Below are 72,089 nucleotides of genomic sequence, written 5' to 3'. Positions count from 1 at the left end.
GATTTCAGAGTATGGGAACAAGCTTAGAACCTATACTCTTTTTAAAAGCAGATTTTGCTTAGAAAGTTATCTTTTGCAGGAAAAGTTTAGATATAGAAATTATTTAACGAAATTCCGTATCAGTGCTCACGATTTATGGATTGAGAGCTCGAGGGGAAGATACAAAAATCTGACAGTGTCAGAACGAATCTTTAAATTGTGTGGTACGCAGTTTGGGGATGAAATTCATTTTCTTCTCCAGTGCCACAAATTTCAAATATTCGTTTCAACTTTCTAAATGAAATAAAACAACGGTTTAAAAATTTTAGTGGTTTAGATATTAAATCACAATTTATTTGGCTAATGTCCTCTGAAGATATTTTTATACTACAGAAACTCGGAGAATTGTTGGAAAATTTATCCTCATATAGGAATGTTTCCTTAAATGATATATAGATATAGTAATGCCCAGTGACCCCCCCTTTTTTAAACCTAGTTATATTTTTAAACACTGTGCTTGTAGTCTTCTACTTGTCTTAATAAATATTTTTTTATAACATTAAGTCTTAATCATATCGAATCACTTGTAATCATTTGTATGTAATTAATGTTGATTGTTCTGCTCCTTGTTGGCGCTTTGATTAGCAAATAAATATTTGAATTAAACTATTGCTGTACAAAAAGTACATGTAAAAGTATATTCATGTTACTGTACAGAAAGTACATATAAAATTAAAGTCAATTAAAGTCATATGTTATAAGATTTTGTTTGGTGGTCATATACTCACTATATTCACAGATCCAGGGGTAATTGTTCTGGTGGAAAATAAAGTTAAAACATGCATAGTCATGCCAATGTCCACCATCTGAATACTTCATTACAATACAGTCCTCAATGATTGCCTGCAAATCTGGTTGTCCGTGTGCCCAGTTTGTGTACGTGACTTGTTCTCCTGAAATGAAAAAACATATATATCACTGATAAGGTCTTTGCATCGGAACTAAACACATTTATTCTAAAAACAGTTGTTGGCATGACACGGGTTATGTTCTTCTCATATATGTTATAATGGTATGATACTAAACCCCTAACGGGAAGGATTGTGCCTCATGTTCATATGATGAAATCATAATCTTTCAGTCAGTTTAGTTGAAGTCTGGAGCTGGCATGTCAGTTAACTGCTAGTAGTCTGTTGTTATTTATGTATTATTGTCATTTTGTTTATTTTCTTTGGTTACATCTTCTGACATCAGACTCGGATTTCTCTTGAACTGAATTTTAATGTGCGTATTGTTATGCGTTTACTTTACTACATTGGTTAGAGGTATAGGGGGAGGGTTGAGATCTCACAAACATGTTTAACCCCGCCGCATTTTTGCGCCTGTCCCAAGTCAGGAGCCTCTGGCCTTTGTTAGTCTTGTATTATTTTAATTTTAGTTTCTTGTGTACAATTTGGAAATTAGTATGGCGTTCATTATCACTGGACTAGTATATATTTGTTTAGGGGCCAGCTGAAGGACGCCTCCGGGTGCGGGAATTTCTCGCTACATTGAAGACCTGTTGGTGACCCTCTGCTGTTGTTTTTTATTTGGGCGGGTTGTTGTCTCTTTGACACATTCCCCATTTCCATTCTCAATTTTATTTATAGGACAATAAAATTGAGAAAGGAAATGGGGAATGTGTCAAAGCGACTACAACCCGACCATAGAGTAGACAATAGCCGAAGGCCACCAATGGGTTTTCAATGTAGCGGAGGCGTCCTTCAGCTGGTCCCTTAAGAATATGTATACTTGTACAGTGATAATGGACGCCATACTAAACTCCGAATCATACACAAAAAACTAAAAGTAAAAATAATACTAACAAAGGCCAGAGGCTCCTAACTTGGGACAGGCGCAAAATTGCGGCGGGGTTAAACATGTTTGTGAGATCTCAACCCTTCCCTATACATCTAGCCAATGTAGAAAAAAGTAAACGCATTACAAGACGCACATTAAAATTCAGTTCAAGAGAAGTCCGAGTCATTAAAAAAAACATATAACGCAACACCCATAAGAAACAATACGAAAAGAGTTTTTGAATTTGTATTCTTTGTGTCATAACTACAGCTCAAAAAGTAATTTGAACACCGCCGCATGTTGGTGTGATTGTTTTAAGGCATTGACCCGACAGCTAATATTTCTTTCTTTATTGAATTTACTCATGATGGCAGATTATTTAAAGATATTCTAATAGCAAAAGTAAAGTGTATGATGCAACAATGTTTCAAGCAATATTATATTGCGTTACTAGCATATCATGTATATTGAAATACAGTTTCACCAAAATATTGAAGGTAATTCATTTGCAATTCGTTCTTATATGCTTCGTCATCTTTGTGTCACGTGTATACTTAAACTATAAAATTAACAAGCAAGACCAATAACTAATGAACATGGCTGGCAGTTATAACAAACTTATTATAGGAATTATACATTTAAAGAGTGACCAAACATACCTGTTGGCCATTCATAAGTTCCTTCTACTTTTTGGTCGGAAAGTCCTATCCATACAATATCTCCATGGAAATTCAATGACCTTAGTGAACTCATTAGAAATAAGTTGTCAGCACTGCTTCTTACTACGACAAGATGTCCGCCTTTAGATGTGCAATCACCATGTGCATGCTGCCAGTCAAAATTGTGATTAATGACGAATTCATAGCAATAACCATTATGTGCTATTAATGCACTGTTGCGAATTAAGTTTGAAGGACAGCTTTTTACGTCGTCCTGGGCCACTACAAAATTAAGGGTTATCCAACATTCGTATTCACATTCATATAATTAATATTACATTGTAAGCGCCTGTATAAGGACTATGGTATGACTTTTGAAGCGTTTTTTTTTTAGGCGTTATGAATTTTTATACATTATGAGTTTCATTTTCGAGCAATAACTTAAGCACCGTCAACATATGTTTTTCACTATGAGTATTTTTCTACGTTCAAGATTTGATGTGTTGTCAGTGGAACTTCATGTCGGGGAGGACACCCAAAAACAAGCCTGAAATCATTATACATTTTAATAAATCGTTTAAGATAAAATCTTGAAATTGACAACTGAATATTCAATAATTGATAGATTGGTTGTCATTTACATGTTACTTTGCGTCCGTACACACATGCGCCATGTCAGTCGCAATGAAATCAGAAATATGTCAATAAACTCAGATCTATATAACTGGTATTGTAAGATCTGGAGCGAATTAATGTGAAAAACGTATAATCATAAAAACAAAGACAACTTTCGTCATTGCTGATAATCACATTCAACAACACTTTTAATAGATATAACAGATTTTCAATTTGCATATAGTTCACTGGCACATTTTGGAGTTATTGTCCATAATTTTGCTTTTAAAGTTTTAAATATTTGTTGTTACTTTGTTGGCAGACAATTTGCATTTGTTATTATTAAATACCAACATATACCATGTTATTATGATTATTTCGAACCTGGTAGTCAACATTTTATATTGATTAAAGCTTTATACGTTATCTTACATTGTGAAAGCAGAATCGTTTATACAATAAGATAAAGCATGACTACGACTTTCTATTAACAAACAGGAGTGCAACTTAACACTTTGTCACAAAATGAACATACACAATTCCTTCTTTATTAAAAATGATTAAATACGTCACTAAGTGATATTGTACATGTAAGAATGTGTAACAATGTCACAAGAACATACAAATATGCATGTCACTTGTTTTTTTCTGACTTTGAATAAGTCCCCACAAATATATTTTCTACATAAACATAGAAAAAACACTTTGTTTCGAATAAAAGTAATAATGAATATGAAATGTTTGAATTTGAATAAAGTGTCTTTACTCACAAATTGCAGGAACAAGAAGCATAAAGAAAATCATCATAATTCTAATCTGTTACTAAATGAACCTTTCGAAACTTGTCATAAAGTAAAAGATCAAAAGATAAGAATAAGGTTAAATTATTACGTATTGATATGATGCAATGTCAATGTCAAATTGCTAACGTATATTTTTTTGTGATTTTTATTAATAGCCCGTGAATAAATAAAACTGTCTACATACGACAAAACCTTTAACAAGTCAGGAATATGACCGTTGTTGGGCTTTTGATTTTGCCTTTTGATTATGGACCTTTTTGAATGCTCCTCGGAGTTCAGTATTTTTGTGATTTCACTTTTTTTCAAACAAATATTGGTACATAAATTGGAAACGCATTTAGTGCGAATTACACTCACAGAAAAGTGCTAAGCACTGTTTCCTCCTGATTATGTATGCACTCAAGCGGTTCGGATCAGTTTTGATAAACAACACGATTTTGCGATTGTGTAGAATGATCTACCGCCATATCAATTTGAAACATTGCACTCGACATTTTCTGTCCAATCGAAAAAGAAAAAAAATCATTCTGCAACTAAACTCCGCTTCATTAATCATTTATCCAGTATCGTCAATTAAATTCTAAGAGGGTACATATCGTAATCAACGGAAGGAATATGCATGATCAAATCTTATGAGAAAATGGAGATGTTGGGTATACATTATAAGAAGACACACGTATATAAGACTAAAAAGTTAAAACAAAATCTGACAGAACAAGTCTGCAATAAGCACCCAATTATACAGTAAAACAAAATACTTCAGTGATATAAGAAATCCGTCGAACTGTAGATAGAATGCAGCAACTGACATAAATTGTCAATAAGATAAAGCACATATAGGAAAATCTAGGGACACCAGTTAATTAAATGTTATGATCAGATCAGAAAAATCATCTATGAAAATGTACTTTTGTCATGTGTACAGATTTAATTACGTTCGATAACTAGAGTTTTAATATAATAGACTAATGACCTACAACATCTCAGGACAATTTAGGGATCAATTACAAAATTAGAAAATAAAATGTTGATTTTAAAGTTCTATTTAATAAAAATAAATTCAAAAAGCTGTCAATATTGTGTACAGATCACCATGGAACAACACTTTTCTACCTCAGAAATAGATTACATTAGCTGTAAACTTTTAGGAATTTCGGCCGGCGATAATCTTCAATTTCGTACATAACCTTGCCTTTTCTTTTGTATTCGAACGTCACTGGTGAGTCTTTTTCAGACGAAACACGTGTCTGTCGTTTATTCAAAATTTAATCCTGGTATCTATGATGAGTATTTTTAATACACTGCATATTGAATACCTTATCTTGAATAGTTTTAATTGGTTTGAAATTAATCATAGTTTTATTACATTGAATTTGAATTATTCTTTATTGAGATTGTAAAAACATATATTTGTATTCTAAGAAAATTCAAATTATACTTTAGTATTCGATGGTTTTATATTCAAGTTTAAGTAAAATGAAAGTAAGCCACTTCAAGCCAAACAGTTACATGTTCTTACGATGTATGATCTTAGGTGGTTACCTGTCTTATGAACAATATTATAATATGTAAGAATAAGGAGATGTAGTATGAGTTGAAATGAAGTGGATGTAAATATATAATTCAATTGATTATGTTTATAATGAATGATAAATAGCTAATTTCATATAAAAATCGTACATACACCACACCGCTTTTAAATGACACAGTGACCTTGAGGATGGTACCTACATACATATAGACAACTTATTACCTGTGAAATGATATTCCACTTTTGTAATTGGCCAACATTGATTTTGAATGATTATGAAAATAAAGTCAGATTTCCAAATATTGAAGATTAGCATAAATTGTTCCCGATTTTATGACACAATCGCCTTACAGTTGATACGATATGCCGTATACTGTTCTAGTAATATAAATTTCATTATAATGTGTACTCTCAAACAGGGTTATACCAGAGTTATATATAAAAAAAAAACACTACTGATGGAATTTAATTCCGTTATGTATTACTAGCTCATTGGTAAGAAACTCAAGTTTATATAGTCTCGCAAACCATGGAAGTATTATATTCATTTGATAATATAATACTTTCATATTCAGACAAAATTTATCTTTATCTTTATCCTACACATGGGAAAGGTCCAAAGCCTATCATAGTTCGTTTCCTGCATTTTGGGGATAAGCAACTTATCATGTCCAACGCACACAACTTAAAAGGGAAAAAAATACGCATTCTTGATGATCTGCCAATTTCAATGAAGGAGGAGAGATATTTACTTTCGCACAATGCATACAAAATAAGAAAAAGGGACAAATTACAAACAAGAATTCGAGCAAAGGGGGCCCACATGACATTAGAGACTCGTAAAAATAGTTCAGAAGAATGGTCTACATGGGGATAACTGTTGTACTGCAGTTTTATATACTTTCTATTATAAGATAAAAACTGGTTGCTATATAAAATGTCATATATATATAATACTATTGAGTATATAAATTAACTAAGAATATAAAAAGATATAAATTTAATAATGAATTCTAGAACAAATTGTATATTACATTGAAACTTTGAATTGTTTAGATTTCTATTTACAGGCTTTAGATTGATAGTTCATGTAGTAAGTATAGAAAAGAAAAGAAAAATTGTTGCTTTTTCATTTGGCTTACATTTTATTTTAAGTTTTGCTTCTTTATTTTTGCTTTATTTTGTTTGACTAGCTTGATTTGATATATTTTATTATTTATTTTTTTTCAATGGCTTTTCTTGTTATGTTGAATAAATGCATGCATGCTTTAGCTTACATATAGGTATTATATGTTATAATGTGATTTGATTAAATTTGTTATCTTTTTTTTTTTTGCTTTTTTCGTTCCGCATTTTGTATTCAGGTGTTGATATATTTAGAGAAAATGCATGCTTTAGTCTATTCGTTGTGTGTGAATTTATAAGATCACCTTAAGAAGTGTATATATAAACAATTGGAGGATGTGCGGGGTGCTTTTTTTATACCTTTAAGACTCTACATTTCGTAAAAATAAACATTAAGATTGAAATAAAACATGTACATTTTGTACCTTCAATACTCAAAAGGGATAGAAATTTATACTTTAAGGTGAGCTTTAAAAAATGAATATTAAGTTTTTGATCTCAATTATAGTAAATTAACAAATTGTGTATGCTTATTTAAATCCAAAGATGCAAAGTGACACCTCACATGTTGTAGTGTTGTGATATAAACATATAAGACAAACTTGACCAGATCAGATAAGGAAGCACAAAAACAATGGACATTTTGTGGTTTTGAGGTGCTTCTTGTGTGATCTCTTCTCTTTTGTCTAAACAATTATTTAATGTTTAAACCTAAATTATTAATTATAAGTTTGTAAGAAATGGTGTTTAAATATTGAGATGTAGTACATATTATTATGCAGATCAGTACAAAACTTTGTCTGGCCTAATTTTAATCTAAAAACAAATTGAGTTATCTCCCCTAGAACACATGTAAATCTACTTTAAGATCAGAAATATCTTAGTTTCATATTATATGTTTTAAATGTGTTTCTTTTTCTTTTTTGTTTGTTTATTTTATGTATATTATATTTATTACAAAACATGGATTTCTGGTATTTGACATATATATGAATATTTTTTTCAGGAAGTGAAATATTATGAAATCAGTCCTGATGTCTCGCATAAACTATTTTTTCCTTTGTTTTTGAAAATATCATACTTCACAGTTGAAGAACAAATATCATGATGGAAGGAAAAAACATTAAAATGATGTCCTATAATTGTCAAGGACTTCACATGAAGGAAAAACGGGGCGATATTTTTGATTATCTTAATTCAAAAGATTTAAATATTTATTGTCTCCAGGATACACATTTTATAGAACAAGATGAAGTTTTGATAAAAAACCAATGGAAAGGCCATTGTGTTTTCAATTCATTTGCTTCAAACAAAAGAGGAGTTGCTATACTGTTTAAAAATAATTTTGACTATAAAATAGACAAAGTTAAAAAAGATGGAGATGGCAATCTGTTGGGATTGGATCTTAATATTGAAGACAAGAGATTTACTCTGATAAATGTTTATGGGCCAAATATTGATACTCCCTGCTTCTATGACAAATTAACAGAAATTATAGATTTCTTTGGAAATCAGCTCTGTATTATCTGTGGGGACTTCAATCTTGTTCAAAATTTCAACATTGATACCCACAACTATATAAATATAAACAATCCAAGATCTAGAGAGAAAATTTTAGAAATTAAAGAATATAAGAATCTTGTCGATCCATTCAGAGAAATATACCCTGATGTTAAAAGGTTTACATGGAGAAGGAAAAACCCTTTTAAACAATCTAGATTAGATTTCTTTTTGATTTCTGAAAGCCTTATAGATGACATTTGTGAAGTAAACATTGGTAATAGCTACAGGTCAGATCATTCACCAGTAAATAAATGAATTTATAAAAGGTAGAGGCCTCTGGAAGTTTAATAATTCTCTCCTTCAAGATCCTGAATATGTAAAACTAATAAAACAACAAATTACTAACATAGTTGAGCAATATAAAATGCCAGTCCATAGAGGGGATGCTTTACATAGTATTGATAATTTCGATATTGATTTTTCAATTAATGATCAATTATTGTTGGAGACCCTTCTCCTTGAGATTAGAGGTAAGACTATTTCTTATTCAACATTTATAAAAAGAGAAAGGACTAAACAGGAAATCCAATTGACTGAGGAGATACAAAATTTAGAAAATGAGGTAAGTACAGAGGACACTCTTGATGAAATAGAAGCCAAAAAATGTCAACTTAGAATTTTGAGACAGAACAAGGTTAAAGGTCAATATGTTAGATCAAGAACCCAATGGATTGAAGAAGGAGAGAGGCCAACAAATTTTTTTTGTAATTTAGAAACACAAAACTTTGTCAATAAAACTATGTAACTGATGAAAATACTGTAGTAGAAAATCAAAAAGAAATCTTAAAACAATCAAAAATATTTTATGAGAAACTTTACAAAAGACAAGGATGCCTTAAAAAAGTAAACCTATCAAAAGAATTACCATCTTTGACATCTAAATTAAATGATATCGAAAAAGATTCATTAGAAGGTAACATTTCTTTTGCTGAATTAACACAAGCTTTGAAAAGGATGAAAAATAATAAAAGTCCAGGGTCAGATGGTTTTACTGCAGAATTTTTCAAAGTATTTTGGATAGACATTGGAAAGTTTGTTTTGCGGTCAATAAATTATTCATATCAGATAGGGGAAATGTCTGTCACACAGAGGCAGGGAGTTATCACATGTATTCCTAAAGAAGGCAAGTCAAAACAGTTCTTAAAAAATTGGCGTCCAATTACACTTTTGAATTCAACATACAAACTAGCTTCTAGTTGTATCGCTGAGAGGATAAAGTCAGTTCTAAACAGAATTATTGATTCTGATCAAACAGGCTTTATCCCGGGTAGATTTATTGGGGAGAACTGTAGACTTATATATGATATTTTACAATTTACAGAAGAAAATGATATCCCTGGTATATTATTACTCATTGATTTTGAAAAGGCCTTTGATTCTATATCATGGGCCTTTCTTTTTGAAACACTGAAGTATTTTAATTTTGGAGACTCTATTATGAATTGGATAAAAACATTTTATAATGATATTACATCTACTGTCACCCAGAACTGCTGTCTGTCAGACTTTTTCCGTGTGGAGAGAGGCTGTAGACAGGGTGATGCTTTATCTCCTTACCTTTTCTTGCTATGTGCTGAAATATTAGGCATTTTAGTAAGAGATAGTGATGAGATAAAGGGTATTACGATAGACGATTCAGAGTATATCTTGTCTCAATATGCAGATGACACATCACTTATTTTAGATGGGTCGCCTTCCTCGCTGGGTGCATCTCTCCGTATATTACAATTCTATGCTGAGATATCAGGACTGAAAATTAACTTAGACAAAACAAACGTTATATGGATAGGTAGTAAAAAACATAGCCAAGACAAAACATGTGTAAAGTGGGGACTGAAATGGGGTTTCAGTACCTTCAAATTATTGGGTATCACTTTCTGTGTTGATTTAGATAGAATGTTAAATCTAAATTATGCTCCTCGAATACAAGAAATAGAAAAAATATTACAAAAATGGTCAAAACAGTCACTTACCCCGTTTGGTAAAATAACAATTATAAAGTCATTAATTATATCAAAATTTAATCATCTGTTCCTGTCTATCCCAGGTCCAGATGATAATATGATAAGTCAACTTAATAGTAAAATTTATTCATTCATTTGGGATGATAAGCCTGACAAGATAAAACGGGATCGTCTATGTCAGGAATACTTCCGAGGGGGCCTAAAAATGATTAATTTGAGAAATTTTATACAAGGGTTAAAACTTACTTGGGTTAGAAGATTATTTAGGTCAAAATCTAAATGGATTCAATTATTTACCTCCACCCAAAATATAAATTTTACAGAGTTGGCTTATTTTGGAATTATTAAAAAATCAAAAAACATATTTTGGGATGAAGTTTTTCATGCCTGGAAAACTATGTCAAAACTCAGACATCCATTTTATTTTGAGGAAGTCATTTCTACATCTATATGGCATAAAGAACATATCAAAATTGATAATGTCAGCGTTTACTATAAAAATTGGGCATATCATGGGGTATGGACTGTAAATGACCTGTTAGATGAACATGGAAATATATTAACGTATGAAAAATTTGAAATTATGTATAATTTCAAACCCATGTTTCTACAGTTTTATGGACTTATATTAGCACTAAAAAAGTGGCTACAAGACATTGGAATCTACACTGAAAGAGAAAAAAAACATCAGGCTATTATACCTTTTAACATTAATATTTTCTTCAAGTCCGAAAAAGGCTCAAAGGACATGTATACTATTTTAAATCAAGGAATTTTACCTATAGATTTTGTAGCAGAAAAAAAATGGGAAGGTATTCTTAACAAAATTGTAGAAAATTGGAAAAAAATACACTTGTGTGTTACCAAGGTTTCAAAAAACACTAGGTTATGTTGGTTTCAATATAGAATTATTCATTATATTTTAGGGACAAATGCTTTACTTTTTAAAATGAAGCTTGTTAATTGTAATTTGTGTACATTTTGCAAGGAAGAGCCTGAAACTATAGAACATTTACTTTGGGGTTGTCATATTGTAGCCGACATTTGGCACAATCTAAATTCATGGATTTTCGATAAGGTTCTTATCGAGATTCCACTTAATTTGAAAATTGTCATTTTTGGCCTTTATGAAAATTATAAACTGAATTTTATTAAAAATAAAGTTATCTTACTGACGAAGTACTTTATTTACAGATGTAAGATGCAAGATATAAAACCTAATATAAAAGGCCTTCAAAATTATATAAAAGAAAACTTGATTTTAGAGAAACATATTTCTTCAAAATACTTAAGTGTGGAAGAACACAACTTGTACTGGAACCCCTGGGCTAAGGTCATTAATTAAATATAAACATGTATGTATATGAGCATTTGAAATTATTTGTATACTGTTATACCATACCATATGTATGCTCATATATTTCTTGCACTACTATTACTATATGAATGAAAATGTTATTACTATACTTAATCCATAGATTTCTAAGTGTTAGTTCAGAGAATGCTTATTATGCTTATTTATTTCACTTGCTTGCTTATTGTGCCACAAGATAAATATATGTTGATACTTGTAAATTCATGAAGAAAAAAATAAATTATAATTTTTTTTTTTTTATCTTAAATGAACTTGGTTATTTTATTTAGGTCTCGTTAAGTTATAGAGCTCTTAACGTTTAATCACGACGGGTGCAACACAATAAGCATCATCTATGACCCCTTTCCGAGCACCGGAAGACACCCCCCCCCCCCCCAGTTGTTCTTGTACGATTCCCTGTATTTCAGTATTTAGTTTTAATGTCGTGTTTTGTGTACTCATAGTTGTTTGTTTGGTTTTTTTTTCTTTTTAAGACAAGACATTTTCAGTTTATATTCGGCTAAGAGTTTGGATATCCCTTTGATATCTTTGGTGTTTATTTTAACATCAGGAGTCAACATAAATTCATAAACTGCAACAGATGTAGATTAGAATAGATTAAAGAAGTCTTCAAGATATTTTGCCATGACCTGTAAGGTGTAATACCACCAAATCATGGTACGTCACATCCGGTTGCATACGAAAGTAGGTCTAAAAAAATATTCCCTTGAATTTGACCATTGTAGGTAATTAATCCTACATTTTATTGCAGTAAAACTATTTCTGTGTCATAAACATATGTCTTGGGTATTTCAAAACACCATTATTTTTTATTTGTGATTTCTATAGAAAATTTTGTAATCTTGAGGTTACATGGTGACTAAACCTTGTACACAGATAGAATAATGGGAGAAATTTGATTGGTTAACTTACAATGATGGTTATTTTCTTATATGCAATGAAATGTTATGTGAAACTTTTTCTATAGAACTGGACAGGATAAAACTTTACTCATGCCAAGTATTTCTTTATTTGAAACAAAGATAAATTCTGCACAATTTTTTGAAAAGTGCAAATTTAACAAAGACTAATAGGGGAAAATCAATGGTGGTATTACACCTGTAAAACATTAAAATACACATCAAGTGGCATGGATTATATGCACCAACACAGTGCAATATATGCAGTAGTAATTGTTTATTATCATCACTTCGTTTAGTGTAAAAAAAAAGAAAAAAGAGAAGGAAAACAACAAAAACATTTTTTCAAGACAAATTCAAATCGGAAAGTCACTTATCAAATTGCAAAATCAAGCTCAAACCCATCAAAGAAATATTAGAAAACAACTGTCATTTTCCGGACTTTAAACTTAATTCTTATCTCTTGATAACGTGAATAGAAAGGTTCATATAGTCAAATATCAGTACATAGGATGATTGTCTTTTTGCTTCTGATGCAAGCTATTCTCATTTGTAAGTAAACTTTTCGCTTAATGTCATGTATTCGGCACGTAATAATGCGAAATACTTACAACCAAAGAAAGATTAATAGATATAGAAAATGGCCATTTTGCTTTTGATACTGATTTGATCAGTAAGAATATCAAGCGATTCCGCTTTTGTTTTTTTGTTGTTGTTGTTGTTGTTGTTGTTTACAGTGGCGGATCCAGAAATTTACATAAGTGGGGGCCCACTGACGTACTGACCTAAGAGGGGGCCCGCTCCAGTCACGCTTCAATGATTCCCTATATAAGCAACCAAATTCTTTCCCAAAAAGGGGGGAGGGCCCGGGCCCCCTGCCCCCCCTAAATCCGCCTCTGGTTTATAATGAACAGAACCAGAAAAATCATAGTCAGTATGATCAAATGAAAATGTACAAATTGCCAATAACGTTTTAGTACACTTGATGATTGTACTTTGTCTCATTGTATAAATTGTAAATAGTATAAATCTTTGTATGGCCTGTTGACTTGTTTTTTGTTTTATATCACCACCTGAATTAAAGCCTTTACTTTTTTGTTGCTGTTGTGTTACTTCACATTCGTTTATCTAACCTAGTACATAGATATAAGAAGATGTGGAATAAGTGTCAATGAGACAACTCTCCATCCAAGTCACAATTTGTAAAAGTAAACCATTATAGTTCATAGTACGGTATTCAACATGAAGCATTGGCTCACACCGAACAGCAAGCTATAAAGGACCCCAAAAAATGACATGTGTATAACCAGTCAAACGGCAAAACCAACAGTTTAATTTATATGAAAAACAAACGAGAAACGAGAAACACCTATGAATCACATCAACAAACGAAAACTACTGAACATCAGATTCCTGAATAAGGACATGTGAAAATAAATGTGTCAACGTTTTAATAGGTATCAACATACGCCCTTATCTGAAACAATAGTAAAACAAAGTTGAACAAAATGCCGCTAAATAGAATAATGTGCACAGGTAAATGAAAAGTTTTGTTATAAGGTATACAGTATTAATAGAGAACGGAAATATTTTTGTATAAAAATAGTTTGTTGTTCATAGTACGAGAACAGAAGTGAAAATCTATAGTCGTTCAAAACACTTATCAAAGCTGGTATATATAAAAAAATAGAGATACGAGATATAACCCTAAATAAACATTATTTTGTTTTATATAAATAAGGCCGTCAGTTTTCTCGTTTCAATTGTTTTACATTGTCATATCGGGGCCTTTTACAGCTGACTATGCAGTATGGGCTTTGCTCATTGTTGAAGGCCGTACGGTGACCTATAGGTGTTAATTTCTGTGTCATTTTGGTCTCTTGTGGACAGTTGTCTCATTGGCCATAATACAACATCTTCTTATTTTATATCAAATAACAAAAACGTATTACAAATTGTATCAACAGGTCAACTTGACAAGAACGTATTATTTACGAGTACTTGCAGTTACTTACTGAAAGTTGGTTACAATGTAAAAGAAAAAATAACAAAAAAATCAGACATGCACATATAAAATATTGAGAAGTTAAACATTTTATAAGCACTCTCAAACCTCTTCTTACTTGAGGAGTGGTGTAACGACATAACATTAAAACATTTGCTAAGGGATTCAGTCATCATACGTACCCGTACACAATCAACAACATCTTAAGGAATAAAACCCATATATGGACAAAGTAACCATTAATCAAAGTTCTGAAGTACTGAACATCGGATGACCGCATGTTCTTGTGGATGGTCCGACAAGCACTTGTCTCAGGTAAAAGCATCACATCGCTTTACCTGAAAGTGAGGTCAATGTACAATTTTTTTTTCTGGGATAAGTTCGTAAGTGGATAATAAATTATAATTAATGACAACGTCTCGGGTTGGTATGGGGGTCTTGGGATGATACCCAGGCTGATATGGAAAAGGCCATATATTAATCTCTATATATATTTTATTAATACTTGTATATTACAGTTACATGTATATATAATTTTCATGCATTTGTATATCATTCTATTCTACTATATTAATAATAGTGCAGTTCAAGTGCATGGTGGACACGTCACTCTTCTGTAATAATTTCTTTTTTTCTCATAGAATTAATTTGAGTAGGCAATTGCACTTTCCAGGAAAAAATGGTTTATTATCCATGCAGAGTTATCGTTTCTTAATATTGCAAACGTTCTTGAGATATTCTCCCGCATGCATGTGCATAGATATTTCAAATGATTTGTTTAACTTACATGTATATACGGACATGTATAACAAAACATTTTAATATTATTAATGTATTTTTTTAAAGATATTTGATGTGTATTCATATAAGAAATGAATTTATAATAATCGATAAGGAGTATTAGATGCACTCGATTTGTCTACGTATTCATCATGTTTATAGATCGGTTAAAAACCCAAAACGAATATTACGTAATTGAAATTTAGACGATAGCATTACACTGGAATGCCTTCTCGGTCATCCGCTGTATAAAAAAAGGACACGAAATTATAGAAAACTAATTCTAAAATCAATTCTTTGTCAGTAAAAACCATATGCTTTCAGAGACAAAAATATCAATTAACACATCGCTGTACTCTTTACGTTACAACACGTTGAACATTTGAAATAATCGTAATAAACTTGGAGTCATAGGACTATTTGCGAATTTCAGTTTTCTATGAACTCTAATTTGAAATTGCACTTCGCTACATTTCAACTATGAAATCTGTCACTTTCACGAATTGTTGATTTAATGATTACTATCTGTAAATTTCATGAATTTTGTAGTTTCTCAGGACGATATAAATAACTGCCCTTCAAATTGAATTCGCAACAGTGAATTTGAAAGCACATAATGGTTATTGCTATGAATTCGTCGTTAATCACAATTTTGACTGGCAGCATGCACATAGCGATTGCACATCGGAAACCCGGTTCAAAAGTCACATTATATATTCAGGCGCGTACATTGTAACATTATTTATATGAATATGAATATAAATGTTGAATAACCTCTACATTCTAAATTTTGTAGTGGCTCAGGACGATTTAAGCAACTGTCCCTTAAATCTAATTCGCAACAGTGCATTAATAGCACATAATGGTTATTGCTATGAATTCGTCATTAATCACAATTTTGACTGGCAGCATGCACATGGCGACTGCACATCTAAAGGCGGACATCTTGTCGTAGTAAGAAGCAGTACTGACAACTTATTTATAATGAGGTCACTTCGGTCACTGAATTTCCGTGGAGATACCGTATGGATAGGACTTTCCGACCAAAAAATAGAAGGAAGTTATGAATGGCCAACAGGTATGTTTGTTTGAGAGACATAAGTAAGATAAAGACGGCAATCATATAAAAATTATTTGTTATTAAAGATAGGATATAGTGCTTAAAATATTAGTATTAATAAACTATATTCGTCAATCTTAACACATATAATACTTTGATATTTGAGACTCGATATATTGGTTAAAATATCATTGCACCATAAATGTTAGATTTGTCATTGAAATATGTCTTTGCGTACACATATCTTACTTTATTGTAGTTCAAATAACACTCACATAGTGTTAGTATCATTAGCAAATTAAGATAAAAGGAAAACGGGGATTTGAAAGAAACCCAATTATCGATAATTGTTCTTATCTTCGAATATCCGATATTCCAATGTTTACAGTTTTACATTTGAAATTTTACTACGTGCTTTAGGTTTGTTGTGCCGAATACTAAACAATCAGATCTCTACATTTCTCGTCAATTTAAGTATCACCAATCAAGTCACATCGGATAAACAAACTTTTGATTTTTTTCTTGAATAATATCAAACCGTCTCTTACATAAAGTTATACATTGTTGGCAATGTCCGCATGATGTGATCAACACGTAGACACTGTTTAGTCAAACTCAAGCTTACTCTGTTCTATGAACCCGTCTTTTTGCTCAGTATACAGACGCAACTATTTGTATATGCATCTGTAATTGCAGTTTAGGATAGTTTGAATATAATAACATGGTTTAAATTGTTCTTTGATGTCCAAAAATATGCAGTTTAATTGCATTGTTTAACATTGTCATTTCGGCCTTTTATAGCTGACTATGCGGTATGGGCTTTTCTGATTGTTGGAGGTCGTACAGTGACCTATAAGTGTTAATTTCGGTGTCATTTGTTCTCTTGTCGAGAGTTGTCTCATTGGCAACATACCACATCTCCTTTTTTTATTAAATAATTCATTTCATTCAATCAGTAACACATTTAACAATAATTTTCTTTACCCCTCTCATTTCCTGTTTATTTCATGCTCTTCAACTGTGTATGTGTTTGGCCTTATAACTATTTTGGTCTGAGCGTCACTGATGAGTCTTATGTAGATACAACGCGCGTCTGGCGTAATACATTATAATCCTGGTACCTTTGATAACTAGTTACACCAACACAGTAGTCAGCACTTCGGTGTTGACATGCATATCAATTATATGGTCATTTTTATAAATTTCCTGTTTACAAAACTTTGAATTTTTCAAAAAACTAAGGATTTTCATATCTCAGTCATAGATTACTTTTTATGTATTTGGCACATTTTTTTAGCATTTTGGGTCATCAATGCTCTTCAACTTTGTACTTGTTTGGCTTTATAACTATTTTGATCTGAGCGTCACTGATGAGTCTTATATAGACGAAACGCGCGTCTGGCGAATTAAATTATAATCCTGGTACCTTTGATAACTACATTCGAGGAACTCTAGACTTTGTCATGAAATCTAATGATAGATTTTCTTTTTCTATTCTGTTTTTGTGCTATTCAGGTTATATTTTATATTTTTTCCTCAGAACTATTTATATTTCCTTTCCGTAATGATTTCAATCTACTGCAGTTCGTCTACAATTCCCGCGACTAACTAATTAAACTGCTGGTGTTGTTCCCTACGTGAATCCTTGTGATAAAAAGTTCCAACCGATCCCCACGTTTATCTTTATTTGTCCTATCGCTTACTTGAATAAAGATCTGCTTGTATTTGAATTTCATCCTGACTGATAGAATATTCGATGCCTCCACAAGATATTGAATGAAAATGAGAATGGAAAAGGGGAATGTATCAAAGAGACAACAGCCCGACCACAGAGCAGAACACAGCCGAAGGCCATCAATGGATCTTCAATACTGCAAGTTAATCCCGCACCGGGTGGCGAGCTTCAGGAGCATGTTCTATAGTGGTTGTTGTTTGTCGATGTGTTACATATTTGTTTTTCCTTCATTTTTTTGTACGTAAATTAGGTCGTAAGTTTTCTTGTTTAAATTTACATTTTGTCATTGTGGGGCCTTTATAGATGACTTTGTTCATTATTGAAGGCCGTACAATGACCTATAGTTGTTAATTTCTGAGTAATTTGTTCTTTTGTGAAGAGTTGTCTAATTGGCATGCATACCATATCTTCATTTTTAGACATACTAAACTCCGAAATATATTTTAAAATGAATCAAAATTAAAATAACACTAAAACAAGCCAGAGGCTCCTAACTCGGGACATTTTTTAAAGTGTTAAAGTTGTTTTTTCGTGTTGGAAATTTTGTTATCACGAAGTGACGGTATTGTTTATCCTTTTGCAGCATCGTTCTGCCTTTCATATCGAAACCTAAGAATATGTCAACCAGGCATATTTCCATTATATCATACCTTTACTATTGTACCTCATAACTTGGGAAAATCTGTTTGTCTTGGTTTTTGTGATAACGAGATCGGATTCATCCACCGCAATATATTTTTAGATTTATAATTCAATTTAAGTCGTTTTAATAAAACTATGTAGTAAAAAATTGGAATGCAATATTTTTTATATAAATATAAATTTGGTATTTTTTCAAATTTCACTGGAATACTTCTGGGTAAGGTACTGTTACTTTTTCTTCGACTTATGTTTGTTTTTGTAACTTTTAATTACTTTTGCAGGAGAAGCCGTTACATACACAAACTGGGCGTCAGGACAACCAGATTTGCAAGCAACCATTGAGGACTGTGTCATACTGAAGTACTCAGATGGTGGACATTGGCATGACTACGCATGTTTCAATTTTATTTTCCACCAAAATAATTACCCATGGATCTGTGAATACAGTGAGTATATGAAAGATCAGATTAAAAAAAACATAATTATAACGCTCACTTTTGACAGTTGTTGTGATTAGTGACTTTTCGATTGGATTTTCCTCGGAGTTCAGTATTTTTGTGATTTTACTTTTTACCCATGTTTATTAATAATTTCCATAACCCTTGATTTGGGTTGTATGATCTATAATTTGTTTGGTTTATAATTCTAATTATTGCTAATCCCTGAAATTATATTAAGTGTGGCAGTCTTTAAGTCCCTCACAGACATGATGAAGTTTTGTTTCAAGTAGTTGACTATTCAGGTCAGGTCACATTAAGTCGAAACTTAGTATGTATCGTCATTATGGTTCGAATCTTTTATTAGTTACCTATAAAAAATCATTATAAATCAATTTAAATAATAGAAATAAAATATTTGGTATGAGTGTCAATGAGACAGCTCTCGATTTGTTAAAAGTCACAGTGTATAAAACAAACAATTATAAGTCACAGTACTGCCTTCAACAGCCTTTTTCTTACACTGAACAGCAGGCTACAAAGGACCACCAATTTCTAGTGTTAAACAATTCAAACGGGAAAACCAACGGTGTAATATATATAAAAAAAACCGCTTATGAACCACATCAACAAACGACAGGATCCTGACTTAAAACAGGTCAATGCAACTACAGCGGGTTTAAACGTTACATTCATTACGATTTAGGGATTATTTATGCAAAAAGATGGGGGTGGGAGTTAGTACACATGCAGCATTAGTCTACTACATCTTTATCGTGTTCCATTTCAAACTAAACAAAAATATTGTATTTCCATTCTGTTTGTCATTTCTTTGATGAGTCGTAGGTAAGTTATCCTGGTTCCCGGTACTACGTTCCAGGTATTACCTTACATCCCTACGCTCTCACAAGGTATATTGGTATATGTGAAACATACAGAATATTGCGATCGGGAACCAGTCTATAGGTTGGTGGTCTTTTGTAGACGAAACGCGCGTCCAGCGTACGCAATTTCAATCCGGGTATTTATGATGAGTTTATTTATAATTAAACAATAAATTACTAATATAACGAACATCAATCCTGTTTTCATTGCTGATGATTATTGCTGGATTCGTGTTGCTTAGTCTTTAGTTAGTTTTGTGATCTTTTGTGTGTCTGTTTGTCGTTTTCGTTTTTAGTCATGGCGTTATAAGTTTATTTTCGAGTTTGAATATCCCTCTGGTATCTTTCGCTCCTCTTTCACAGCCAGTATTTGTCAAACGAGTAATATACTACACTTATACCCGTTAATTATAAATACTTTGAATCTAAAAGATAGATTTAATGAATAGCAACCATATAAAGAAAATATCATATACTGTAAACAGGTATAACGAACTAACTAGCAAAACTACGATTGTCCGGATCAGAAGCAATTTCGTATGCGCTCTTTCTTATTTATTTATTTCTAATACTAGAGATATAAAGAACGTAAAGTTATAATCCTTTAATTTATAAACCAGTTTTAAACATTGAAGCTATTAACAGATAATATGTGATATATCCAATTGAAACTTCAGAACAAAACACACCACCAATAACAAGACAAACATCGACCCATAAAACAACAACACAAGCATCGACTCATAAAACAACAACACAAGCATCGACTACGAAAACAACAACACAAGCATCGACTACGAAAACAACAAGACAATCATCGACTACGAAAACAACAACACAATCATCGACTACGAAAACAACAGCACAATCATCGACTACTAAAGCAACAACACAAGCATCGACTACTAAAGCAGCAACACTAACAACGACTTCCAAATCAGCAACAACAGCAACACACCGTGTAACAACTGGGAAATGTGCAAATAGTCCTTTTGTGAATTGCGATGTCTCAAACATATGTAGTACCAGCGCATGGGTCCATTACTGTCCAGTAACATGTGGAAAATGTCGTAAGTTATCATTTAACTTGCAAAAATAACTACGTTGTGACTTGATGTAAGCTTTCTTAAGTTAAAGATTGTAATATTTCAGTTTGAATAAATTTTTGATGTGTATGCCCTTTTAGGCTAAGATGCAAAAAAAAAAATTCAATATGTGAGTGAGAACCTGTTAAAAAAAAGGAGTATATTACATGATAGCGAAAATGTTTTTTTTAATTTTTTTAGATCTGGAGTTGTCATTAATTTTTGTTCTTATGGGTTTGAATGTCCTATTGGTATATTTCGCATCTCTAATACTAGTATACAAGAACATGATTTCAAACTGAAAAATGTACCTTCTTGTAAATTAAATACGACCGAGAATTAACAAGACATGGTCAAGTTTCTATATGCTGTTGCAAAGCCCGGTGCCATTTGAAAGAAACATTTGAGAATTTTATAAAAACAAAAAATCAGTAGTAAATCACAAGAGAAACCTATATATTTAGTTAGTAAGGAAAACAGTAAGATTCCATTTCAGTTTTCATTTTGCAATCAATGTATAGCTCTTAACATAAGTTAACATTAAATTTCTACATAACATACAAAACTCAATTCCAAGTAGACTGTTAATAACCTTCTTAATGAAAGAAATACAATACCCGTATGTAAATACCCTTATGTAACATTATGAGAGACTCTTTGTCAGCAACCCAACCGTGTACCCATTACATGGGTTACACAAACTCCGCAATCAATAAAAAAATTGAAAAACTTTTTTTTTTATGAATTTCCAATTAGTCTTCAATATCGAAAATGGATAAGGAGCAATCCAAAGTCTTTCTTGTTGAATTGAATGCATGGAATATTAATAAACATAGGATGATATTCAAAAATTAGAAAATGTATACTGTTTCTTTTATTTTAATAATTTCGTTGTCAGGAAAGACATTATCAACACGCAAAATAACATCAGGAACAACCGAAGGCTGGTTTGTGATTGGACAGAAACCAACTGCACACTGGTTCCTGATACCTACAAGTAACAACTGACCAAACATTGAGGGAGGATCAGTGTATGATTGTGTTCTCTAGAACTTGATACATGGTGTTTATTTGAGGTTTTGATCATGTTTGACAATGAATTCCCTTTAATTTATATTTTCTCAATTGTATTATGTATACTAGTATGAAATTTAATTACATTTATATGAACATTAAAAATCTTAGAAAAATGCCAATACTAACAAATTATTTGCTTTTTTACTAGAATTTCGCATAAACTACCAAATACAGAATTGGTATACAGATTGAAGTTGAAGTAATTAAGTGCAAACAAGATCTTTTGCATTTAATCCGGTTCTGAATGGATTCATAAATTTTGATGAACCACACGTTTATTATAATATATTTATATCGATATATTTTCTCTTAACTTTTAATATTCGGAACATTGCAAGCGATATTTTCCATCCAATCAAAAGAGATGTTTCCATTGACTATGATTTTTATCGAATATCGATAGTTCCTTTTTAGTTACAATGCAAATTTCGTAAACAAGAAAGTCCCGTGCGAGCATCTATATATGATAAAATCATATGAATAGATGGAGATGTAGGGTATATGTTAATGTGACGGTATTCCAACGACAAAAATAACAAAAAGACTCCCGTGTATATACAATAATTTAAGCTCCACATCTCATAGAGTTTATATAAGTTTTGAATAAATTAAAAGGAACTAAAAAAGCACAATAAACACTGAAGTTTTCAAGAAAAACATAAGAATATGGCATAGGACAACCGCTGACGTCCATAATGTTTTGATATGCAAATGAACATTTGGCAGGATTAAACCTCTGTTCAATTTCTCTCTAGAAAGTCACCAGTGTTCTACGCACATATCAAAGATCCTCTCGTACTTTTTTAACGTCCATTCGTAGATACCAATCCAATGTAAATAAATATTTCATCGGAATTTACCAAGTCAGACCTTGTTATTTATATGTCATATCAACTTCCAAAATTATGCATGACGGTCTTGGAGTTTAGATTTTAGATTCTGATTTTGTTTGTTATCTTTATAACGTATTATGGAGGGTTTTATTTTTTGGTTTGAGTGTATTTTTTAACCTTCCCTGATTTGTCCTTTTTTGTGGCTCTTTATTTATACATCCCGCGATTGTGGTGTTGTGCTATGGTAATTTTTTGAATTCTTGTCTTTCATTCTTAAGTCTGGGCTTTGTCTGTAGAGTGTCTGAGTTTCTTTGTTGAAATACTTTTTTGTGTGTATAGTGATTATGATTATAAATCCATGTTGACTGTTGTATAGAAATGTTTGACATATTTACCTGTTAAGTCTGTCTATTTTGCCCATATCAAGTCAAGAATTTGACAGTTGTATTTTATTCGTTTGATGTGTTTTGACGATTTTGATTTTAACATTTTATATAGGACATTTCATTTTTAATTTTCTATAAAATTCGGTTATTTATTTGTTATTTTTCTTTTTACCAATTTTGAGTGTTGTCAGTTGAACAGATTGTCAGGAGGGGAAAGTTGTACTGAAAACTAATTGACTAGGTTTTGTCCTTTTTCGTTTTAAAAGGACACAACGATTTATGCAATGAATGTGTGTAATATTCTTTTATCTCCAACTATAGTTATTACCTTCACAGGCATATAATCGTTTCAAAAGTTATCGTCGCTGCAAATAAAAATATGAGGTCAAAGAATGTTAACGATATCAGCGAAATATTGTACTAAAAAGTAGCAATATATTGCTTTTTTTTTTTTTTAAATGGTAAGGCATTAAAACTGACGTTTACAACAAGAACTAAACATTTACCCTCGTATCTGTATCATGAACTTAAGAAATAAATGCACTTAAAATTTCCATATAATTAAGCGGAACTCAACATCATTGATCAGACAAAAATATAAGAGGAAAAATATATTAAAGAGATTTTGACCTAGAATAAAACAAAAAGTGTACTTTTACAGATGTATTTAATCGAACTAGATCATTAGATATTAACGAGAGAATTCTAATTTAGGAGTATTTACAGGGTTGATACAAACAACTTTCTACAACAAAATGTTTAAAATTATAGAGTGCATCAATTGATATAAATAGTTAATTTATCTCCATGGCATTAAAAGAGGGACGAAAGATACCAAAGGGACAGTCAAACTCATAAATCTAAAACAAACTGACAACGCCATGGCTAAAAATGAAAAAGACAGAAAAACAATAGAACACATGACACAACATAGAAAACTAAAGAATAAACAACACGAACCCCACCAAAAACTAGGGGTGATCTCAGGTGCTCCGGAAGGGTAAGCAGATCCTGCTCCACATGTGGCACCCGTCGTGTTGCTTATGTGATTACAAATCCGGTAAATAGTCTAATTCGGTAGGTCACATTCATGAAAGGGAAGGGGATTGTAGTTACGACGTAAGGAACATATCCGATATCATTTGTGAAACGGTTATTCCATAACGGTCAATCAACTTGTGATAGCGTCCGTAAAATTTACGAAGGGATGATTTCAACTTCACCATTTGGAACTCTTGGTTTAATAGCTTCCTTAACAGTTTCACTAAAAATACGATGACAACTGGGCATTTAAAGTGCAATGTGAATTACGACTGAAGAAGATTAGTGTGTTGTCATGCAAATCTGTCTGTAAATTCTAAAGATTAAACATTATTGTTGTTCAACAAGTTATAATGCTATCATGTGATTAGGTTCCACAACGTCGAAGTGCTCTCTTAACAAGGTTTTTGATTAGTTAAATTCGTTGGTTCGTTTATATGATTGATTTTTATGTTATTTATATATCAGAAGTTTAGTCAAAGAAAAACGCGTCTTCTGGACTTTTAAAAAGAACAGAACGAAAGTATTAAAAATTATTGTTTGCTTGTCCTCAACAGGGTAACCTTAATTTGTAGTCGTTTGTGGAAGTACATGTAAGTTATAACTTTTATTATAGAAAGAGGATGACTCTATTAGTATTCACTTATCTACCTTAAAGCCCTCACTAAGAACAAACAATTTAAATATAACAAAGCTTACAAGTTTGAAACATTATGTAGATAAATGTATATATACATGGTCTGCAGAACAAGAAAACATTGAATTCATATAGATCTATATTCATAAAAAACCAAATCATTAAAGTTTATGAGTGAGTTATTATCAATCATTAACAGTCAAAAATGTTTAAAAGTGCTCATATTTTCACATTTTATTTCTTTTTGTGGTTTATTCCAAAGTATTGAGGAGTTAGATGCAGAATAATTCGTCATTGAATTCGTGTTTGGTCGCACAACAGCTCAATTAATTGTTTGCAGGTGACCTAAGATTACAGCTGTTACCGGAGAGCATATCGAGTGAGTTATATCGTCACCATCGAGATTCGAACCCCTGTCGCCTGCGTGAGAGTCAAAGCGTTAACCCACTGAGCCAAAGAATCGATTCCTTAGCTCAGTTGATTAAGACTGGCTTTATATGTTCTACCAGTACGTACTAAGGAGGGGAAGCAACCCCGCTACACTATTCCTCCACCAAAAGAGTCATCATATCTTTATATATGACTCTAAACAACACAAACCCTGGCTATACTCCAGATAACCATCGTGGATTTTTTAGTCGGGCGCCAAATGTAACCGGAGAGCATTTACCTATTCTACAATTTTATATCGTCACCGACGGGATTCGAACCCTGATCGCCTGCGTGAGAGTCAGTGCGTTAACCCATTGAGACAAAGAATCGATTCCCTAGCTCAGTTGATTAAGACTGGCTTTATATGTTCTACCTGTACTAAGAAAGAGACGCAACCCCGCTACACTATTCCTCCACCACAAGAGTCATCATATCTTTATATATCACTCTAAACAACAAAAACCTTGGCTATACTCCAAATAACCATCGTGGATTTTTTAGTCGGGGGCCAAATGTAACTGGAAAGCATGTACCTATTCTACAATTTTATATCGTCACCGACTGGATTCGAACCCCGGTCGCCTGCGTGAGAGTCAGTGCGTTAACCCATTGAACCAAAGAATCTATTCCCTAGCTCAGTTGATTAAGACTGGCTTTATATGTTCTACCCGTACTAAGGAGGGGAAGCAACCCCGCTACACAGCATACAACATGAACAATGAAAATCCACAATATGAATCACTTACGACTTTATTTAGTCGGAAGCATGTTAATCTAAAATATGCATACATTTTACAACACAGTTAAAAAACAAAACAAGACCCTTTCGATTCGCTCTTGCTTAAACCGGGAAACTGCGAGTTTAATGGATATTTTGTACTTTTGCTTAAAATATTCCTACGCATTGTTATAGCTTGTTCCGGTTAATGTGGGTTTACCCAGGGTTTTAACATTTTATTTTGTACTAAAATCACATTCATAAATAATCAACAATCAGAATACCAAAGTATTATGTAACAAAGGTGTCAATAGTTATTTTATCTTGACGTTTGAATGTCAAATTATTATTTTGTTGCTAGGTTGCTGTTACATTGACGTAGATCACAACTCCTTCTACCTATATTAGATACATGCAAAAATATACAAATATGAATGGTGATAGTTGCACAAAATACAGTCCCATTGAGTTTTTATAAAGGCCATTGCAATACAGCTTAGATGATAACGATTGTAATTGAGCTATTGAGTATATGGTGATGCGTTTGTTTTTGGACTATCAACAATAGCAGTATAATGTTTAATGTTTCAAATCCTACTTAGATACGCTAGAAACAGGTTAATGAATAAATGTCGACATGTATGAGGTGCATCAATATAATGATTATATTAACAAAATATTGACTTTTGTATTTTTCTTTCGTACAAATACACAAAGACTGAAATTTTGAACAATATTGCTTTTATCATTTTGTGTTATAAGGATACTTTTGAACAAAAGGTAATTATTGCAATGCACCAGTTATTCCTTATTTTTCAAGATTATCTGAACAATAGATATATATATGTCGCTTGGATTAATTATTGATCGGTCATCGAAAGTACTTGTACTTGTTTGCACTCATTCATACAGGAATACAAGGCCAATATTCCCTGTTTGTCTAGTTCTATAGAAAGAGTTTACAATGAATTGCTGAATATAATGTAACTATATAATATTTACTATCATTTATGACTTTTATATATAAGGGCTCATCTATATACCGTTTAATTGTTATTGCTACCCATTTTCATGGTATCCATCCATGTAATTATAGACATTAGAGACCGATATTCATCTTGTTTCAATTTTACTATATTCTTTCGATATCAATATAATATATGAACCTACATGTAGGTCCTCGGTCGATTTAAACCAGCATTTACCTCATATAAAACCAACAATTGAATGCTTTTTTATTTTCTTTAATTTTCATAAAAATTGTAGGTTAAAAAAAGAGAGAACATTTATTCTTTGCAAAAATTTACGACATAAAGAATGATTATTCTATCTCTGTTGTTAATTTTCTCTTTTTGGACGGAAATGTACCTTTGACAGCGTCGTACGGTTTGTGAATATATCCCAACTCGTTCTATATGGCCGTGTCTGTAGTTTTGGATTTGAATGAGCGTACTGGTGAACTATTCATTCAGGGTTGTTTCCCAAAATCACGTGAGGTAGATTCATGGTATACCACCTCCTTTGATTGTACAAACGCAGAACAAAATCGGTCTAGTTATTTGCCCAAATATGCAAACAGATTTGCAATTTATTGGTTAGACCGTTCATTTGTATCAAGAAAACTAGGTGATTTATTGTATTAAACAAAACATTCAAACAAATATATTGTGTTTTTGTTTTTAGAATCAATTTGAATTAACTAAAATAAGACATTCAAGGGGGAAAATATATACTGGACTGATAGGGATTTTCTAATCAATACTTCTAGCAAGAAAACAAGTTCGGTGACAACATTTTTTCTTTTTATTCTCTTAAAACATACTATTAAACCTATCTTCTCACAAACTATTTGTGTTTTTTCATAAACAATCTCACGAAATTTTACGACTCAAAGCTTCGAAAATACCACAATGACCCATACGTATTATTGTAATTTTGAAAAAAAACCATAGTGAAATCTTCATTCTGGCAAATTATAAGTAAATTCTATCTCATGAAACATATACCTATTATCTACGTTAAAACCTTTTATAAATTATTTCATAGATACAAGGGATCTGGTCTGCATGTTTGTCTGCACTGTAGAAAAAGTATTTTAAACGGAATAGCGCATCCTAATTTCATTGGTGAAGTTGTAAACCGAGCTCGAAAGTTTAAGTACAATCCATGTAAACTTGTCAATCCTTTAGATAAACTTATTCTACACTGAAATTAAAACATTGAATATTGATTTTATTGGTGTAAATGATGATTTTGTTATCAGTTATTACAAAACCAAACTAACTATTACACATTTGTACCAGCACGGTACTACAATCTATCGAAACTTATAGTTTAACATTGCACAACGACATGTTTTCTCTGATGACTTACATTTTTATATGTCGAAGTTATATAGACGGTAATATGCTATAAAATGCATGTGATATTTGCCACTGAACTTTAAAACCAATATATCATCAGTATACTTCTCATTGTATCTATAACGATCGAAACTAATATTGTGTTTCTTTTCGATCAGTTTTCATGAAACTGAAGCAATAGTTATCAAAAGTACCAGGATTATAATTTTATACGCCAGACGCGCGTTTCGTCTACATAAGACTCATCAGTGACGCTCAGATCAAAATAGTTTAAAAGCCAAACAAATACAAAGTTGAAGAGCATTGAGGACCCAAAATTCCCAAAAGTTGTGCCAAATACGGCTAAGGTAATCTACTCCTGGGGTAAGAAAATCCTTAGTTTTTCGAAAAATTCAAAAGTTTTGTAAACAGACAATTTATAAAAATGACCATATAATTGATATTCATGTCAACACCGAAGTGCTGACTACTGGGCTGGTGATACCCTTGGGGACGAAACGTCCACCAGCAGTGGCATCGACCCATTGGTGTAAATAGTTATCAACAGTACCAGGATTATAATTTTATTCGCCAGACGCGCGTTTCGTCTACATAAGACTCATCAGTGACGCTCAGATCAAAATAGTTAAAAAGCCAAACAAATACAAAGTTGAAGAGCATTGAGGACCCAAAATTCCCAAAAATTGTGCCAAATACGGCTAAGGTAATCTACTCCTGGGGTAGGAAAATCCTTAGTTTTTCGAAAAATTCAAAAGTTTTGTAAACAGAAAATTTATAAAAATGACCATATAATTGATATTCACGTCAACACCGAAGTGCTGACTACTGGGCTGGTCATACCCTCGGGGACGAAACGTCCACCAGCAGTGGCATCGACCCAGTGGTGTAAATAGTTATCAAAAGTACCAGGATTATAATTTTATACGCCAGACGCGCGTTTCGTCTACATAAGACTCATCAGTGACGCTCAGATCAAAATAGTTAAAAAGCCAAACAAATACAAAGTTGAAGAGCATTGAGTACCCAAAATTCCCAAAAGTTGTGCCAAATACGGCTAAGGTAATCTACTCCTGGGGTAAGAAAATCCTTAGTTTTTCGAAAAATTCAAAAGTTTTGTAAACAGAAAATTTATAAAAATGACCATACAATTGATATTCATGTCAACACCGAAGTGCTGACTACTGGGCTGGTGATACCCTCGGGGACGAAACGTCCACCAGCAGTGGCAACCTTTCATCAACACGGAAATATTCATTAACTACTCCATCGATTGTTAATCTTGGTTTCTTTTGTCTGAAATACAGTCTTTGTTGTCAATAGGAATATATGGTTAAGCGGCAATGTACCTGATCATCCATTAGCTTCCTTACACGTGATGTACCTGATTATCCATTAGCTTCCTTACACGCAATGTACCTGATTATCCATTAGCTTCCTTACACGCACTGTACCTGATTATTCATTAGCTTCCTTACACGCAATGTACCTGATCATCCATTAGCTTCCTTACACGTGATGTACCTGATTATCCATTAGCTTCCTTACACGCAATGTACCTGATTATCAATTAGCTTCCTTACACGTGAAGTATTAATGTTATGGTAAACCAACAATTGAATGTTTTTTATTTTCTTTAATTTTCATACAAAATTGTAGGTGAAAAATAGAGAGAACATTTATTCTTTGCAAAAATTTACGACATAAAGAATGATTATTCTATCTGTGTTGTTAATTTTCTCTTTTTGGACGGTGATGTACCTTTGACAGCGTCGTACGGTTTGTGAATATATCGCAACTCGTTCTATATGGCCGTGTCTGTAGTTTTGGATTTGAATGAGCGTACTGGTGAACTATTCATTCAAGGTTGTTTCCCAAAATTACGTGAGGTAGATTCATGGTATACCACCACCTTGGATTGTACAAACGCAGAACAAAATCGGTCTAGTTATTTGCAATTTATTGGTTAGACCGTTCATTTGTATCAAGAAAACTAGGTGATTTATTGTATTAAACAAAATATTCAAACAAATATATTGTGTTTTTGTTTTTAGAATCAATTAGAATTAACTAAAATAAGACATTCAAGGGGAAAAATATATACTGGACTGATAGTGATTTTCTAATCAATACTTGTAGCAAGAAAACAAGTTCGGTGACAATATTTTTTTTTTTTATTCTCTTAAAACATACTATTAAACCTATCTTCTCACAAATTATTTCAAAATTCTATCTCATAGATTTCTTTTTGCAAAAATGTGTTTTTTCATAAACAATCTCACAACATTTTACGACCGAAAGCTCCGAAAATACCACAATGACCCATACGTGTTATTGTAATTTTGAAAAAAACATATTAAAATCTTCATTTCGGCAAATTATAAGTAAATTCTATCACTTGAAACATATACCTATTATCTACGTTAAAACCTTTTATAAATTATTTCATAGATACAAGGGATGGACTTGGTCTGCATGTTTGGCTACACTGTAGACAAAGTATTTAAAACGGAATAGCGCATCATAATTTCAATGGTTAAGTTGTAAACCGAGCTCGAAAGTTTAAGTACAATCCATGTAAACTTGTCAATCCTTTAGATAAACTTATTCTACACTGAAATTATAACTTTGAATATTGATTTTATTGGTGTAAATGATGATTTTGTTTTCAGTTATTACAAAACCATACTAACTATTACACATTTGTACCAGCACGGTACTACAATCTATCGATACTTATGATTTGACAGTGCATAACGTCATGTTTTCTCTAATGACTTAAATTGTTATATGTCGAAGTTATATAGACGGTAATAGGCTATGAAAATGCATGTGATATTTACCACTGAACTTTAGAACCTATACATCATCAGTATATTTCTCATTGTATCTATAACGATCGAAACTAATATTGTGTTTCTTTTACAATCAGTTTTCATTAAACTGAAGCAAACCTTTTATCAACACGGAAACATTCTTTAACTATTCTATCGATTGTTAATTTTGGTTTCTTTAGTCTGAATCACAGTCTTTGTTGTCAATAGGAATAAATAGCTAAGCGGCAATGTACCTGATTATCCATTAGCTTCCTTACACGCACTGTACCTGATTATCCATTAGCTTCCTTACACGCAATGTACCTGATTATCCATTAGCTTCCTTACACGTAATGTACCTGATTATCCATTAGCTTCCTTACACGCACTGTACCTGATTATCCATTAGCTTCCTTACACGCAATGTACCTGATTATCCATTAGCTTCCTTACACGTGATGAATATGTGTAATGGTAAACCAACAGTTGAATGTTTTTTTATTTTCATACAAATTGTAGGTTTAAAATAGAGAGAACATTTATTCTTTGCAAAATTTTACGACATAAAGAATGATTATTCTATATCTGTTGTTAATTTTCTCTTTTTGGACGGTGATGTACCTTTGACAGCGTCGTAGGGTTTGTGAATATATCCCAACTCGTTCCATATGGCCGTGTCTGTAGTTTTGGATTTGAATGAGCGTATTGGTGAACTATTCATTCAGGATTGTTTCCCAAAATTACGTGAGGTAGATTCATGGTATACCACCACCTTGGATTGTACAAACGCAGAACAAAAACGGTCTAGTTATGTGCCCAAATATGCAAACAGATTTATTGATTAGACCGTTTATTTGTATCAAGAAAACTTGGTGATATATTGTATTAAACAAAATATATACCTACTTTAAAATTCTTTCAAAGATACAAGGATTTGGTCTGCATGTTTGGTTGAACTTGTAGAGAAAGTATTTTAAACGGATTACCACATCCTCATTTATATGTTGATGTTGTAAACCGAGCTCGAAAGTTTAAGTACAATTCGGGTAAACTTGCCAATCCTTTAGATAAACTTATTCTACACTGAAATTAAAACTTTGAATATTGATTTAATTGGTGTTAATGTTGATTTTGTTATCAGTTATTACAAAACCATACTAACTATTACACATTTGTACCAGCACGGTACTACATTCTATCGACACTTATAGTTTGACAGTCACAACGTCATGTTTTATCTGACTGTTGATGACTTATATTTTTATATGTCGAAGTGATATAGACGGTAATAGGCTATGAAAATGCATGTGATATTTACTACTGAACTTTAGAACCTATCCATCATCAGTATATTTCTCATTGTATATATAACGATCGAAACTAATATTGTGTTTCTTTTACAATCAGTTTTCATTAAACTGAAGCAAACCTTTTATTAACACGGAAATATTCTTTAACTATTCTATCGATTGTAAATTGTGGTTTCTTTTGTCTGAATCACAGTCTTTGTTGTCAATAGGAATAAATAGCTAAGCGGCAATGTACCTGATTATCCATTAGCCTCTTTACACGTGATGAATAAATGTAATGGTAAAAAAGCATATGTAATGTTTTATTGGAAAGAAACGTGTGATTTATTTCTGTTCAATTGGTAAGTTAATGCCTTTGTTCTGATTTTTTTTCAGAATCAGGCACAACTCAGGAAATGAATTTATTTTACATAATAAGTGTAATTAAAAAAAAGGAAAACTCCTTTAAGAATGCTCATAATGTCTGTCATCAAAGGCATATAACTAATTACAAGATAGAATTTAGCTCTGAAGGGAATCTTTTAAATCTTCTTGAGCAGTATGAGGCAAACATTAGTTACCTATCAGGATTGATTAATATGATCTGAAGTGCAATTGCAGCAAAATATCTGTTGACTCATTTAAAAACAATGGATGGAAAAACGATTAAACTGAATGTGAGTGGAACGTGTTTTGAACTATCCCAAACTTCGATGACAAAACTATTAGAGATAAAATCTGAAGCAACCGAGACATTACTAAAATTGAAAAAGGACAATAATACAGAAGTGTTTTTTGAACGTCATCCGGGTATTTTTCCATCTATTCTCGGTTATCTTCAAGGTCGCGAAATGCATTTTCCCAGCAGTGTTTGTGTAGGTGAATTTCTTGAAGAACTAAAATTTTGGGGTATAGATACAAAATATATCTCAAAATGTTGTTTGAGTAAGGTTGTAACATTCACCGATGAGCAGAAAACACTACAAATAATGGAAAAAGATCAAAATGTTAAAGATGAAAAAAGAACCAAGCTACTGAAAAAGGTAGAGGGAAAGCAATCGTGGGAAGGAATTCAAGCAAGAGGATGGCTGGTACTAGAAGAACCAAGTACATCTGTTCTCGCAAAGGTAATTGTAAATCATTTATCTTTTTTTAAACGTTTAAAACTAAAATAGTCAAAACTCAACCACTCGGAATATACTTGCAAGTTTATCTATGAAGAAGTTTTAAAAGCAAGCTAACAGAACAAGAATTATTACATCAATGGATACAGAAAAAAGTAAACAGACAGATTTTTACTAATGTAGGGGTGCGTTTAGAAAACATCTTCTATAAAAACAATAACTCACACTCTTGATTTATAAAAAAGAAGATGTGGTATTATTGCCATTGATACAACTTTCCACAAGAGACTGTCCACATTGACTGTTTGTTCAAATCAAAACAAAATTTATAGTGATAACAAATACTTTCTTTTATGTTTGACTCCTTGATAAATGTTTGAGAATGTTTCCTATCAAATGTTCTCTTGTGGTAATTTGTAACTTTTTTACTTTTATGATTTTGCGTATCCGTGAAATGGAATTGAACACCTAATGAGTTCAATTAGAAGCTCATTTATAAATATTCTATTACGTTCTGAATCAACAATATTGATAAGTTGATAAAACTTTATTTAATAATAGATACATGTTCCTATAGAATACTATGAAGCTATCGAAACTGTTAATATACCAGAGACATGATTATTATGAAATAAGCATTGTAAAATGATTACTTCAAATTTACAGTTATACCCTGATGTTATCGGTTAGTGGCATATGATATTAAACAAACAAAATAAAAAATACAAATAGAAATGAAATATACCAACTATTGCATACAAGTGCTTTACAAATATAATGAGGTAGACAATAGACAATGTTAATAAGAACAAACTCATTTACATTAAATGTTTATTGATACACAAACTTCAGCATGACGTTTTTTTACATTAGTGAATATAGATGTGAAAGTTATCAAATACAATTTCGCATTCTATGACCCTTTCAATAAATGAACTAAATGACTAATAAATAAGTTGAGGAAAAGATTTTTATCAATTTACATTCTATTTTTATTTCGTTATTGAATCTAGAATCTGATAATAAATATTGTTTTATATAAATTCTACAACATTAACCTGATTAATCTGGTCATTATAGTATGTGTTTACTCGAGATAAATAGATTTAACAGTATGAAAATTTTAACTATTGAGGGTGGACAAATAACATTGTAAAATGGGTAGAATGGTAAAATCTGTTTCTTTCCTTAAACATCTGTATTCGATCTTTTTTTGAAATTAGATCAATCAAAACTTTTGATTTTTCAACCCTGTATACCACCATTTCCCATTCGAAATTTTTAAAAAATCGTCAAGAAGAAATAATTCACAATTTTTTTTTTCAACATATAAATAGTAGCCGACAAATGAGAGGTGCAGCTAGCTATAAAAGCTGGATTAATCCCCCTTTTCTACATAAGAACATACCTGTACCAAATCAGTAATATGACAGTTGTTATTAATTTGTGTAATGTGTTTGATTACGCCATTTGATAAGAGAGTTTGAATTGTCCTCAGAGTTCAGTATTTTTGTGATTTTACTTTTTCTCTAATGATACAACCAAACAAATTCAGAGAATACATTAGATCAACGACCCCGCACTTTTATTCGGGTAACTGAAAATATGTTTATAGACTTCCACCGTTCCTTTAGTAAAACACTTGCTGTTTAGCTGTGCGTGATGTAAAGATACATATCCATGTCCTGTCGAAAATAAGTATGCTTAATTCGATGCCTCGTTGATAGAGAGAAAAGTAACAACTCACTGAGGGGCCTAAATCGATTATGGTGCTTTACAAACTTTTTGTACCTATCCGACTTATCAATTGTTATTGGCTGTTCAAATTTCCCGAATTATTTCTCAATATTTATTCATAGATAGTTCTCCCATTGGCAATCATGTAAAATCTAATTATTTGTTATGTATGGTCAAAGTTTCTTGAATTTGTTTCACTTATGGGTTAAAATTCGAGAATTTTTCATACATCCATAGAAATTATTCATTATTATGAAAGACAGTTCTGATATTGTGTTGCAAACTTTACATTAAATTTGTACGTAACAAGTGCAGTTATACAGTACCTGCTTCACTAGTTATACATGCTAGATATTAATGCTCAAATTCAAGTAAAGAAAAAAATATTAATTAGTCACACATCATATTGTAACTTATGGATATCAGATTAAAGCTATTAAAACTAACAGTTTTACAGTTATTTACAATATATATATATATATAATTTAAATAGAACAAAATTGTTTTAGTGATATGGATCTAATCGAATCAATTATTTAAGATAAAGTATTGTATTTATTCTCTGAAAGAGACATACTTACCACTTACAATGAATTATTCACTGGTCTTATAATAAAATTCGATTTCATTTTTAATGCTAAATAAAAGGAAATATTTAAAACAGTTACTGCTGCTTTACATTTGAAATGTAATCAGGAAAAATTCTAGGAAATTGGATGTATGTAACACCTGACCCGGAGCGAACTTTTAAATAAATTGATTGTTGCTTGATTTACGTCCAATGCCAGACGTAGTATTACATTTAGCATTGATTCAATAAGTATGTATGCTAGGTAGGTCTACCGGATGATGGAGAAAAACTTTGACCTGTCCTTTCATGGAAAACGCAGGCTCCTTATTTAGAACATGTGCATTAAAATGCAGCCTGTTTAAGCTTTTTAATATGTGCCAACATTCACACAAACGTAAGACAGTAGTGTAACATTACAACGTGAAAACACGCACTATATATAATAATTAAAATGGCTTAACCCGATCAAAAAGGCATTTAAACAAAATCAAGTAAACGTAATCAATAATCTATGACACAATATAAATACAATATCAATATCAAAAAGAAACTAAAATATGTTTCCAGTATCCTTATCCATGTCATTTAATCGTTCTTATTCACAATGTTTTAGGTGTAATACCACCATTGATTTTTCCGTATTAGTCTTTGTTAAATTGGCACTTTAAAAAAAATTGTATAGTATTTACCTTTATTTCAACCACAGAAATACTTTGCATGTATAAAGTTTAATCCTTTCCAGTGATACTGTGAAAATTTCACACTACATTTCATTGCATATAAGAAAGTAACCAGCACCGGAAGTAAACAACCCAATTTTTACACTGTTATTTACTGGTTACCTGCTTTGGTAACTATGTAACCTTAACGCTCCAAAATATTTTATAAGATCATCAAATAAAAAAAGAATGCTGCTTTCAGACATCCAACATACATATTTACGACTCAGATTTAAGTGCACTGAAATGCATTGTTAATTTTCTACAACTGTCAAATTCAAGGGAATATTTTTTTAGGCCTACTTTCGTATGCAACCGGATGTGGCGTACCATGATTTGGTGGTATTACACCTTTTAGACAAACATACCTTACATTATATATTTTTTAGATACTTTATAGAGTCATTTAGTTTGATCGCAAGACCAACCACCTCATTCAATAATAAATAATATACTAAATGTATTATTTTGTAAATGATGTTTTACTCTATGATTATCTTTATCAGGTACGGCAAGTATTACTGAAAAAAAAATCACAATAAGACACCATAGAATTTTTTTGACAAATACTTGTACGGCTGTTTAAAAATGTCGTTTTTGCAATGGGATAAAGATTTAAAAAAAAGGACAGACAAAGACATGTTAAGCTAATAGTAAATTCACCAATGAAATTATCAACCTTTTCACAATTAATATGCGTCATTTGTATTTAAATATCATACAAGAACGTTTAAGAAAGCAGATCAGCCAATTGTATGCCTTTTTTTTAGCATTTTGTTAAAGTACGTCATAGATCGAGAAAAAAAAAGAGACCAATAATGCAATTTTACATTACAATATGGTTGACCATGGGTCAATCTTGATATGAAAGAGAAGCGACGTATACCAGACAGGTATTGAAACTCATAAGTCGGAAACAAAATGATGATGTCATTGCAAAAAACCAAAAAGCAACCAAAAGACAACAACAGTACACAAAACACAATATAGAAAATTAAAATCTGAGTAAATGTTATAATTGGGTTGATCAGAATAGAAATAATACTATATAAAATTGGTCTTTACACAGATTATTGTCTGACAGCGTTTTTTTGTTTATCAATGTTGTCTCTAAGGAACAATCATAAGGTATAGATGGTCAAACAAGTTTTACGTTTCCTCTGTTATTAGTCCTAATGTTCTTAAAGAAAGTTAATCAATATTGGCATAGTGAATCCCATATTTAACTAAACATTAGATCGTTGGTTTTCCCGTTTAAATGGTTTCACACTAGTAATTTTGGGGCCCTTTATAGCTTGTTGTTCGGTGTGAGCCAAGGCTCCGTGTTGCAGGCCGTACATTGACCTATAGTTGTTTACTTTTATCAATTGTTATTTGGATGGAAAGTTGTCTCATTGGCACTCACACCACATCTTCCTATATCTATGTATAGCTGGTCAAAATATTCCAAATACACAGGAAATATTCATACCCAAAGTTTATTTTCAACATCGTTTTGCCTTTATGTCTTCCACCAATATAACAAAAGAAGATGTGGTATGATTGCAAATGAAACAACTCTCCACAAGAGACCAAATGACACAGAAATTAACAACTAAAGGTTACCGTACGGCCTTCAACAATGCGCAAATGTGGTTTGAAGTTGATAAAGAACCATTTGATTTTTTTGATTTTTTCAACAACAACAAATGTGTTTAAAATTATCTTTTAAACATAGACAAACGATACGTAAAGACTAAATAGAAATATGTTTTAAGAAGGGTATGAACTAATTAGTTGCGTAACAAAGTTTGGTCTGATTTTTTTTTATTGTGTGACATTATACCCGGACGAAATTTTTGTACAAATTGAATGATATCGTTCTGAAAACAAAGAGAGAAACACTGTTATCAATTTGATGTTCTTTCTTTTATCAATTATAATTAATACATTAAAAATAGATGAAAGTACAACATCATTTGTTTTCAATTAATGAAGTATGCTAGTATCAAAATAAAATTTAATGTCATAATTAGTTTCTTAATAATGATTACCTATATGTCTTTAATCACTAAGAAATAGTCTGATGATAAACATGATAAATATTGTCCTAAAATTGTCCATTAAATCAATTTTATAGTTTTGAAATTTTTACTTTTTAATTATAAGAACCGGAGATAGTTTTAGATTCTTTTTAATGCAACTATAATTAGAAAAAAAACGCACGAACATAAATCGTTGTGGCACCATCGCCTATCACAGAAGCATTCGTACCAACTAGACCACAAGACAAGACAGATTGATACAACATCTAAATCTACAAAACACATGTCTTTCCAGAAAGTAAACAAATATTCCATACTTATCACATTTGTCGGGCTGCATGCTCGTTGTAAAAAACCTGGGGCCAGTTTCTCAAAGCTGTCTTAGGACTAAAACATGTCTTAGGATGGTCTTACGACAAATCTTATGGGTTTCACAAAGTTGTCCTAAATTAGGACATCTCTTAAAGTTTGTCATAAAGTTAGGACTACACGAGATGTGTCTTCTGATGGTCTTAGGATAGTCATAAGTTTATTTATATAAATTTCACTGATTTTGTGTATTAATTTTGCCAATTATCTAATCATTATCTAATTATCTATTCTCCTTCTCCTGCTCATAACTTGATCTTTATTGGTTGACGGATTATCATGATTTTTCATCAATGAACATTCGATATATTGATATCAAGAATGCACGATTTTATCCTTTAACCTTATTATAACCGATACAGTGACAAATTGAATTCAACTTTTTTTTATAATTTTATTCCTTTTTCTCAATTTTGTATTTGAAATTGCATGTGTATATTGTTATATTATTAATAGATTATTTATATGAATTACAATATTTTCATATTAATTTTTCAAATTATCTAATTATCAATACATGCAATACGCTTAGTAATTTATGGAAAAGACATACTACATTAACATGGATTTTTCCATTTATCCAGGTTAATATTTGAAGATTTAAAGATCTTGCGACAGGTTTAGGATATCTTTGCTAAGATCATCCTAAGACACCTTCGAAGCAAGGTCTGAGACATGTCCTAGGAAAGTCATAAGAGAATCACGAAACCGGCCCCTGTATACTGTAATATAAAATAATGAGGTGTTGAAATAGAATCCGTTTGAATCACACATAACAGCCAGCATTTGTTATAGTGTGTTTGACAAAAACTGCTTACCACAGTTGAGTTGTTGTTATTAACCAGGGACCGGTTTCACGAAGCTATCACTATAAGATCTGTCATAAGATGTATCTAAGGACATTTTTCTTATCAATTAATAATATACCAATATACATATGAAATTTCAAATACAAAATTGAGACAAAGGAATAAAGTTTTAAAAAAACATTTGTACAAGTGAGTTGGATTCAATTTGTCACTGTATCGGTTATTATAAGGTTAAATGATAAAATCGTGCAATCGTGCATTCTTGCTACAATTACATCGAATATTCTTTATTGATAAATCATTGTTGATAAACCGTCAACCTATAATGATTTAGTTAGGAGCAGAAAAAGGAGATTTGATAATTAAATAATAATTAGGTAATATGCAAATTTAATATAGAAAATAATTGTAATTTATATAAATAAACTTATGACTGTCATAAGACCATCATAAGACACTTCTCGTGTAGTCCTAACTTTATGACCAACCTTTAAAGATGTTCTAAGTTAGGGCCACTTTGTGTAACACTCTTATGACTAAGATATGTCGTAAGACTATCATAAGACATGTATTAGAGAGCTTCGTGAAACCGGCCCAGGATGTTAATTTGATTCGTTTGAAATCTAACAATGTGCCTTGTCAATGCCTTTTCATGTTGACTACTAATATACGATATCAGTTTTGCTCATTGTTAAATATATATATATCGTTCGGTACAATACAGTTGCTTACATCTGCATGCATTTTGACTCTGGTGAAACGTTGTCTCATTGACAATATTATCAATACAATACAATAAACTTTATTTGGAAACACTCAGACACATATTTACATGTGCAACAAGAGTCAAAACACATAGTCATAATCATGGTTACTACATCTCATTTTGTCTTTTATAATACAATTCCTGGGCCCTTGGTTACGAGAATTTCGAATATAAGCAGATAACCAAAGCTCTTCAAAGTGTATATTCACTAACTAAAACTGAAATACGAATACAAGCTTGCAAAGAAGTAGGGTAACAGTTAATAAATATGTTCAGCGTGACGGGTCACAAAGAAATTCAAAAAAGTGCCTTTTAACAATACGTTCCCAATACATTTGCAAACATTGCCTTTGATCCGTCCTTTCTGTATTTTAGGTTCTCACTGCTCTTCAAATTGAATGTTTTGAAATTTTATTTTAGCATTATGTTATTGTAAGCTTAAGCATGAGCAACACGACGGGTGCCACGTGTGGAGCAGGATCTGCTTAACCTTCCGGAGCACCTGAGATCACCCCTAGTTTTTGGTGGGGTTCGTGTTGCTTATTCTTTAGTTTTCCATGTTGTGCCATGTGTACTATTGTTTGTCTGTTTGTCTTTTTTTCATTTTTAGCCATGGCGTTGTCAGTTTATTTTCGATTTTTGAGTTTGGCTGTCCCTCTGGTATCTTTCGTCCCTCTTTTAAGAGAGTGTTATAGCCCTGTTATATAGACCCTCATATTCAAGAATGATTCATTAATGTTTTACTTAACGTTTTAAAGTTAAAAAGGCAATTTTATGGGTCAAATCTATCTATTTTTCTCTGTCTTTCCTTGACATTCATTTGAAATGACAAACGAAATAGTTAAGAAAAGAATATTGTTTAGCATGTTAGTCGGGTGATATTATTCGTTGTTAATGTTGTTGTTGCCTTAAGTTAAAGAAATACTCGTTAAATATTCTCGAGTTAAGTAAAATACTGATAAAATTCATAAATAAAAGCTTATAACGACTTAAGTATAAATTTTGAAAAAAAGACAACTTTAATAGATGATCAATAAAATATGCTTCTGTTTCCGCTCACAGGTACATGCAATTATCCTAAGAAAAATCTATTTCTATTTCAACTTATTAATTATTGGTATCTGAATCGGAATCACATGGCGTTCAACCACGTCGTTTGTAATGTACCGCATCATTATATCCAGGTGTAGCAAAATTAAAAGAGAGAATTAACTATTGATGTTACTGTCAAGTATAAAGGTTTATCTCCAGCTAATTTGTGCCTACTGTCAGCATATTGTGGAGGATTAAACACTAATTTATTTATATACTATATTTCAAAGACTATTTAAATTATGGAAGAAAAGCGAATAGAAATCGACGTAAATGGTCAAAAGTTTAAGATTTCACAAGACATTGTACATAAAATTACTCTTTCTGATTGTGAGGCGTCAAAAATATTTTTAGATAAAAAATCAACAGAGGATGATGTTGTCTATTTCGAGCGAAATGCAGGACTTTTTGGATCAATACTTTGTTACTATCAAGGTAGAACCCTTCATGTGCCATCAGGATTCTGTCCCGGGGAGTTCAAAGATGAGCTGAAGTTTTGGGGTATTGACCCTAAGCATTTATCGAAATGTTGCATGGGTCAATTTATTACATTCTGTGACGACCAAGACGTACTGCAAATTCTAGAAAACGACCAAATCAAGAAAGAACAGAATAAGACTGAACTCATAACACGAAAGGAGAGTGAAGGCATGTGGAAATGTATTCAGGCCAAAGGATGGCTTGTACTTGAAGAACCTAGTACTTCTATTCTTGCCAAGGTTTGTACATTTTGTACATACACTGCTAATTTTGCATAGGTACTTTTTCTGTAAAAAAAATCTGTAGTACTGGAAAATTACTTTTAAAATATAGTACTTTTTTAGTACTATAAATTTATTGTAATATTTAGGTACCTGTTTTTTACAGTACTTGATTTGTACTTCAAATTTTAAGTACTCAATTTGTACTTTAATTGTGTAGTACTAAATGTGGGTTCATTCAACCTATGCCAACATTTTGAAATTTAGGTATAAAATTGTGTGAAAAAATGTTGGCATAGGTTGAATAATTTGTTACAGATTAAGTGTTATGAAAACATAAATTAATTAGGGGCTAATCAATCTACAACCAGTTTAAACCTAGCGTTGATGTTTACTCAATATACAATTTCTTTTACAACTACTAGTGAAAATGTAGGTAATTGTGTGTGTTGAGGATCTCTATTTCATAAAGGAATAAGTTTAAATTTTGTATAATGAAATAATGGGGGAAAAGGGATTTTCGAATTTTTATTTAAGGAACAATCGTCTAGTCATATTGAATATCTATGAGTGTCATTTTCATGAATAATATAGAAATATATGATAAAAATATTCAATTTTATGTAAAATAGATTCCTTCAAATACAATGGCATACACCACTATTGAAACTCATGAATTTCATAAGACCTGACAGGTTTTAAATGTTCACTATTAATTCCAACACATTCAGAGAATAAGACAAATTTCACTAATATGATTGACTCAAAAGTCATAATTTAAGATATATACTGGTGTCATGTTTTTATCCTTTAGTAAAAAAACAAGACATAGTGATCCTATATTCTGTCGGCGTCGGCGGTGGCGGCGTCCACAAATATTCACTCTGTGTTAAAGTTTTGAAATTTTAATAATAACTTAGTTTCTTAAACTGTTCTGGATTTCTACCAAACTTAGATAGAAGCTTGTTTATGATCATAAGATAGTATCCAGAAGTAAATTTTGTAATCCATTTTTTCCGTATTTTGCTTATAAAAGGACTAAGTTTTTCTGCCAGGAAACATTACATTCGCCCTGTGGTTAAAGTTTTAAAAATTTGAATAACTTTCTTCAACTATCCTGGATTTGTACCAAACTTGGACAGAAGCTTGTTCATGATCATTAGATAGTATCCAGAAGTAAATTTTGTAAAAGAAAAGATCATTTTTTTTCTTCAGTATTTTACTTATAAAAGGACTTAGTTTTTTCTGCCAGGATACAATACATTCACTCTATTGTCAAAGTTTTTAAATTTTAATAACTTTCTTACACTATCCTGGATTTGTACCAAACATGGACAGAAGCTCACAACTCAATATATAATGAATAAAAACAAACACAGAGTACTTGAATTTTCTAAACCAGTATCCGTAAAACAAAAGTGCAATGTCCAACTGGAAAGTTGCTGCCTATAAATGAACCAAAAAATCATTTTATTTTTTTTTAAGTTTCTGTTGAAGTATCTTATATTTGTATATTCTGTTGCTTGTTAAAGTATGTTTCGTATTTAATACAACAAAATAATGAAAAAAAATATAAAAAACAAATTGTACAATTGAAACATTTTTTGTCACTTTTTTCTTAAGTATTGTTATGTGATTAATTTTAGAAAATTAGTCTTATTTCATTTTTATAATAATTTAATATTTATTTCAACTCAATTTGCTAGTATCAAGGGTTCTATTTTACAATTTTTATCTATTTAGAATTTGTTTATAATTCCATTTTTTACCACAACACAATTTTGCAAATACATATGTACTTCATTTTTGTTTGTGAATTGTTAAAGAGTAATATTTAATGCTTAAATATACTGACTGTATTTTACCTTTTATTAATTAATAATTGTTATAACAACACCTATTGTATTTTGTGTGTAGGCATAGGTTGAATATATTTTTATCAAATGTTGGCATAGGTTGAAGACACCCTAAATGTGTACCTCAAATATTAGGTACTCATTTTGTACCTTTATTTTGAAGTGCTTGATATGTACTTAAATTTTAAGTACAAATCAAGTACTGTAAAAAACAGGTACCTAAATATTACAATACATTTAAAGTACTAAAAAAGTACTATATTTTAAAAGTAATTTTCCAGTACCACAGATTTTTTGTACAGAAAAAGTACCTATACAAAAGTAGCAGTGTAAGTGAATTTCGCCTTGAAAACTCTAATCCGTGCAAGATAACTCTTTTGACTTCAATTTTCTTGTTTGAATTATGGTGATGTTCAGGTAAATTCTTCGTTACACAAATGAAATACAACAATTTTCTGTTAAGTTCTTCGTCTTATTCAATTCCTCTATCTTTGATACAATGGTTGTATCCCGATGATCGTGTAAATTCTTTGTTAACATTTCTTTTTATTCTGTTCAATACAAAGGACGTTTATCGATGTTCTGTAAAATTCTTTCATTAAAATCGTTTTGACGTTAAGCAACCATTAATTATAATGATAATTATATTTGAAAAATACACCAATATGGGTTAAGCAAACACAAATACAAACATATGTAATACAGATAGTAAATCGTTAAAATATAAACATAAAAACCATTAGTATTTAATCCGGTCTCCTTACATTGATTTTGAGCAAATGTCACGGTGGGTATGGTTGTCCTGCGAGAGAACGTTCTGTGCTGGTGATTCGGTCCTGACGGGTGCTGGTGATCAATGAAAAAATGTAAACAAAGACGAAAATGATTTTTGACGTTTTCTCATAAAAAATGGAAAAAAACAGTTGAGATTTTTCAATTTTGTTTCTTATGGGTTCATATGTAAACCATTAAAAAGTTGACCCTCTAAACTGTTTCAGTAAGCGTAACACAAAAATGCTAATTTTCAGAAAATCTAAAACTGAAAAAATAAAACAAAAATGCTCATATAGTACACTTTCTATACCGCAATCAACACGACAAAACTATTTTGTGAAAAAACATTGCAATTTATTAAAATTTAGCATTTTCTCAATTTATTCATGTCCTGATACTGTGCTGCTGGTGGGTCCTGTCATTGTGCTGGTGGGTCCTGATACGGTGCTGGTGATTTTGGATAAGAAGTTGGTTATATTTGAAACAAATGTTACAAAATCAATAAAATTGGGCAGATAATTGTTGTCAATAGGATCTATGACTCCTATTTTAGCTCTTGTGCATCCATTTGGCTGTTTAATGTGTGTTTTCAAATGATCGTAATTTGTATTACATAATTACATAAAAGTGCAACATCTTTCGTCCAATATCAGATAACAATATATAGTATCTAAAATAAAAATAGTTTTATTAAAATATTAAATGCCCCTTACATTGATGCTTCAACAATGATCAAAGCCCATGCCGCATAGACATGTTTGTTAGCGCTTCGCATACCACTCTCCACTTCCACCCAACCAACCCAACCCTCCTCATTTCGTCCTTCATTGTTACAGTGGTGTACCAACACAACAATTTATCACATAAAATAATAACACAAAGACACACATTATTGAACAACGAATGCTCGCAGGTACTGAAAGCTAGTTCAAAGTCGCATTTTCAACTACTGGATAAACCATGTTCTCATATACAAAAATTCCAATCGTGTCGATTAAAAAAGTCTCAAAACTTAAGTTCACAGTTTAATGTTTGATGAAGCAGAACTTTAAAAGTGTGCAGTGAAGCTTGTGCTAACAACAGTTATTGTCATAATTATGTTTACATAAGACTTATAAAGGAATTAAAAGGTACCAAGAAATATTTTACAGTTCAATTTAATGATCATGAATGGAAGGAAATGGTACGGAAGTTTAGTATTTTTGTGGCGAAAGACTTCTTTGCATTATATAGAACAGCTCTTCTATAAAAGCATACAAAAAAAACTTTGATTGACTTGCTTGCTACATGTATGATTGCTTGGATGTTTTCAAACAATAGGTAGGCGGAGTTTCAATACATACCGGGATTTGATTGGACAAATACAAACTGACAGGAATTGAAGTTAATGTTTATTGTCCAAACAAATTCTAGTATACAGTAAACAGACTACTTACCTGTCGTTTACAAACATTCAAACAATCATAGCAAGCAATTTGATCAATGGTTTGCTTTGCATATATTTATAGAAAAGCTGTAAATTCTAAAAAAAAATTATTCTTGTCGTAGATGGTTAAATCCTCAACAAAATCTCAATAACTTTGTTGGAACGAATAAAGGCTTTAAATCAAATTTTCGTGGACTTTTTAGCTTCCACCCTGACGAGGCATGTTAGCTGTTCGTATGCTGTTGCACCTGACGCACAGAAACTTTCACATTTCCATCTTCTTTTCTGAAATATTTTTCCCAGCTCATACTTGACAGGATTGTCATCCTAGTAATAGGTGTAACCAATGAATTGAATACAAGTTAAAAATTCCACAATACTATATAATTCATTTTATGTGTCAATTTGTTCGAAAAAAGTCGAAAAGAAGAGAGTTTTTTAATGTCATGATTATCTGTCGCTTTCTAGATCTATGCTTAGCATTTATTTTAGATGACATGGACTCCTCACCCTGGTGACCCTGCTGCCTTTCATAGATTTATCCGTATACATATATTAATAGATAAACAAAAGGCTGCAACTGGTATTTTTGTATTTAAAATGATTCTTTGTAACGAGAATATTTGTGGTGAATGGAAACTGTGAGGGTCAAAATCTTAAATTGCTTATAAATGTTGCTGGACCCAGTTTCGTTATCTGATCTGAATTTTCTGAAAGGTGCAAGGTAGATAGACATTGGCCTTTTGATTTTTTTACTCGGTAGGTTTTGCCCTAATTGCTTGAACTTTTGCAATATTAAAGCCGATTTCAATTAGTGTATAGACAAAGGGAATATCTTTGGTTATCTTGATTGCTGAACAGAAAAGTCATTGTTAGGTTATGTAAACTTTACGAGTAGACTAGTTCGACAAATGACACATCTTTCTGTATGTAGGACCAGGCTACTTCGAAAGGAGGATAGTATACCTTACCTAACAATGACTTCACGGTTTAGTTAACAAGCAAGCTAACCAAAGATATAACCTTTGCCTACATACTCAATGAAATCGGTTTTAACTAAAAACTCGAATACATTTTAACAGACAGTGGTCATGTTTGTTGATGAATATTGTTTTTCCTAGATTCACTCTTGAAAAATCATTTGGTAACATTTGGTCAAGTAATTTCAGAAAATATCTTTTTGTAATTGCGGACGCCAAGACAATACATGAACCTCACACGACCCCTCGACACAGGTGAGCTTATATATAATCTTATAGCGATTGGGGTTGATAACCAGTTGAAAGTAAGCCAGTTTTTTCTGTGTGTAGATTTGTATTGTTTTAAACTGTTATGACCTTTTAAAGTTAAATGTAGGCGTTTAATCTAAGAATTTCTTTTTTAAACTTATATACTTGTTTTATACTCAATTGGTAGTATGAAGCTACGAGATATTCTAAATATTTGAAATTGAAGTCACAATTAACAAAGCAAACGGTAGTTTCAAATACTTTTAAATAGATCTTTAAGGATAATGTACCCTTGTGTTGATCCCATGCTAAACATAACAAAAATCTCTGTACAAAGGTTATCTCGTCTTCATTCTCTGACATATTCTAGTCTGCCCTTTCATAAAATAGTGAATTTTTTTTTAGTGTTCTATCGAACTTTCGAAAAAAAAAATACCTGATAACCGTTCAGACAAAAAAATTATTTTGAAAAAATCTTACAGATACAGCAAGTGATTCTTAATAGCTATAAGATACATTTTTCTTTTAAAATACAACTTTTAAATCTTACAAGAAACTATTCCAAGCTTAAAACTTTCACTGTAACCTCGCTCTAACTTATCCCCAATCCCCCCCCCCCCCCCAACAAAAAACCAAACAAACCCGCAAAACTATTGTCATTCTTATAGTCAGCACTAAATTGTTCACAAACAAATGTATTTTAAGCTGCTAAAGACATATGATTCAAACGCTCAAAAAGTCCTTTGTTCTATATTTTTGCTCTCCATTTTTATGCAAAACCTTTTACATTTTTATTTTATGAGCTATTGTTGAAGGTCGTACGATGACGTATGGTTGTTAACACATACTTCCTTTGGTTTGTTATGGAAATTTGTCCATTGACAACAAACATCATCTACTTTATATAAGTATTGTATAAATTACAACGTATTTTGGTGATTTTTGCAAAATGATCGTAATCCCGAAAACCGTAAACATATTTTCTTATCTTAAAAGCGGACAAGAAGGGTTCCATTAACAGGCCAATAAATAAGATTACAGTTAATTTAAAAAAAATATTTAAAAATAGGGCTTTTTTTTCTCTTATAATAACAGTAAACAGATTCACAACAATGTCAATTTCAAGAAAGCAGACAACAGTTAATTAGTCAATAACAGTATCAATGATCTTGAATATATGCCACTTTTAACTAAAATATAAAGGCACAGAACCAGGACATAGGAGCACAGAACCAGGACCGTTTTTCTTATCACCAGCACACCGTCAGGACAATTCCGTTTAAGGAACTTGCACGACTTTTGCAATATAATATTGTTGTAATATACTTTGCATGGTACTTATGACGCATCAGAGAAAAATTAAGCAACAAAACAGTCGTTTTATTGCCGTCCTGATGCAATGTAAACAAACCCACCAGCACAGAATCAGGACCCACCAGCACAGAACGTTCTCTCGCAGGACAACAATACCCACCGTGAATGTATTAATCAATGAATCTAATTGTTTCATTTGAATTTTCTTTTTTAATTTTATTATTATTGGGCCAATATATTCATACCACCTTTTCCCCAAACATAATTCCTTTGTAATTTCGCAAACTTAAACCTATAAGGAGAGTATCTTCTTGATTAGCTCGGTGATTTATTTTCAAAGGTTCCATAGTACCCACAAACTAATAAAGGTATCGAAAGTCATTGAATAGTGTTTTTAAATGAATACAAAATGAAAGTCGTTTTTTATGCCCCACCTACGATAGTAGAGGGGCATTATGTTATCTGGTCTTTGCGTCCGTCCGTCCGTTCGTCCGTCCGTTCGGCCCACTTCAGGTTAAAGTTTGTGGTCAAGGTAGTTTTGGATGAAGTTGAAGTCCAATCAACTTGAAACTTATATAATTGGTATACATGTTCCCTATGATATGATTTTTCTAATTTTACTTTAACTCAATTTCATGGTCTATCAAATATAGAAAATGATAGTGCGAGTGGGGCATCCGTGTACTATGGACACATTCTTGTTTAATAATATATTTGAACAAAAGCGCATATTCGTCAAATTTTTAAAAATTAAAAAGGAATAGAAAAGGGACAACAATGTATTGACTACTAGGATATATATCAAAATAACAGTTTTTCCGTTGTTGAAAGTCTTCGGTATGTATATTAAAAAGTACTTTACCTACATGACCAACACGACACGATACGTCGACATTTTTTTGTATAATAATCAAACATTGGGAAAGAAAAATAGTGTATAAAATTAGAAACGTTTTCCGACAAACTCTATCAGCAGAAATAGACCACTATCATAATATTGCACCAGCGTCCGACTATTCAGCATAAATTTTCGAGTTGATACGATATTCCGGAACTTGTGTTTTTTAATAAAGGGATGCTACACTGAAGCTTTAACATGTTAGGCTAGAAGTAAAGTTGAAGCCATCCCTTTGAAAATTTGACGGCCGCCACCAAGAGCATGTTGACCGTTATGCAATATCTTGTTCACATATATTGAAACCACAATCTATTCTTTGAATTTGAGATAATAATAAAAAATAAAAAGAGACGCCATGTTATCATATTTGTACTTACCTGAGCAACACGACCGGCGCTGCATGTAGAAAAAGATCTGCTTACCCTTACGGGTCACATGCAATAATCCCGATTTAAGATGAGGTTGTGCAGCTGTCTTTAGTTGTTTATGCTATGTTTTTAGACTCAGGATTGTCTTTTTCGTCGTTTGTCGATTTTTGCTATGACTTTTAATATTCCTTCGATATCTCTCGCCTCTCTCCTTCCAAAAAAGTATACACAAAAACGACAACACAATTATTAAAACGGCGGCTTTGTGAAAAATTGTGCACATCCTGCTACAAGCATGAAATTTGGCATAGACCTTCCTCAACTATAACTCTTTTATTTCAGATAGGGAGGCATTTGAAAAAAACATCTCACTTCCGGTAAAATCCAAAATGGCGGACGTCATACTTAAATCAGCCCAATATGGAAGGCTAGTGTGTAAAAGTGTGTTATTATCATGCTTCTATCATAATATTTTGTACAAACTTTTGTTTTTTACTACTTTTGGATACATTTAATAGATAAGTTGTCTTCAGAAACCCTACTTCCGGTTAAAATCCAACATTGCGGACATTGTACTTAAATAAGCTTATTTTTTAGGGAGGGTAATTGAAATGTGTTTTAACGTATTGCTACTATCATTACATTGTGCAGGAACCTTTCTGTGGTGCTTCTGATGGATACAATGTATAAGACCTATGTCTTAAAAACCCTTACTTCCAGTAATATTCAAAATGGCGGACGAAAAATATCAATTTATTATTCAAATTTTCAACTTTTTTTAAAATGTAAAGAAAAGGATTTTTTTTGTGCTGGTCATTAAACTTTTGGCTTTAAGTTATCCCCAAAAGCACTAATTCTATCATGCTGTAAATGTTTAGATATAAAGTTGACACTTCCGGTAAAAATATGACGTAAATTTCAAAGATGAGTCCTCAATCCATTTCTTCGATGTAGAGTTTTGGATAGATTGATTAAAACAAAATAAAATCACTATAGTACTAAAAAAATTTTAAAATAACTATATTGGCCAAGAATACATGTTTATTCACAGTCACCACCACATGCACACAAGGCAGTGCACGGGAAACCCAATTTTCCACATTAAAAATGACCTCGGCATCCTTTCTTACATCCACAATGTACAAGCTTTTGACAAAATGATGAGGCCTCTGAAAGTGTTTTTTTTAAAGGGACCCTCTTTGTCCCTTCGAAATCCATTAGTGCCTGGACTGGGTAGCATAAGAGCCAATGCCAAGCTCGTCTCACTAAACACTTGCATTAGTATATTGCACTTTTTACATGCTTGAAAAGACTAGACCAAGCTGTGGGAATAACCTCACTTATAATTAGCCATCCGTTTTGTGCAAAAAATGATTTTCTTGCTTCGTTAATCATGTTAGCTCCATCTGATAAGTTTGTGCGATCTTACAGTAAAACCCCGGTGATTTAGGCTGATCAATCATCATTCTTTATGTTAAAGTCACATTTTCAAATACCATCAATGTCTCCCACGCAGTCTTTTTTTCCTTTTCAAGCAGAGAGAGAACCGTAGCACAACCGGTAAAGGTATGGGTCAGAAATAAGTGTGTATGAACACTCATTGCCTAGTGCATTTGACAGGCCATTGATAGATATGAATCCAAAGATTTTTGCCTCCCCAAACACAATACATAGTTTGTCTGCCCTATGTCACGGAATAGCGAAATAGTATTGACAGCATCATCAGTGACTGTTAATCATGACTAGTTTAAGTTCATGTTTCACTGCATCAGACACATGCACCATGATTTTAGTGTATGTCTCTTTATGTGAACATGGTGCTACACTTGAAATACATCACGTGGTGGATAAGATAGAACATCATGAGCATTTGTTGCTAGAACTACCATACTCATCAAAGTCTTCATCCACTCTTGTCACAGTTTCAAGGTATTTTATTAAGGTAAGGACATAATACCCAATCATCATACTCGTTAGGAAACACCTTGAAACTGTAACAACAGTGGATGTAATGTCGGATGCGAACATAGACAATACTGGTAGTTTAAAAGCTGCTAAAAGAAGCAAGAGCAACATTTAGGGGAAATGGAATACACAGACGAATCCAGGGTTAAAAATATCCTCAAAATTGGCAAAGTTTTCTGAGAGATGACGACAATAAGAAAGAACTTTTAAGTTTTCATTCACAGCAGCTTGCTCAATACAATTTTGATTACAAGGTAGTTGTAGCAACAAATGTTCAGGATGTTCAGTGTTATCCACCACTTGATGATGTTTCAAGTTTAGCACCATGTTTACACGAAGAGACTGACACTAGAATCAAGATCGATGTGTCTGATGCAGTGAAACACAGACTTAACTGAGTCATGAATCGAACAGTCGATACTGCTGTCATTGCTGTTTCGCTATTCCGTGACAGAGGGGCAGACAAATTTTGATTTGCATTTGGAAGGGAAAAAAGCTTAAGATATATATCTATCCATGACCTTTCAAATGCACTAGGCATTTGAAGATAACAATTTGCTGGAAAAGGAACTGCGTTGGTGACATTAATGGCGTTTGAAAATGTGACTTTAGCATTGAGAATGATGATTGACCAGCCAACATCACCATATGGATTTGATAAATTTAATGTCATTGAAAACGATACGTGGTTTTGTTGTAAGATCGAAAAAAACTTATCAGATTGGGTTAACAAAGCAAGAAAATATATGTTTTTGGAATTATGGATGAGGAAAACAATACCACAGTCTTTGTAAATGTTGGAAATCAGCTCTCCGATTGTGAATTGCGGCCTAACGAGTATGCTGATTGGGTATTATGTCCGTACCTTAATAAAATACCTTGAAACTGTATTACGAGTGGATGAAGTTATAGCAACAAATGGTAAGGATATTCTATCTTATCCACCACGTGATGTATTTCAAGTTTAGCACCAAGTTCACATTTAGAGGCAGACACTAGAATCATGGTGCATGTGTCTGATGCAGTGAAACACGAACTAAAACGAGTCATGATTCGAACAGTCGTTAATGATGATGCTGTCACTACTGCTTCGCTATTCCATGACATAGGGGTAGACGAACTATTGATTGTGTTTGGGAGGGCAAAAGACTTTGGATTAATATCTATCAATGGCCTTTCAAATGCACTAGAAAATGAGTGATCTGACACACTTATTGTTACCCATGCCTTTACCTGTTGTGTATGGTTCCCTCTTTGCTTGAAAGGGAATAAAAAAGACTATGTGGGAGACATTGATTGCATTTGAAGATGTGACTTTAACATAAAGAATGATGATTGATCAGCCTAAATCACCGGGGTTTTACTGTAAGATCGCACAAATTTAATAGATGGGTATAACATGGTTAACGAAGCAAGAAATAACTATTTGCGCAAAAGGGAAGGTTTATTGAGGATATTCCCTCAACTTGGTCTAGTCTTTTCCAGCATGTAAATCATGCAATATACTTAGGTATGTGTTTAGGGAGACGAGCTTGGGATTGACTCTTATGCTACCCACTCCAGGCGGGGACAAAGAGGATAAATTTTTAAAAACTCTTTTTGAGGCCTCATCATTTTGTCAGAAGCTTGTATATTGTGGATGTAAGAAAGGATGCCGCGGTAATTTTTAATGTGGAAAATCGGGTCTCTCGTGCACTGCCTTGTGTGCATGTCGTGGTGATCGGTATTTTTTGCCGAAAATTGTAGTAATTTTAAATATATTTTTGTACTATAGTGGTTTTATTTTGTTTTAATCAATCTATCCAAAACTCTACATCGAAGAAATGGATTGAGGACTCATCTTTGAAATTTACGTCATATTTTTACCGGAAGTATCAATTTAATATTTAAACATTTACAAAATGATAGAATTAGTGGTTTTGGGGATAACTTAAAGCCAAAAGTTTAATGACCAGCACAAAAAAAAATCATTTTCTTTACATTTTAAAAAAAGTTATAAGAGAATAAAAGAATATTTGAATAATTAATTGATATTTCCATGTCCGCCATTTTGAATATTACCGGAAGTAAGGGTTTTTAAGACATATGTCTTATACATTGTATCCATCAGAAGCACCAAAGAAAGGTTCCTGCAAAATGTAATGATAGTAGCAATACGTTAAAACACATTTCAATTACCCTCCCTAAAAAATAAGCTTATTTAAGCACAATGTCCGCCATGTTGGATTTTAACCGGAAGTATGGTTTTTGAAGACATCTAATCTATAAAATGTATCCAAAAGCAGTACATAACAAAGGTTTGTACCAACTTTTATGCTAGTATCATGATAATAACACCTTTTCAAATACTAGCCTTCGATATTAGACTGATTCAAGTATGACGTCCGCCATTTTGGATTTTACCGGAAGTGAGGCATTTTTTTCAAATGCTTCCCTATCTGAAATAAAAGAGTAATAGTTGAGGAAGGTCTATGTCAAATTTCATGCTTGTAGCAGGATGTGCACAATTCATCTGAAATATGCTGGTAGCCGCCGGACTATATATGCGTATATAAAAGATTATTGTATCAAAACACCCCCTTCCCGTCTATCATCTTACATTTATTGTATAAACTTAAAATTAAAACAAGCCAAAATATGAAGAAAAAAAATGGTTAGGGTTTGTGGAACCCAGTGTCTCGCTTACTTTTGCTGTTAATTGCAGGCTCAACAAAAATGTGGAAATACATTTTTTTTTAAAACCTGTGTATTCTATCTTTGATTGTAAGAAGCTTCTGTGCAAGTTTGGTAAAAAATCCAGGATAATTTATGAATCTGATAAATATTTTGAAAACTTAAACTGCAGACTGTATGTAACATTGTTAATTGGAAGAAAACCAAGTCCATTTATTAATACAATACGGAAAAAGAAGATTTTGTGTTACAGAATTTACTACTGGATACGATTTTATGATCGTACACAAGCTTCTGTCCAAGTTTGGTTGAAATCCATGGTAGTTTATGAAAATTATTAAAATTTCAAAAACTTCAACCATAGAGTGAATATTTGTGGCCGCTGCCGACGACGACAACGACGACGACGGAATGTAGGATCGCTATGTTTCGTTTTTTTCGATTTTTGGCTCGACAAAAATGTAGATGATTTTTTTTAAATATATGATACAAAATGGTAAACTTGTATTAGGTCCATGAGGTACGAAATGGAAGATGCATCTGAAATTCTGAACTATAGGGTACGAAGTTGTTTTTATCATGGATATAAAATGGTAAATGTTGGTTACGAAATGATAATTTTGAGTACCAAATGGCAGAGGCACGAAATAGTGAAGGTACGAAATGACTTGCTACCTTGAATAATAGGCTCCTGACATGGATTACACATTTGAGACCAAATAAAGAATTTTTGAGTGCACTCATGTTTGCATCCCCATATCCCCAATAACGTTGGATATAATGTAACAGACAAACATAAAAAATTGTAAAAATCGTGGCTTACCATGTTTGCAAGTGGCACAAAAACAAGTTATTAAAAAAAATGCCACAAGCACCAATCTTAGTGTACTCGCAGTTACTAAAAGCTAGTTCAAAGTCAATTTGAATTAACAAATTCATCTCGTTAACAGTCAATAGAAAAACATGACTTTGTGTAACACCAAAATATAGATATCGTCAGGATGTTGAACCATAATTATGATGGTCAGTTATTGTAATAAGTGTAAGTAATGCTTTAAATACTTATTATAAAAGTTTTCTTTTGCTATAAGAATTAAAGAAATCATAAAGTATTTCCATACAAACCAAACCAGAATTGCTAGTTTTCCGGTGCAATTCTTGGTTACAAAATGCACAAAATGTCGTTGCACTGGTTTAATTTTTGTCAAATAAAGAAGAATAGCAGGTGCACATAAAAATAGCTGCTTTGCCTAAATTGATGTAAGCATGAATGTCAACATAAACTGATCAAGGTGAAAGTTTGTTTTTGAAGTAACAATTTTAGAATTATATTAGTATAAACAGCAAATGTCATGAATGCATGCAGCCCCAGTTTTTTTTAATATTGTATGATTGTTCAACATAGTTTGCATTTGGTTTAATAACATTTTAATACCGTTATGCCTGGACAAAATCAGGAATATGACAGCTGTTTCCATTCCTCAGAGGACTTTACTCGCTGCATTGAAGACATATTTTTGATCTTCTGTTGTTGTCTGTTCTGCGGTCGGGTTGTTTTCTCTTTGACACAATCCCAAGTTCCATTCTCAATTGTATTTCCGTCTTGAATTTCGCCTGCAGTATTTGTATTATGTTTCTTTTTACATAGGTTAAACAGTTAAACAACTAACTTAATTGTAACCTCAATTTAACACTCCTCGAATATCATCATCATCATCATATTAAGAAAGTTTCATATGCAAATTAGTAGTCGAAAAATTCCCTATCTTAAAGTTTCGCTAGTTTTTAAACGTTTTTAACATAGGAGGATATTTTCCAATACAATTCATCAGAAATGATTGAATGAAAAAAAACTATGGACTATAGAACATCAAAGTAAATATACGAAATTTCAAATCAAGCGTAAAATAAAAACAAATGAAGTTAACTTCTAAGAAAACAGAAGAAAAGAGATTTTAAATTAATTATCTCAGCAATAAACAGAACACTTTCAATTTTTACAGTACCAAATTGTTTCGATTGTTAAAAACAACCATTAAGGTCGGATCAATTTAAGGTTCCAAGCTTGACTTACAATTTTTATGAATAGTAAATATTTAATGTTTAATTATAAATGAAGCATGGGTCCGTGTCAATGAAAGTGTCCTAAGATAGGTCCTACGATATAAGGACCTTATTTATTTTTGTTATGGTATACAACAAAGCCATCTGAGGACATTCCTGGCAACCATTGTCCTAGGACCATCCTGACACATTTATTAAATTAATCAAAATGAAATGACAAAATATGTGTTTAACGTAATACTAATAGATACGTTATCACATGTATGAACTATAAAATAATAATTCATTTCATACATCAACAAAACTAAATAGTCAAAACACTTTGTTGGACGCATTATTCGTGCTGCAATTTTATCTATAATAATAGCAATATTGTCCTTCGGTCCACTCGATTTCAATACATGTATTGAATCAGCATAAGTTATAAAAGAAGTCAGATTTTCCCCCCTGCAAACCGAAATTAAAATGTTTTCCGCAATTCAATTATTATTGCACGATTGTGTTAGCTGCAAACAATGTTGTTTATGATGATAAAATGTGCAAGCTTCCAAAAGGGCAGCACGAATTATTTAAATGACAGTATTAATAGAATGAAATTCAAAACAGTGTGGCTGTGGCCATTGATTGACACATTAAATTCATCCATTGACTGGGACAATTTAGGTGAACGTTTGTATGTAACGACCATTGCTCACTGTGTACTTTTTAAAGACACTTAAACTATGGGGTCACCAAAGGTTCTCAATACCTTAATAAAGTAATTCGAAAAAATTAATCAGAAATAACACGATGTTTTGATTTATATCAATTATATAAATCAAAACATAAAGGTTATTTCTGATTAATTTTTCGAATTACTATATAATTAAAGGCGTTAAGAAACCTTGGTGACCCCACAGTTTAAATGTCTATCGTAGGTACGTCGTGAACAGTGGTCGTTACAGACAAACGTTCACGTAAATTGTCCCAGTCAATGGATGAATATAATGTGTCAATCAATAGCCACAGCCACACTGTTTTGAATTTCATTCTATGACACCAGCAGACATACATTTTGATTAGATATGATTGATGCCCATTTCATATGATTTTGTATAAAGATTATGCTTTTAGTTCTTAAAGCACTTCATCAAATGAATCCAGAATATTTCAATGTATTTATATATGTTCACCATGTAAGTTCAAGACAAAGTTCTTTGAATATGCTTATTATTAAAAAAAAACTCAAATTGAACACTACAAACGCTCGTAATTGATATCTGGAAGTATTTGATGAATTGATGATATTTCTACACATTCCAAATAACAAAACCAATTATTTTTTTTACAGTTATTGAGGAATATATTGTTATATTAGCTTAATTCTAATAACATTTTTGTAACGATACTGTTTTGTACATAATAGCGTTATGATAGAGTAGAATTTGTGGTGACGTTTATAGTAGACATCAATCGTTTTAATTTAATTTTCCGTTAAAAATCAAACTTCTAGAACATATAACTTGACAACTAACACTGTGTTAAGGACTCTTTTTGCAGCAAGTGACGTCGTTTATTTTTGAATTGCATTTCGATTTCTAAAAATATTCTGAGGACCGACGAATTAGAAAATCTTGATAAAGTAAAACTATCTGCCGTTTTTTATGATTTCCAAATAAATTCTTTGTATTTCTTGTGTCTCATTCTGCTCATTTCATCAGCTTGTATGACTATTTGAAAAACAGAAACGGTTACCCCCTTTTTCTTTTTTAGTTCTGATGTATTTTTGCAAGCAGAATCCACATGTAAAATTTAAAAAAGAAATCTGTGGATTAGTTAATTATGCCTTAAGGATATATGTTAAAGCTCAGGATATGCAACTTATAACAATAACAGTGAATGATAATGAGCAATGTATTTTGACAGATTCAGATTCAGATTCAATATTTTATTAAAGTCTCACTACTTGCAATACATAAATATACAGTACATACAGAGTATATACACACTATAAAACAGACAATACACAAATATAAATTACAAGTACCATTCTATTAAGAATTGTGAGAGACTATAAAACAATTTCTATATAAAACTAGTTAAAATACATACGATTATTAAAATAATTTCATTTTAAGAATATAAAAAGGTATTTCTTCTACTTAAAATATCAAAGCAGGTTTTGGCAACCATATCATAACAATTAATGTTTTTAAATAAATAAACAAATTTATCATCATCAGACAAATCATTAAAATCTACATTATATTTCATAGCTTCGCTATATAAACAAAAGCGCAAATCTGCATATAAAGGACATGATAGTATTACATGTTTTTCGTCTTCTATGTTATCATTACACATAAAACACACTCTTTCGTCTACATTTTTATTTTCATACCGCCCTGTTTCAATTCTCAACGGAGCTACTCCGCATCTAAATTTAGCAAAAGCACTTCTATATCTATATGATAATTTTTTTGATAAATATAATTCACTTCCATAACTGTCTTTAAACAATTTATAAGTCCGCAATTTTTTACCAACATCTTGTGTTAATATTCTATTTTGCCAGTTTTCTATATACTTATCAAGTAAAAATTCTTCTATCTGCATAATACTTTGTTTACACAGTACATTATTTAAATCAGTATACAAATCTAAATTACATTCTTTAAACTTAGACATAATCCTAAAACACCAATTTCTTCTCTTATTAAGAGCATTTCTATAACACCATTTAAATATTCTATAATTTAATCTATCTGTGCACATTATGTTACACCTAGCCCAGTGTCGAAAAACACAAGTCCACTGCTTAACACTTGGAGGTCTCCAGCCCATATCCCCTTGAATTGCATCGTTTGGGGTATATTTACCCACACCCATAAAAGACCTGATAGCTCTGTTCTGGACAGCATTTATACATGAAAAATCTCTGGTGCCCCAAATGGCTGCACCATAACTTATTACTGGCCAGACCAGGCTATCAAATAATTTAGTAAATGTACTGTACTGGAAACCTCCATGGGCCTTACTCTTTACAATAATCAAACTTAATGCCCTGTTCGCTGATTTGGCTACAGCTTTAGCCATTACATCATAATTTAAAAATTCAGTTAATAGTAAACCCAGATATTGATAGCTTTGTACAATACATATCTGCTTATCATTGAATAAAAACAATGTTGTTGTCTGCTGTACAGAAGGATTTCTAAAATGTACAATTTTAGTTTTCTCATGATTAACATTTAATAACTTATTTTTACACCATATATTTAAAACATCTAAGAGTAATTGCAAATCGCTTTCATTCTCTGCAATCAATACAATGTCGTCTGCATATAACAAAATGCCAACTTTTTCACCATCAATATCAATACCAATATCTAATGCTTTAATATTTGTAACTAAGCTGTTTATAAAAATATTGAATAAAATTGGCGACAAAACACAGCCTTGTTTTAGGCCTGAATTTACACTAAACCATTCAGTCATATGCCCATTTAATTTAATAGCACATTCAACTTGAGAATAAATAGCTTTAATAACACACAAAAAATGTTTACTTATACCAAGATCATTAAGATCGTTAAACAATAAATTTCTATTAACCGTGTCATATGCCTTTTTAAAATCTACAAACACTGCAAACGTAGATAATTTTCGTAATTTTCTGGTTTCAATAATCGATGTTAGTGTACTCAAATGATCAATAGTACTTCTACCACCACGAAAGCCGTTTTGCTCATCGTGTAAAATATTTTTTGTTTCTAACCAAGATACTAGTCTATTATTTAAAATGCTACAAAATAATTTATAACTACATGGTGCCAATGTAATGCCCCGATATGACAAAGGATCCCTAGTGTCTGCTGTAGAACACTTAGGTATAGGTGTTATTATCCCTTTACTCCACATGGATGGGATTTTACCAAATTTAAAACACTTATTAAATAAATTATGTAAAACATATAAAAGTATATCATTTCTATATAATTCTATAGGTATCAAATCAATACCCGGCGCTTTGCCATTTTTTGCTTTAATCAATACATTTAAAACTTCATCAATAGTAATTTCACAATCTAAAAAATCATCTGAAATATTATTTGTTATACTTTCATTCGGCAAGTTATCTTTATCTTTACAATTCAATAAATTATCAAAAGAAATTTTCCATTTATTTAGAACTACATCAGTATCAGTACAAATTGAACCGTCATCATGTAACACTTCCATTGGAATGTTCTTCTGTCTTTCATTCCCAACACCAATTCTTCCTATTTTCTTCCAGAACTCCCGGGGGTTACCATTTTGGACGGCACAAAGTTCTTCTTGGCTACGATACCAGTATTGTCTTTTCGCTTGTTGGCAGTTTTTGTCAAAAGTTTTACGTGTCTTCACAAATACATGACGTGCACTTTTCCTTTCGTTACGGTTAGGATTTTTACGCCAAATACGTTCAGCTGCACACACTTCATTCCATAGTACTGTAAGGTTGTCATTCCACCAAGGCTTCTTCATCTTCCTTCTTTTATTACTGATACCATCCGCGCAATACACCTTCCGCTTATCTAGTTTGGAGTTCATTTCATCTTGAATAATATTAACAAGCTCGTCGTATTTATTGTCTATTTCTAATTGATTGTTTTCTGAATGTTCAAGATCAAGTATGAGTTGGTTTAACTTAGATACTACTTCAACATCTGTTAACCAATCATTTGGCACATTTCGTGTATCAAATTTCACATGTTCAGGTGTTTCGTTATCGGTCGACTGAGCATGACGAACCATAATTTGGTCATCATAAACTAAAGTATTAAATGTCCAGCATATCAATGAGTGATCAGGAATATGTTTTGGGTCGTACGCTCCTGTGGTAAAAGTACTATTAACAAGACTTTGAGCTCTAATAACTTCGAAATCTACAAATTTATTCAAATATTCATATGGCACTATACAGTAATCAACAACAGATGTTCCTCTAGTAGATATAAATGTATAATCATTGTTTAAAAAGTTCCTTCCGTTTAAAATACAGCAATTAACATTACTCAAAAACTCACAGAAAATGTCTCCGTAACTGTTGTTTGTAAAATCAACAACATTGCGCTCTGGTAAAATATCTATCCCTTCTATAAAATCCGGCATGTCGGATACTCGACTGTTCCAATCTCCAAACAAATAAAATGGGCTACCATTCGGGATTGTATATATATCGGAAGAAAGCGAGTCTAAAAATTCATAAATATTCACCGATCGTGCGGAGTTTTCTGGAGGCAAATATATCACACATGTATAAAAGGACGAGTCCGGGTTGCTTTTTTCGGAAAAACGTATCCATAAAATCCCATCAACAGAATTGCTCACTTTATCAACATTATAATTCACTAAAACATCGTTTCGTACTAATACACCAACACCTCCCGATCCCGTTCTTGCACGCACGTGTATATGTTTACGGTTTTGTCCAAACCACGTGTAACCTTCGATATCAACAACTGATTGACCAACCAGGTGAGTTTCGGCCAACCCTAATATATGCAAATTACTCTTATGTATACATGAAGCTAGCATAGAATTCTTTTCACTATTTATAGTTTTGCTCCACCCATTAATGTTCCAAAACCCGCATGTAAGCTAATACCACCTCCCACGACCACGCCTACTGTTACCTTCGTAACTCTGTCGTCCATCCGAATAATCACGGTGTTGATCTCGATCATTATGTCTATTTCTATCTGTACGGGAGCGTGGATAATTGTTTGCCCGTTGACCGTTGACCTGTGGCAAATTGTGAACACTAGTATCATCAGACTGTTTCCTCACTACACGTCCAGATTTAATCATGAAATCGTTATCCCTGCCTAAGGCTTTTAATAGTGTACGATTGTTATTGTTATTAATTCTTTGTTGCAGTGGTAAATCGTTCTCAATATACACACGTGAATATTTAGTTGAGTTTTTCAGTACACGTTTAGCTTTCAATACACCTTTCTTGTGTTCCATAGTAGCGAAAGTTATTACCACAATACCCGGTCTATCGTCAGATCTGCTTGTTTTCCTGACTAATTTAGCTACATTTATATCTGCCAGTTTCAGACCATCCTTAAATAAAGCTGAAACCTTGTTTTTTAGTATTGAATTGTCATTTTCTTCTCGTTTGTCGAAGGGGAGGTTTTTCACAATAACATTAAGCTGATGTTGGTCTTTTAATTCAGAGTTAATAACCTTACCGCTAGATGCCGCAACTTCTGCATATGATTTTCCTATGGAAACAACCTTTTCTTTCAATTCATTAACTTCACTAGAAATTTGGTCTTTCAATTTACCTACTTCACTTTTTACTTTATCATGAATAACTTTGTCGAATTTAACAGTTAGGCGTTTTTCCACATTTCCCTCAATTTCAGACATTCTGCTCTCTAACCTGCTAGCTACACTATTAAAATTGTCTGATAGGTTGCTTATCATTTGAACAATTGCATTAAACTGGGTGTTGTCAGAGTTCGGTAAATGCGTGGAGGGGGTGGCGGAAATACTGGAATGCTTCATCTTCTTATGTTCGACCTGATCTTGGTCTGTTTCTGATAAATGACGTTTTCTAGGAGTATTTGTTGTCGTTAGATGTGGTTTATGTATCTGAGCTACCGTAGTTAAAGTACTCACATTATGATCTGTATTTTCAATTGGATTTGGCGCCATTACTTTTTGAACGAAATCCGTGGCTCCAAATTGACTAAGAGGATTTCCATCAAAACACTCAATAAAACTGGATTCAAATTGGCTAAGAATCATCATCAAGTCTATAATACACTAATATATATCCAAAAGTTCAACTTGAGTAACACTTTTAAGATTTAAACTAGGAAAATATAAATATTTTTCCTTACAGATATAAACACGACTGGCCACCTTAATCACGTGACAAATATAAAATTTAAAAAAGAAATCTGTGGATTAGTTAATTATGCCTTAAGGATATATGTTAAAGCTCAGGATATGCAACTTATAACAATAACAGTGAATGATAATGAGCAATGTATTTTGACAGGCAAGCAATGAATGATGTACTAATGTTGAAATGTTCCAAACGATCATATATTTGAAATTTTAAAAACAATTTTCACAAAATAAAAGAAATGTCAGTGTAAATTTTATTCTGAACTTGATTTTAGAGAAACATATTTTTTCAAAATACTTAAGTGTGTGAGAACACAACTTGTACTGGAACCCCTGGGCTAAGGTCATTATTTAAATTTAAACATGTATGTATATGAGCATTTGAAATTATTTGTATACTGTTACACAATACCATATGTATGCTCATATATATCTTGCACAACTATGACTATAAAAATGAAAATGTTATTACTCAGTACACTTAATCCATAGATTTCTAAGTGTTAGTTCATAGAATGCGGTTTATGCTTATTTATTTTACTTGCTTGCTTATTGTGCCACAAGATAAATATATGTTGATACTTGTAAATTCGTGAAGAAAAAAATAGATATAAAAAAATATATATTCTGAAATTAAATACATCTTATATAATATAAATCACAAAACAGGTTTAAAATAAGCAACAAGTGGTTATTTTAATCTGACACCTTGTAGACTTCACAATTATATTTATTAATTTCAGGTATATTTCTTTACCAGTGCACTGTTCGTGTTAGCGTCTATATTTGGACTTGTCTGCCAGACACATCCATCCTTCAGAAGAAAGCTTATCCAATCTGAATGGGAAGAGTATTTTGGAGATGATTTCGACGCTTATAAAGGTCACTTCGATGGATCGAGTACCGCAAATACAACAATCCCACCACTTCCAGAAATGGTCAGCACAAAGTTGGATTTCTTATATTATATTGAATTCATAACAGTGGCATACTTTACTGTAGAAATCATCACTCGATTTGTACTATTTCCTTACAAGTACACAAGTTTTTTCTGTGACTTTTTGAACCTCGTCGACATATTCTCTCTTGTTGTCATGTTTTCAATTTATTTTGCAAATCTCGCAAATCCGAAAGACAAATATGAAAAGTCTATTTTTGACATAATTCATTGTCTGCAGATAGTTCGAATATTTAGACTATTCCGATTGGTTAAAAACTTCACCGGATTTCGCGTGCTAATGTATGCCGTTCGAGCCAGTGGCTTTGAAGTCTTACTGATGTCAATGTTTCTGGTTGTCGCCATGTTGATGTTCGGAGCATTTGCTTTTTTCTCTGGAGATACGGCGTTCCCGAGTATACCTGATTCATTTTGGTGGGCAGTTGTAACCATGACAACAGTTGGGTATGGCGATATGGTACCTACTATCGGATTATCAAAATGTATTGGCAGTCTGTGTGCAATCACAGGTGTTTGTTTGTTGGCGGTCATCATACCAATATTTGTAAACAACTTTGTCATGTTTTACAACTATTCAAAAGTATGGCGAACTGCTTCGGAAAATGATTACGCAAATGTTTCCAAGGCGCGTCCAAACTCGTGTCACAAGATAGTTCCGCATACCAAAGTAACACCACAATCTATTTGACATATTTACGCAACGATAATACGATGCGCATTTTTCATGCACCTGTCCAACATTATTTGAAACTCGTTTTGTCTACAATTGTATTTTAGGTACTTTCTTTATATCATGTTTGTTAATTGCAAAGTGCTTTATTTGTGTAGCTTACTAAATTTTATAAAAACTTCCTTAGGTAAAAATGATCTTAGATGAATTTAGCAGATTTTATATCATTTTTCATCATATAGCTTTTTAACTGTTTTGGTTCTTATACACCCTTATCTTTCAAATTTTCAACTGTGAGCGTGTCTGATGAAGGTCAATTCAGAAGATTGCTTCGGACGCATGTTTTTTACAAAATGTTGTGTTAAATTTTAACATTACCTTAAGATTACCTTAGCCGTACGTATTTGGCACAACTTTTTGGAATTTTGGATCCCCAATGCTCTTCAACTTTTTACTTGTTTGGCTTAATAAATATTTTGATATGAGCGTCACTGATGAGTCTTATGTAGACGAAACGCGCGTCTGGCGTACTAACATATAATAATCCTGGTACCTTTGATAACTATTAACTGTACAGGGTCGATACCTATGCTGGTGGATTATCAATGCCTGGGGGCATCATCAGCTTAGTAGTCAGTTCTTCGCTACTGACATTATTTATAATGAACACTTATATCATGTCCGTTTATAAATTTTGAAATTATAAAGAAACTACGTTTGCAACTCTCTTAGATAAAGTTGACCTTATTTTTACAGCTACGGCTTTCATATAATCGGCCTTGATCTATCCCGATGAAGGTAAATCCAGAAAAAGGACTTCAGATGCATGCAATTTATAACGTTGTTTCATTTATGTAACCATTGATTATGATACTAATTGTTCCAAAGAGTGATAGAAAGCAACCTGAATTCTGAATAGTGCCACTTTATTAGAGTAAAAAAAATTGGTTCGTGTTGAGTTACCAAATTTTTCCCCTTGAAGCTTTAATACTCTTGATACAACCTATTTGAAAAGCCATACAATCAGGTTTAACCCACCATTTTTTTTAATATGTCCTGTACTAAGTCTGAAATATGGCAGTTGTCATCAAGAGTCCGGTTCTATGTATGTTGGCGTTTGTTTCTGTTGCAGTTAATTGTTTCTGTTGTTCCGGTTTTTCCTCTTATATGTTGTGTGTTCCCTCGGTTTTTTGTTTGTAATCCAGGTTTTATTTGCTTTTTATTTTGAGTTTGTAGTTTTTCTTTCGGCTTTCAATACTTTTATCTTATTCAATTCAACCTCCAACGAGGGAGATTGTAAGTCCTCGGGACATTCCTCTGACCACTAAACATGTATTGTATTTACAAGCTGACCACACGGTATATGTTTTGCTTATTCTTGAAGACCATACGATGGCGTAAATTTGCTGAATACACATCATTTAGAATTTGTTGGCAATTATTCAACATTCCCTGATTTTATCTATCAAGATTTAACTAATATATTGTTACTTGGGAAGACAAAAGGTGTGTAAATAAACTCACCATAGAAACCAGGACTAAATTTAGTATATACACCAGACGCTCGTTTCGTCTACAAAAGACTCATCAGTGACGCTCGAATCCAAAAAAGTTAAAAAGGCCAAATACAGTACGAAGTTGAAGAGCATTGAGGACCAAAATTTCTAAAAGTTTTACCAAATACAGCTAAGGAAATCTATGCCTGATGTATTTTTTACGGTTTATTGACTGATGCACAGACGATCTGCAGCTTGTATTGCATCCTTGTTAGTGTTATTATTGAACGAAAATCACGTCCTCCGACAAAGTTTACAAGACAAGTGAATGATTTTATAGAAAGATATTTATAAGCCAGATGAAAGTTGCACTTTAACTTTATTGATGGCGTGAAATTCTTCAGGACATAGAACGTTATTGTCACTTGGGAATATCTGTTATATAATGTTATTATTATGTCAACTTTATTCCATTCTCTAACAAATGAAAGAAAATAGTATTTAAAAGAAGTCACGATAACTTGTTCCACAGATAGCACGATTCTTTTGTATGTTGGAGGTTAAAAATCACTATGTTGTTAAATCTCAAACCTAATGCATATGTTATTAAGATGTTAGAGTTATACTTTTAGAATTAATTGTCAACCCTGAATTGTTCTAACTAAAACACTGCTTTCGTCAATATTTTTAAAAGATGTTCATATGAATCCCTAATTGAAATTTTGAATCAAACGTACGATATCTATTATTTCCGTACATATAGTGTTACTTTTGTTCAAGATTTTGACTTTCAACATACTATAAATAAAATGATTTCCACTTTGTATTTGTATATATTAATCGACTTTGTATTCAATGGGTTTAACATCTTTTACTGGAATGGCTCTTTGTCTTTTTTTTTTTTTTGATATTACTAAACTGTTATTATTCTAAATGCTCCAGTTGTGGGGAATTGATGTAGTCATCTACATAAACAAAACATTCATCTTTCCAATAAGATTCTGAATTGTGCCATCGATGAAATACCACCAGCTTAAATATATACGTAATATTTGATTTTTTACTTTAAAAAGGAATATCATTATTTGATATAATTTTAATAACCATTAATAAAAATTATGCAATACACTATTACTTGTGGATTGTTCATTTCATATTTGGTTGATACCGACAAGTTCAAGATTTGTTTTGACGAATTTAATACATGTAAGTTGTGTGAGACAGCATCAAAGAAAAAAAAAGAATAGAAAGTGCTATAATACATTTTTGAGAAAAAAATAAAATAACAAAAATACCAAACTTCAAGAGAAATTCAAATTGGAAAGTGACTTATCAAAAGCTCAAACACATCAACGAATGAAAAGCAACTGTCATATTCCTGACTTATTATAAGCATTGACGGTTTTGATACTATCTCAAAATATGCTGATATGTCTACCCTAGAACTGATTTGGATAATTCTACCGTAAAATATTTCTGGACAGTAATACTCAAAAACTGATCTTGACAGTGTCACCCTGGAAACGTTTTAGCATACAGCTGTTTCAAACAGTAATATGACATATTGTTTTTACAGTTTTAAATATAGAACAGAACTGCTCACATCAATTTTGCTGGACATTTTATCTTTGTAAATTTAATTATATTTTCTTATTCAATAACTGCATTTGTTTGATGTGTTTGAGCCTTGATTTTGCCTTTTGATCTTTGGATTGTCCTCGGAGTTCTGTGTTTTTGTGATTTTACTTTTTTTTCTATCGTTCTATCATTTCCAATTTCTGACAGCTCATTTATAACAGTTGGATTTCCATCATCTTGTCATCTACCATTCAATTTTCCAAGTAAACGGATTTTCAACTAATTATATAAGACGTAATACTAACTAATAGGAAATGGAGTCTAATTTCCTTTTATGTTTTAGTTTATTACCATTTGTCTTCATAACATTCAAGGCTGTAAAAGGAAATTTCAAGTAGACATCATTAATATTAAAGGATATTAAATGGCGTATATCGAAATAAGTCTCCGTAATTACAGATACATTTAATTGAACAGATAAATTTGAAATATCAGTAGAATAATGAAACCTAATGCTTCAGTTATAACACATTTCTGATAATCTATATTACAATTATATCAACAGCAGATGTATCGACCTAGTGGTATAGCCTATTTTTGAGAAGACCGCGGTAAATGAGTGATCCCTGAGGTGACGGCGTCTGTCATACTCTAGATATAATATCATTTGCCATGGTTTCTGTCCTTTTAAAAGTAAAAAGCTATAAGTGTTCCAACAATGCATCTCTCAGAATTTGATGTATGGCCATTCCGATAAGAGTTGGCTTAAGGAATGACGGTGATCTCATCTAACTAGAGATGATGGATACTTATGGAACGCCAACACTGTCTTGTTATGACCATTTTCTTTATATGATGTGCATTTACCTTTATATGATGTGCAATTGTCATTATATGATGTGCAAATATCCTTACATGATGTGCAAACATCCTTATATGATGTACAAACATCATTATTTGATGTGCAAACATCATTATATGATGTGCAAGCATCATTATATGATGTACAAACATCATTATATGATGTGCATGTATACTTATATGATGTGCATATATACTTATATGATGTGCTTATATACTTATATGATGTGCAAATATACTTATATGATGTGCATATGTACTTATATGATGTGCGAATGTACTTATATGATGTGCAAACATTCTTATACGATGTGCAAACGTACTTATATTATGTACAACGATCCTTATATGATGTGCAACTATACTTATTTCACGTGCAAATATAATTATATGATGTGTACATATCATTATATCATGTGCAGTTACCATTATATTATGTGCAAATATCTTTATATGATGTGGTTGTGTCATTATATTATGTGCTTGTAATCTTATATTATGTGGTTTGGTTTACTTCATTATATGATGTCGAAACGTCATTATATGATGTGCTTTCATCGTCCTTATGGTCAATGAACATGATTACGATTAGAATGATTACTGTCTACGTCATAACTGATTCCGATCAGCTTCTGTAAACTATAAACCCGGCTCAAATATGTGTCCATCGCTAGCGAGAGTGCAATTAATAGGAAAAATGAGACAATGCAATTTAACAAAATCAACGTTTTAAACAGTTCAGAGGGAGATAATTTAAAGATCAATTAATACAGGAGCTAATTGGAGAAATTTGCGGCTGTGGCGAAAATATGATAAAACAAATTTTGAGGCTCTTTATAGGTTGCTATTTGGGTTTAGCAAAAGCTACGTGTTGCAGGTCGTACTTTTACCTATGAGTGTTAACTCTTACAAATTATGACTTGGATGGAGAGTTTTCTCATTGGCTCTCATACCGCATCTTCTTATTTCTATTCATTGCAAAATTCATCATTGAACTCACAGTCAGTTTTAAAAATATTTCACAACAATAGCTATAGAATTATCTACTCATGCATAATATGGCGGGATGGTTTGTTTTATAAACTGTTATTGAATAATATAAATGGTAAGATGTAGAATGTAATAATTACATTTATAGATGTATGTTTCATTATGATACTTTATTCTGATTGGCTAACTGCACATCACGTGTTATTCCGTAAGCAAATGTATTGCTCAATATAACTTTTCATTCATGATAACACGTGGTCCCACAATAAAGTGCACAGGTGAATTAAATAAAACAATAATAAAATTTGTATTTTTATGATAATTGCTAAAAAAATGTAATTATAAGTATTGAATGCTTCTTTTTGTAACTTCATAGGGTTGTAAAAGCGTTGACCGTGTGCACATTTTTAGTATGAAGCGCTTCCGCGCTTCATACAAAATGTACTTCGGTCAACGCTTTTACACCCCAATGAAGTTACAAAAAGAAGCCGCGCTTCATACTAAAAATGTGCACACGGTCAACGCTTTTACAACCCTATGAAGTTACAAAAAGAAGCATTCAATTCTTAAGTGTTACTCCTCCAAAACCATACAAAGTCGGATAAATTTGTGATCTGACGTATACATGTAGTGTTTTGTACTTCCATTATTTGTCTTTGAAACAATCTTTTTTTCCTCAGAAAAAGCCAAAATATCCAAATTCGGAGACTGCATGCTTAATCCACGTACTGCCCGCGAAATGCAAAATGGTCAGGTTTGGTAATGTTCACAAATTTGTATATACAGATTGTTTATTTCAACTTATTTCGATGGAGATTTTTTTAACGTATTGAGAAAGGTGTGTGTAATTGTTCTCTTGTGGTTTTTTTAGGGGAGGGGGGAGGGGGAAGTCGTGAAAAGTTTATGTCTTTGGAATGATTGCTTTTTTCTCTATTTCACGGTAATAACTTGGAAAAATAAATTAGAGGAATTCCCATCTTTCCTACGCCGTCCCCACCACCAATGATGAAAATGACAATAATTATAATTTACTTATTTTTAAATCTGTTCTTATAATATAAAAAAAGAAGACGTGGTATGATTGCCAATGAGACAACTCTCCACAAGAGACCAAAATGACACAGAGATTATTACTTATAGGTAACCGTAAGGCCTTCAACAATGAGCAAAGCCCATACCGCATAGTCAGTACAAAAGGCCCCGAAATGACAATGTAAAACAATTCAAACGAGAAAACTATTTTGCTCAGAAAATGTTTCCCTATAAATAAGTATCAAGATAAAAGGCAATAAAACAACAAAACTCATAAGAGCCAAAATTGCCCAAAATGGGACCTTAAAATTTACCATAAAATATATTCAGACACATTGCAGTATTTTTTTTTAATCTATTGTAGTTTTAAAGATAAACCTAAAATATTAAAAGTCAACGCCGTAAATCTTCACTTAGAAAAAATAAAACACAACTCTCTATATGTCAGAGACCACCAGGCCTCAGTAAACAAAAAATAAATATAGTATTTTTATTTTCATTCAGACACAAATCTAATTAAATTACAGCTATTGTGTGTCCAAGCTATGCTTACGCAGATCTGAAAACGCTC

The 72,089-nt window shown here is 32.0% G+C and overlaps 3 protein-coding genes across 4 annotated transcripts in view; 2 read left to right on the top strand and 1 right to left on the bottom strand.

The window, feature by feature from the left end:
* LOC139501391 (perlucin-like) overlaps positions 1–3,958 on the bottom strand; it is a 7,216-nt gene extending 3,258 nt beyond the window's left edge. Inside the window, exons 1-3 of the mRNA XM_071290444.1 lie at positions 3,863–3,958; positions 2,478–2,759; positions 768–932 (exon numbers count right to left, since the gene is read on the bottom strand). Of these exons, the coding sequence (XP_071146545.1) occupies positions 768–932; positions 2,478–2,759; positions 3,863–3,899 (484 nt within the window). The 5' untranslated portion in view covers positions 3,900–3,958. The remainder of the gene's footprint in view (positions 1–767; positions 933–2,477; positions 2,760–3,862) is intronic.
* Positions 3,959–12,831: 8,873 nt separating this feature from the next.
* LOC139500942 (uncharacterized) lies at positions 12,832–22,140 on the top strand. The gene is made up of 5 exons (XM_071289871.1): positions 12,832–12,904; positions 15,934–16,215; positions 18,856–19,020; positions 20,573–20,965; positions 21,879–22,140. Exons 1-5 carry the CDS (start codon positions 12,865–12,867, stop codon positions 21,986–21,988), a joined length of 990 nt encoding a protein of 329 aa, XP_071145972.1. The 5' UTR covers positions 12,832–12,864; the 3' UTR covers positions 21,989–22,140.
* Positions 22,141–33,168: 11,028 nt separating this feature from the next.
* Positions 33,169–67,589, top strand: LOC139501426 (potassium voltage-gated channel protein egl-36-like). 2 transcript variants are annotated; one of them, XM_071290504.1, is made up of 2 exons: positions 33,169–33,696; positions 64,677–67,589. In XM_071290504.1, the coding sequence occupies exons 1-2, from the start codon at positions 33,220–33,222 to the stop codon at positions 65,577–65,579; spliced, it is 1,380 nt and encodes a 459-aa protein (XP_071146605.1). In that variant the 5' UTR covers positions 33,169–33,219; the 3' UTR covers positions 65,580–67,589. The 2 variants fall into 2 exon arrangements, with proteins under 2 accessions (XP_071146605.1, XP_071146604.1); XM_071290503.1 differs by lacking the exon at positions 33,169–33,696 and adding an exon at positions 41,975–42,499.
* Positions 67,590–72,089: the final 4,500 nt, after the last annotated feature.

Source organism: Mytilus edulis, chromosome 13 (genome assembly GCF_963676685.1).
Source record: "Mytilus edulis chromosome 13, xbMytEdul2.2, whole genome shotgun sequence".
In the NCBI taxonomy this organism is placed as follows: domain Eukaryota; kingdom Metazoa; phylum Mollusca; class Bivalvia; order Mytilida; family Mytilidae; genus Mytilus; species Mytilus edulis.
The sequence above is the reverse complement of the archived record's forward strand: the minus strand, read 5'-3'. Positions and strand labels throughout refer to the sequence as shown.

What these genes read in the sequence shown, in the direction of transcription:
- LOC139500942 (XM_071289871.1), top strand. Translation starts at nt 12,865, where the DNA reads ATGATTGTCTTTTTGCTTCTGATGCAAGCTATTCTCATTT. An exon ending in AAGTTATGAATGGCCAACAG is followed by an intron (nt 16,216 to 18,855) that starts GTATGTTTGTTT and finishes TTACTTTTGCAG; the next exon opens with GAGAAGCCGTTACATACACA. An exon ending in CCCATGGATCTGTGAATACA is followed by an intron (nt 19,021 to 20,572) that starts GTGAGTATATGA and finishes TTGAAACTTCAG; the next exon opens with AACAAAACACACCACCAATA.
- LOC139501426 (XM_071290504.1), top strand. Translation starts at nt 33,220, where the DNA reads ATGGATGGAAAAACGATTAAACTGAATGTGAGTGGAACGTGTTTTGAA. An exon ending in GTACATCTGTTCTCGCAAAG is followed by an intron (nt 33,697 to 64,676) that starts GTAATTGTAAAT and finishes TATTAATTTCAG; the next exon opens with GTATATTTCTTTACCAGTGC.